Source organism: Aotus nancymaae, unplaced genomic scaffold, assembly GCF_030222135.1.
Source record: "Aotus nancymaae isolate 86718 unplaced genomic scaffold, 86718_ANA_hifiasm-v0.15.2.pri h1tg000004l, whole genome shotgun sequence".
Lineage (NCBI taxonomy): Eukaryota > Metazoa > Chordata > Mammalia > Primates > Aotidae > Aotus > Aotus nancymaae.
The window spans coordinates 43,025,612-43,097,700 of NW_026988415.1; positions in this window are offsets into that span (position 1 = coordinate 43,025,612).

A 72,089-nucleotide genomic window follows, 5' to 3' on the forward strand; every position below is an offset into this window, starting at 1 on the left:
GATCAGGCCTGAACAGCGTGTTTAAGAGATTCTCTTATGGACAGCTAGAGGGTAGGAAATAATCACGTTAAACGAAGAGTCCAACTTGTAGTGAAATCTTTCTGAATATTGATTCCCTTTGCTAAGAAGCTCAGAAGTTCAAAGCAAGGGCCTGAGGCCATGGCTTCCCCTTGCCTCCTTCAGACAAACTGAACTCCTCCTCCTTCTAAACGGACAGGATTATGAAACAGAAATTTTTAAAGCAACATTACCCCCTTGACCTCTTTTCAAGAGGCTCTGTTATTAACATTAATTTAAATTCCCTCTGACAGAACCAAGTTTTCAAATAAATTACACTCAGATCATTCCTCCCACTTCATCCTAGTGGTATTTTTAAAATGATGCAATGTGGATAATTTTGTATCTTAGGGTGAGGCATTTAAAATTCATCCTCAGGTAAGTGAGCATTGCTCTGGATGAGTGGCAAGCTGGTATGGAAACTGAATGCTTAGCCTACACTGGGTCTGCTACTAGTAGCTTAAATGCAAAGACAATCTGTGGGTCTACCTGTCTCTTGGTCCTTACAGGAACAGAAAGGAGCCTCACCACATTCCAGAGAATAGGGGGTAGCGATCCTGCCATATGACAGATACACAAAAGTATATATCAAATAAATCAATGAAAGATTGAATGCCTAGTTTATTTTTAAATACACAAAAGAAAGCAAGCCCACAGCTCCTCCCTTCCCCCACCACCCCCATACCATGATGCCATTCCAAGAATAAGCTTTGTCATCATGAGTTCTCATTTCTTCCTCAGAAATAGAGACTAGGCCTTTGTATTTAGCCAGTGAGTGAGAACATCAGTGTACCTAGGAAGCCTTCCTTAATTAAACCAAAGGCTAAAAAAGAGGCCACTAGTTTGAACATGCATGAGGCCACTGGTGACTTTTAAAAGAGCAGTTCCAGTGGAGTGGTGAAGGCGGAAGCCACCCTGCAGTGGGTTGAGTCGAGTAGGTGGAAAAGCAACGGAGGAAGGAAATGTAGGCCAGTCTTTTAAGCAGTTTGTCAGGGAAGGGAAGGATGGAGACAGAGAAGAGCAGCTTTATGGGGAAAGCCATTCTTCCTCTTCCCCCTAACAGGGGAAAGTGTTTTCAGGAAAGGCATCTATTTTATTTGCACATGGTAATCCCTGAGCCTTCTTTCAAGCCAAGGAAAATAAAATGAAGGAAGCAAAAAGGTTGAGGATACAGAAAAAAAGAAGGAATAAAATCGGGGAAGTTTCCAAAGAGCACCTGAGGTTAGTTTTGTCCAAGAGGTCAAGAATGGAGCATACCTTCTCTTTGCAAAGATACAGAATGAGGAAAGGATGCATTGGCATGCAGAAGACCATGGAGGAGGGATGGATATAGTGATAAGGATGCGCCAAGGACACAGTGAAGAGATTCAGAAGGAGAGGCAGGAGCTGGGAGGTTTAAATGAGGTTTGGTGATGGTGACTGGGAGACAACAGAACATCTTCTGTTCTCCTGAAGGGGAGTCAGGAGAGCAGTTCAGGCATTTTGTGAACCACTGGTTATAGTAATAGGAGGGATCTGGCCTCAGATGAAGGCAAATGCTGTCTGAACACACCCTAGTCTCCAGGATTTTGCTTTATGAGTCTCTATACAGACAAATGACCCAGTGTAGCAATCAGCCCAGCTGCTATTTTCCTGCAGGAAAGAATAGGAGAATGATCATTTTTAGCCTACAGGGCTCATCAATTCTAGAGCTGTCTCCCTGCCGGTGGAGAGGAAAGGGCTACAGCTATGTGATTTACATAAAAAGCAAGGCCTGGCCAATGAGTAAGATCAAGCAGGGAGTTATTAGAAGTCACTCATGCTTTCTAGAAGCTTTTAATGCCATGCTTAGATCATTCCATTTTCTACATCTCTTACCCTATACCTTGAAACTTCACCATTGTTTTAGGACTATGTTGCCTTCCTGCCTGTCTACCCAAAACATTCTCACAGCATACCAGGCAGCCATTGTGCCTGAATTCCCAACTATTAGAATCATTTCTTTGGGGTAAAACTATGTTTAAGGAAGATATGTTAAAATGAGAGAAATTGCATAGCAAAACCTGGGTACCCAGTGACACCCACAACTACATTTGCATGGTGGTCTGTGTGACTTTAGCTTGCTGTCACCTCAGGAGCATGGGGCCTGGAGGGGGTACAAAAAAACATACCGGTCTGAAAGGTTGTTGAACACAGGGTGAAGCCAAGAAGACAGACCAGAATTTGGCAATACAGTGTGGGAAAAATCAGGGAACTGGGCTCGGAAGCAGCTCTCATCCAGGGTTTGGGAAGGGGGGCTGGAAGACAACTTTTCCCACTTTATGTGTCCAGGTCCAATAAGAAGCCCTGAGGGACATTATTCTTATAAGAGCACATTGAAAAGGATTCATTCTCCTGCCAACACTAACATCTTCCAGGTTACTGTTCTACCAGAAGCAAAGCAACACTGGGATAGCTCCCAAAGGAAGAGAACAGTTAGTTCAAAAGGTTTAACCTATAAACTACCTCAATGCAGACCCAAGCCAAAAAAGTTACACTGGAGGACGGGGAAGGTCCCACTGCTGAAAAGTCATGCATTGACCCAAAATGACAAAGATCCAATCTCCCTGGATTAAAACTGTCACTTTGCAATGAGACAGATGCCTTAGGATTCATATACCTCTAGGAGGGGCAGCATCCTTCCTTAAACATACATTGTAGTGTTAATGAAAGATTACAGCCTATTCTGGGAGCAACACTTTCTCTTGGCAAAATAGAAATACCTTTATTGTTTTTGTGATTATAGAGGTAATACATGATCTCCATGAACATTCAAACAATACAAATGTATAGAAAGTAAATAGTAAAAGTACATTGTAATGTCACTTCCCTAAAACGTTGTTTATATGCTTCCAGATTTTGCTAACCTATAAAATCACTTCATTTATGCTATTTTGTACCTTAATTTTTTTCACTCAACAATATATTGTGTCCAGTAAGGAGAAGTGAGTTTCTAACGAATTGACTCTCTCACAGATAATAATGATAAATTCAGGACAAAACACAAAATAGCAACTACCTGTGGACTCTGGACAGTAAACAAAAGTAGTTCAAAAAAAGAAGAATTTCCCTGAGAATTTGTAACTGCAGTCTGACCCTCATGTGGGTTTCTGGTTGAGATTCATGCTACCTATCCAAAAAACCTCAAGAAAAAAATTGAACTAAAAGTGTTCCAAGGTTGGTAGCAACCCCAGGCTACTAGCAGAAACAAATGCAAATCATCTCTGGAAAAATTCCAGATGAACTCTGGAAGAATATATATAGAACATAGTACCAACCAAGCAACTCCTTTCCTAGCTATAGACAGAGAGAAATTCTTACATATGTGCAGTGGTAAATATACAAAATGATATCCATAGAGTCAATACTTTTAATATGAAAACAAAACCTGGCAATAGCCAAAGTTATTGAACAAAAGAAAACAGATGAATAAATTCCATGATAGTTATACAATTGAATGTCACACAGTACTTATAATGAACTACAGCCACATGTATCAACATGAAAGGATCTCAACGGCATAACATTGAGCAAAGGAACAGTACATACACAGTGTGATTTAACTTATATGATTTTTGAAAGTATTTTATATGTGTGATAAAAGTAAAGAAAATCAAAGAAATGATATATCTGAATTTCAGAGTAGCAGTTACCGCTAGGTGACAAGAGGGATTCACTCAGAGGCAGACAGGTTACTTCAGAAATAGTGGCAATGTTCTATTTTCCTAAGCTGGTAGTGAAGTGCTCATTTTATTTCCCTTCATTTTCTTTCTTTAAAATGTACACACATGTTATACACACTCTGGTGAGTATAATTATTTGACTGTACGCTTTTTTTAAATCCAATCAACAAACAAAGGGGATATTTAAATAACATCTGAAAGAAACAGTGAATTTTTGATTTTTAAAAAAAGGCCCTAGAGTCTTACAACTTTGAAGAATTCAGATTTTCTTACATTGAGTTTCTATACAGATGCACATAGGCCTTGGTTAACATGGAACAGAGTGCCAAAGTGGGTCTTTGAAGGTCATCCAGACCAGCCCACGGTCTTTTGGACATATTGAAATAACTCTCATCAGAAAATAGAATAACTGAGTGTACATTAAAAATTATATCAGGAGATGAATCCACAGTGTCATTAGTTAAGTTGTTCTAGGTGTGCCTTTTCTCCAAGTGGATCTTTATCATGCCCTTTTTATGAAAATGCATTATGAATATTTTCAAACATACAAAAGTGTCAGGAGAATATCGTAGCTGACCTCATAAAGATCTACCAGTGAGAGCAACAAGGAACAAAATGTTGTAACACGTGCTTTAGCTATCTTGTTTCTCTATTTATTTTTATCTTTTTTTATGTGACAGATTCCCAATCTGTCTCCCAGGATGGAGTGATCATAGCTGTAACCCTGAACCCTGAGGATAGCCACAAGTGGCCCTCTGGCCTAGGCCTCCCAAAGTGCTAGAATTAAAGGTGGGAGCCACCATGCCCCACCCTGTTTCTTTATTTCTAAAGTATTTTAAAATAAGTCTCAAGGATGTCATTAAGCCCCTACATAGTTCAGTATGCATCTCTAAATGTACAGACATTTTTATTACTCATTCATAATGACATTTCACATCAAATAAAATTAATAATTCCTTGATAAAACCTGGCGCAGAGTCACATTTCCAAGATTGCCTCAAAATTTAATCCTATAATCATTTTGATGGAACTGCTTTTTTTATTTTTTTAATTAAATTTTGTGTATATTTGAGGTTTTCAACATGGCTGTTATACAATACATATAGAAAGTCACTTACTATAGTGAAGTAGATTAACATATCTATCATCTCACATACTTAGATTTTACTTATAAAAAAAAAAACTAATACAGGCCGGGTGCAGTGGCTCACACCTGTAATCCCAGCACTTCGGGAGGCCGAGGCAGGCAGATCACAAGATCAAGAGATCAAGACCATCCTGGCCAACATGGTGAAACCCGGTCTCTACGAAAAATACAAAAAATTAGCTGGGCGTGGTGGTGCGCACCTGTAGTCCCAAGCTACTTGGGAGGCTGAGGCCGGAGAATCACTTGCATCTGGGAGGCAGAGGTGGCAATGTGCCGAGGTCGTGCCACTGCACTCCAGCCTGGTGACAGAGTGAGACTCCGTCTCAAAATAAATAAACAAATAAATAAATAACACTAATACAATACAATTTTGTGAATTTTAGTACTCGAGTTGCACATGAGGTCTCCAAATTTGTTCATCCTACCTATCCCTTAATCCACATCTCCGCATTTCCTGTCTCCCTTCCCCATCTCCCCTGGGCCCTGCCTGCGGCAACCATTCTTTAATTCTCTATCTATGCACTTGAGCTATATTTATTTTTATTTTAGAGACAGAATTTCATTCTGTCACTCAGGCTGGAGTGCAGTGGAGCAGCCACAGCTCACGGCAACCTCGATCTCATGGGTTCAGGGGATTCTCCTGCCTCAGCCTCCCAAGTAGGTCAGATCACAGGCACACATGACCACATCTGGCTAAATTTTTTTAATTTTTTAAACATATAGGGTATGGCTATGTTGCCAAGGCTGATATTGAACTCATTGGCTCAAGTGATCCTCCCACGTTGGCCTTCTAGATTGTTGGAATTACAGGCTTGAGCCACTGCACCCAGCCTATTTGAGCTCTTTTTAAAATATTCTGCGTAAGTAGGATCATGTAATGATTTTTCTTTCTGTATCTGGATTATGAGATGTCCATCAAGAAATTATATACACATATACATAATTATGTTTATGTTATTTATAATGATTATATATTATATTGTAATTACTTATAATAATTATATAATATTATATATAATAACTCATGCATACATATAATTAAGTCTTAAAAAAGGAGCTCCTGCTGCTAGACCCAAAGGGATCAACCTGGAGGACATTATACTAAGTGAACTGCATTTATTTTTGAAGTACTGCTACTATTGATGTTCACTGCCCTGGGACAGAATCTGTATTCCAACACAGCTTACCACCTCCCAGAAGATAAGGGTGGGCTTTTGGGTGTTTCTCACAAGTGTGGAAAAATGTGTCCCTAAACCTTCTGAACTCATTCACTTACTGCCTGTCAAGTCTAACACCTGTTTGCCAGTTGACATTCTGGAGCACAGAGTGGAGCAATCAGCCCCCCATGGTAATAAAGCCCACAAGAAAGTTATTTGGTAGTAGCCCCACCTTGCCTGCTACTGTTCTAGCTGCTGTGTGGCTTTAAAACCCCCAAAGCCACTCTGAATTCCACCTATGGCTGTACCATGGCAATAAAATCTCCCTGTTCTGGAGTATTCAAATAGCAGCCATAAAAACCAGGAAATGACTTGTATAAATGTTTTACTGTCTCCTCCTTGACAAGAATTTTTTAAAAAGTAATCCCATTGACACTACAGGCAGTGTGTCTCAGGGAGACAAACACTGCCAGCTGTTTCCATACAGGTTAGAAAGAGCTATAGGATCCACGCTGGAAGGTTTCATTATAATTGTGTTCAAAATACATACCCTATGACACAGAAATTGCAAATTTTTATATTTGCTCTAGAGGACACACACAGTGTGTCCTAAGGAGCTGTTTAAAAGGATTTTTTTCATTACTGTTTTTTGTTTCAATAAAGACAAAAGTTAGAAAAAAGCTAAATATTCATTAATAGGAGATCAGTGTATTCATGGTGTAAAGTACCATGCAGCAGTTTAAAAGAATGAAGTAAATCTTCATTAACTAACCTAGGAAGATACCAAAGATAGGTTGTCAAATTTTAAAAACAATCTGCAAAATAATAGACAAGACATCCATTTGTAGGATAACACATACACTCATAATCTCTATTGCATATATATACTAAATGCAGAGATAAATGACTGGGAGATTCCCTATCAAATTGTGATCTGTGATTATCTCTAGAAAGTAGACTGGAATGAAAAGAATGGTCAAGGTCAAGGGGAATTTAACACTATCTTCATCATTTCAAATTTTACAATGACAATGTAGTCGTATGTCATGTGAGTCATTTATAATAAATGAAAATGTTAAAAGGAAAATATTCCTAGATGTGTTTTCACTGGCAAAGGTAAAAAACAATATTTCAAACATTTATTGAGAGCAGACTCTGTGGCAGATGATATGGGGTTACAAACATAAATGAGCAATGGGCCCTGTCCTCCAAAAGCTTCTCTTCCGGGCACAGAGACAGAATGTGAATCCATGAAAAGATTCTCTATAAGCAAATACCTGTCTACATCTGCTACGGTGTTCAGAAGGAGGAAAGGCACTAAATACTGCAGTAGATAGGGATAGTCTCAAAGAAGAGGTAGTTGCTGAACTGGACCTTGAAGAACAGATAAGACCTAAATAGGAGAGGGAGTCAGTTCTGTGCCATATGGAGTTTGATGGAATAAAAGACAGATAGAGGCAGGGAATCCCAAGTCCTTCTAGCAGTCCTTAAAGCCTCCCTGGACAGCTCTGCCCACTGACAGACTCTACTTTCTGGGCTCAGTACCAAAGAAGGTCCAGCCATGGTATAGCTCATTTAAAACTGTGAATAATCCAAGAATTATTTCGATTTGGCTTTGAAAGGTGTCATGTAATTTTTTTCATTTTTTTCCCAGCAGATTTAACTTCCCTAATTATCTTCTGCTCATCAGATTCTAAAATGAGTTTCCATTTTCTAAGCCCACATTTACAAAACGGTCCCTGCCTGATTCACCCTACCACCCTCTCTCTATGCTGTACCACCAACTGCATCCAGCCTTACCAACCTCAGGTCCAATGTAAGTGAGGGTCTCCCAGAACACAATTTTCTGCTGGGTGAATCAGTGGCTGCTGATAAATTAATCATGTCATAATCCCCATTCATTTGTTATCTCTCTCAAATTATATACTTGCTTAATAAGATAAAATGAATACATCGCCAAAAATCTTCAAAGGAGGACTTAATGGTGCAAGTTTTAGCCAATATCTTTGAGACTGAATCAGAAGGTATTTGGAGAACATGACTCATCCCAATGGTCTGGGCCTCTGTGATAGTACAACTCTGCCTGGGCAAGAAGGACTTCCAGGCAAAAGATCAGAAAAGCCCTTCAGTGGGTTGGCACTCTGCCATGTCCCTTTTTCTGGAGCAATCCAAAAAGAATCCACAAACCTGGACTCTGAACAGGTTTCAGGGCCAGTTGGTTCCATAGCAAGGGCCTTCTAATGTTCAGCACATTTTCATATAACTGCCATTTGTATATGTGCTTTTTATAAATGTCTATGTTTTGCCCATCTTTGAATCATATTATTATTTTCCTACACAGTTGTTTAAACTTCTTATACATTCTAGTTATTAATCTTTTGTCAGATGGTTAGTTTGCAAATATTTTCTACCATTCTGTGGGTTGTCTCTTCACTTTGTTGATTGTTTCCTTTGCTGTGCAAAAGTATTTTAACTTGATGTAATTCCATTTGTCCATTTTTGGCTTTGGTTGCCTGTATTTGTTGGGTTATTACTCAGGAATTTTTTGCTCAGACTAATGTCCTGGAGATTTTCCCCAAAGTTTCTTGTAGTAATTTCATATTTTAAGGCATTAAAGACTTTAATCCATTCTTATTTGACTTTTGAATCTGGCAAGAGATAGGAGTCTAGTTTCATTCATCTAAATATGGATATCCAGTATTACAACACATTTATTCAAGAGTCTATCTTTTCCCCAATGTATGTTCTTGACACCTTTGTCAAAAATGAGCTCACTGTAGGTGTGTGGATTTGTTTCTGTGTTCTCTATTCTGTTCCACTGCTCTGTGTGTCTGTTTTTATGTCAATACCATGCTGTTTTGATTACTATAACTCTGTAGTATAATTTGAGGTCAGGAAATGTGATTCCTCCAGATGTGTTCATTTTGCATAGGATAGCTTTGGCTATTCTGTATCTTTCGTGGTTCCACAAAGGATTGTTTGTTTCTATTTCTGTGAGGAATGTCATCAATATTTTCATAGTGATTGTACTGGATCTGTAGATTGCTTTGGGTATTATGAACACTTTAATAATATTGATTCTTCCAACTCATGAACATAAACTATTTTTCCATTTTTTGATGTCCTCTTCAATTTTTTCATTAGTGTTTTAATAGTTTTCATTGTAGAGATTTTCACGTCTTTGGTTACCATTAATTTCCGGGCATTTATTATGTGTGGCCATGGTAAATAAGATTACTGTCTTGATTTTTTTTTCAGATTGTGTGCTGTTAGTATATAGAAATGCTACTGATTTTTTTTATGTTGACTTTGTATCCTGCAACTTCACTGAATGTGTTTCAGTTTGAATAGTTTTTTGGTCGAGTCTTCAGATTTTTTGAAATATAAGATCATATTATCTAAAAATAAGGATAATTTGACTTCTTTATTTTCAATTTGGATGCCTTTTATATCACCCTCTTGTCTGATTGCTCTAGCTAGGACTTCCATCACTATGTTCAATATGAGTAGTGACAGTGGGCATCCTAATGTTCCAGATCATAGAGGAAGGGCTTTCAGGTTTCTCCCATTCAATAAGATACTAGCTGTGGGATTGCTGTATATAATTTTTATTATGTTGATGTATGTTCCTTCTATCCCGTTTTTTGATGGTTTTAATCATGAAGGGATGTGGAACTTTATCAAATGCTTTTCAGCATCAATTGAAATGATCATACGGTTTTTATCCTTCTTTCTATTGATATGATATATCACACTGATTGATTTGCATATGCTGAACCATCCTTGCATTGCATGGATAAATCCCAGTTGGTCATGATGAATGATCTTTCTAATGTGTTGTGGAATTACACTTGCTAGTATTTTTGTTGGAATGTTTACATCAATGTTGAACAGAGATATCAGCCTGTAGTTTTTTGCTCTTGATGTGTCTTTGCCTGATATTAGTGTCAGGATAACCCTGGCCTCATAGAATGAGTTTAGAAGTATTCCATATTCCTCCATTTTTCAGAATAGTTTGAATAGGATTGGTAGTAGTTCTTCTTTAAATGTTTGGTAGAATTCAATGTTAAAGACATCATGTCCCAGGCTCTTCTTAGCCAGAAGACTGATTACTTGTCATTCATCTGTTAATGATTTGGATTTCTTCATAGTTCAATCTTGGTAGACAGTATGTGTCTAGGAATTTGTTCATTTATTCTATGTTTTCCAATGTATTACATATAGTTGCTCATAGTTGTTTCTAATGATCTTTGGAACATCTGCGATATGGGTTGTAATGTCTCCAATTTTATGTCTGATTTTATTAATATGAGTCTTCTCTCTTTTTTTCTTAGGCTAAAGGTTTTTCAATTTTGTTTAGCTTTTCAAAACCTGACTTTTTGATTCATTGATCTTTTCTATTTTCACTGTTTTTTAATTTATTTCTCTCTGATTATTATTTATTATATATTATTTATTATGTATTTCTGCATTGATTTTTATTTCTTTTATTTTAGTTTTGGTATGCTCTTGAATTTCTAGTTCTTTAAGACACATCTTAAAGATGTTTATCTGAAGTTATTCTTTTTCCATACATACTGATAGCTTTAAACTTCTCTCTTAGTACTGCTTTAGCTGTATCCCATAAGTTTTGGTATATTGTGTTTCCATTAGCTTTTGTTTCAAGAAATTTTTCAATTTCCTTCTTAATCCCTTTATTGACCCATTAAGGAATATCTTATTTAATTTCCATGTGTTCTTACAGTTTCCAAAATTCCTCATTATTGATTTCTAGTTTTATTCCATTGTGGTCCAAGAAAATACTTGCTATAATAAAAACTCTTTAACTTCATTTTAACACTTAAACTTCATCCTCCTTTTTAATTTTTTGTCGTTTCTGTTCATACTTTTTGTGTACCATGTCTTGGAATGTTGTTGTAGTTATTATTTTTGATTGGCTCATCATTTAGTCTTTCTACTCAAGATGAGTTTACAAAGCATAGTTACAGTGTTATTCTGTGTTTTCCTGTGTGCTTACTATTATGAGTGAGTTTTGTACCTTCAGATGATGTCTGATTGCTCATTAATGTTCTTTTATTCTGATTAAACTAGTCTCTTCAGTATTACTTTTAGGAAGGTCTGGTGTTGATGAAATCCGTTAGCTTTTGTTTGTCTGGGAAGGACTTCATTCTTCCTTCATGTTTGAATGGTATTTTCACCAAATATACTATTCTATGTTAAAAATTGTTTTCCTTCAGCACTTCAAAAATGTCATGCCACTCTCTCTTGGCCTGTAAGGCTTCCACTGAAAAGGTCTGCTGCCAGACATATTGGAGCTCCACTGTATGTTATTTGTTTTTCTCTTACTGCTTTTAGGATCCTTTCTTTATCCTCGCCCTTTCAGAGTTCAACTACTAAATGCCTTGATGTAGTTTTCTTTGGGCTAAATCTGCTTGGTGTTCTATGATCTTCTTAGACTTGGATATTAATATCTTTTTCTAGGTTTGGGGAATTAACTCTTATTATCCCTTTGAATAAATTTTCTTACCTCTATCTCTCCCTCTACTTCCTCTTTAAAGCCAATAACAGTTAGATTTGCCCTTTTGAAACTATTTTCTCTATCTTGTAGGCGTGCATCATTGTTTTTTATTCTTTTTTTCTCTTGTCTCCTCTGACTGTGTATTTTTTAACAGCCTGTTTTCAAGTTCACTAATTCTTTCTTCTGCTTGATCAATTCTGCTATTAATAGACTCTGATGCATTCTTAAGTAGGTCAACTGAATTTTTCAACTCCAGATTTTTTGCTTGATTATTTTTAGTTTTTCAATCTCTTAGTTAAATCTATATGATAGAATTATAAATTTCTTCTCTGTGTTGTCTTGAATTTCATTGAGTTTTCTTGAAATACCTATTTTGAATTCTCTGTTTAAAAAGTCACATATCTGTCTCTCCAGGATTCATTCCTGGTGCCTTACATAGTTTCTTTGGTGGAGTCATGTTTTCCTGGATGGTCTTGATGCTTGTAGAAATCTGTCAGTGTCTTGACACTGAGAGCTGGGTATTCGTTAATGCCTTCACAGTCTGGGCCTGTGTGTACCCTTTTTGGGAAAGCTTTCCAGCTATTTGAAGAGACTTGGGTGTTGTGACTTATGTTTTTGGTAAATGCAGCCATAAATGCATTAGGTAGTGTCCAAGCCCAGTAACGTCATGGCTCTTGCATACTCATAGAGGTACCTACCACCTTGGTGGTCTTATTGAATAAGATCCAGAGAAATTCTCCAGATTTCCAGGCAGCAACTCTTCTTCTCTGTCCTTACTTCTTCCCAAACAAGCCCCTCTGTGGCAACCATCACTGGGAATGCACTGGGTCAGACCTGAAGATGGTACAGCACTGGGTTTCACCCAAGGCCTGCTGGAACCACCACCAGGCTATCATCTATGCTCCCTTGAGGCCCTAAAGGGTCTAAAATCAGCAGGTGGCAAAGACAGCCTGGCTTGTGTCCTTCCCTTTAGGGCTGCAAATTCCCCTGGACCCCATCGGGTCCAAAGATGCCATCCTGGAGCCAAGGCCTAAGTCAGAAACCTCAGAAATCTACTTGGTGCTCTATTATACTGCAGCTGAGATGGCAACCAAACAACAAGACAGAGTCCTTCCCACTCTTCCCTCCCCTTTCCACAAGCAGAGGAGTCTCTCCCCATGTATACCATCATCACAGGTCCACAAAGAGTACTGCCAGGTAATCACCAATGTTCACTTAAGGCCCAAGGGCTCTTCAGTCAGATTGTGGTGAATGCTGCCAGGCCTGGGCTTCACCCTTCAGGGAAGTGGGCTCCCTTGTGGCCCAGGACAAGTCCAGAAATACTGTCTTAAGAGACAAGGCCTAGAATCGGGAATGCCAAGAGCCGCTTTGGCTGAGCTGATACCTAAACTGCAAGACAAAGTACCCTTTACTGTTCTCTCTGTTTGTCTCTAGCAGAAAAAGCCTCTCCTCACAGCTGCCACAGCTGGGAATGTGCTTGGCCACAACTGAAGCTGTCACATCTCAGAGTCTCACCAAAGGCTCACAGCATCTACTACCTGGCAAATGCTGCTGATAATTCAGGGTTAAAAGGCTCTTTATGTAGCAGATGATAAATCCTATCAGGACTGGGTCCTTCCATTCAAGAGAGTGGGTTTACTTCTGATCTAGGGTGTGACTAGACATGCAGTCCTGGAGCTAGGGCTGGGAACAGGGACCTTTCACCTCTGTCCAGTGCTCTATCCTACTGTGGCTGCTGAGCAGGTATCCAAATTGCAAGACAAAGCCCTCTTTACTCTTTGCTCTCCTCTCTTCAGAAAGAAGGAGTTTCTTCGGGAGCTGGGAGCTGTACTGCCTGGGGTTGGAGAAGGGATGGCACAGGGACTCCCTTTGGCCACCCCAATTGGTGTCTTACTAGGTCACGTGCCCCCAGAAGTTGACAGGCTCCGAGCGCAGTACATCACTAAGAAGTGCCTAGGAGTTGCAGTCCTTGTGGCCTAGATTGCCTTTCAAGTTTATTTAGAACTCCAAAGCACTTTAGCCCAAGGTGATGAGGCTTATGGTAACTTGAGTTCTCATGGTTGGAATGAATGATTCCCCTCTGATTAGGGCTTGTCTAAGTGCTCCCTCCATAGGCATCAGCTGTGTTCTGCCTGGAGTTGCTTTCCACTGTGACAGAGCAGCACTGAGTTCCAATGCAAAGTCCAACAATCACTGCAGTCTTTCTCCCTCAAGTGCACAGATTCACCCTGCCTCAAAGCCACTGCTGAAATAAAGAGAATGAGTAGTGTTGGCAATCCAAAACTGTCTTTCCTACCATTTTCAGTGCCTCTTTCAGCAATCAGCAATATGAAATTAAAACCTGGTACTGTGATGGTTCACCTGACTTTTAGTTCTTATGAAGATGCTTTTTAATGTAGACAGTTGTTAAATTTGGTGTTCCTGCAGGGAGGACAATCAGTGGAGGCTTCTATTTGACATTTTGCTTTGCCTCCCTCCTACTAGGTACCATTTTAGATATGAGATAGAAATTTGGTTTTAAAAAGTTTATTAACTTGTCAAACGTCAAACAACAAGTTAGAGGCACATTCAAATCTACAGTCTGTCACTGGTGCTAATACCATGCAGTAGGTGCTAGCAGGGAAAGAATCAGCATAACATTGGCAGAAGAACAATTGGGCTATAAGCAATTGCCAACAGGGAAATTCACACTGAGGTATGATGGAGAGGCAGGCAGGGCAGTGTGTAGAAGTGAAGCAGACCCTAGGAAAGATCCTATCACCAGGCCTGGAATCAAATCAAATCATAGGCCTCCAGTGCCAAGGGGACAATCAAGCACAAGACAAGAGCACAACTATATCAAGGCACTTAGGCATGGGAAAAATCCATCAGGAAGTTGATGACAAGGCTGACTCAATGCTGAGCACTGTGTCAGGGACTCCAGAGATCTTTCCTGCCTAGAGAGAACACATGACATAGGGCTGTGCCTTCATGTAAGAAGAAACTGCATTATCCCAGCCATAGGATCAGGAATCCATGCAAGATTACAACAAAGAGAGAAATGATTACTTTAGGGCTGTCATTTAAGACCTGTTAGCTCAGAGCATATCAAGGAAGAACTGGAATTACTTAAAACTTTAAACTTTTCATTTTATACTACATCATGTCTGAATTTACCTTTAAACAAATCTCCTTTATTTGGTTTTCTTTTATTTTAAATTAAAATAATGTCTTTATGTATATAACGCCCCTGTTACTCAGAGGCATCAATAGGTATAAACTTCTAAAGGATGTCTCCTCAGCATGTTCTCTATCACTTGCAAATTTAGTACTGTAATATGCAATACAGGTTTTTTTCTGCTTCTCTTTGGATCATGAGATGAAAATGAAAGTCACTATCTATTTTGCAAATTACAGGGAAAAGAGTCCACTGCCCAAAAACTACATCTACAAGTTTGCAGCAGGGTGGGACTCAAAAAAACTGCACAAAGGCAGTTTTGATTATTTCCAGAGAACTCTATTCCCTCTTTTTGACTCATCTCCCCACCCAAACCTATACACTCTGGAAAGATCAGGACCTTGGTCCCAATCCAATGCAAATGGGTCTGCCCTATATTCCATCACCTCAAGGTTCCAATGGTAAATTAGGTTCTGCTGATATTTGGATTGCAGTAACTATAATTTAGAAAGAGATGATTGTTGTATCCCAGCTTTAACTATTCTGGTGGCTAGAATCCTGACTGTAATTGACAGTTGGATTCACCCTAAAATCACTCCTGCAAAATACATGCTGGTATTTTAAAAATAAACAGAAGAAATTAATAATTTCTGTAAACAGCAAAGCATAATATTCTAACTGCAGTAAACGACCATAGCACATGTATACCTATGTAACAATCCTGCACATTCTGCACATGTACCCCAGAACTTAAAGCATAATAAAAAAAGAATTCAATTCAGTAAAATAAATAAATAAAAATAAAATAAATAGAAGAAATTAATAATGTCTGTAAACAACAAAACATAATATTCTAACCACTGAACCAATGCCTGTTTTGAATTTTAATAGCAGATCATCTCCATATCAATGTTATAAAATGAATTAGAGTGTATTGAACAGTGTAGTGGTTGCTATGTTGCCTCCCAGATCTACCCTTGAGGATTATGACATTCATTTCCCACTTGCTGAGTGTACCAATGTCCTGACAGCTTTGAGCTGAATCCTCTTTGGGATTTGCATGGCCCTGGCAGTGAGTGCCCCCTTGTCTCACCCTAGTCTTGGTATTGATGTAAACAGTTCTATGTTTATTAACAAAATTTAATTTGTTACTAAAAATCTTCTCACGAAGAGAACTCCACTCCCAGATGACTTCACTTGTGAATTCTACCAAAACAATCACAGTACAAGAAGTCAGACAAAATGGTCTACCAAACATTAAAGAAAGGAATAGTGTCAATTCTACCCAAACTCTTGCAGAAACCTTTCTCTGAGAGGCCAGCATTATTCTGATACTCAAAACAGACAAAGATATTATAAGAAACAAATCAATGACCACTATCTTTCATGAACATAGATGCAAACATCTATACAAAACTTTACCAAATAGAATTAACAATAAAAAAGGGTTGTTACATCATAATCAAACAGGGTTTATCCAAAAATGAAAGACTGATTTCATATTTGAAATTTGATTAATGTAATTCACGATAACAATATTTTTAAATATATGATCACATCAATAAAGGCAGTAAAGGAATTTGATAAAATGTAACATCTATTCCTAATTTTAAAAAATTATCATGATACTACAAGTACAAAAAAATTTCTTTAACCTCATAAAAAACACTTATGGAAATATCTACATTTAATATTATAATTAATGGTATAAAACTAAATGCTTTCACCCTAAAGTCAGAATCAAAGCAAGATTTCCATTCTTACTATGCAGCCATAAAAAAGGAATGAGATCACGTCCTTTGCAGGGACATGGCTAGAGTTGGACGCCACTATCCTTAGCAAACTAACACAGAAACAGAAAACCAAATACCACATGTTCTCACTTTAAGTGGGAGCTAAATGATGAGAACACAAGGACACATAGAGGGGAATAACACACATTGGAGCCTTTTGGAAGGCAGAGGGTGGCAGGAGTGAGAGGATCAGGAAAAATAATTAATTGGTACCAGGCTTAATACCTGGGTGATGAAATAACCCATACAACAAACCCCCATGACGCAAGTTAACCTATGTAACACACCTGCACTTGTACCCCTGAACTTAAAAGTTAAAAAAAAAATCTCCACTCTATTTAACAGTGTACTGTAGGCCCTACTTAGTATAATAAGGCAAGAAAAAGATAAAAAGCATCCAAATTGGAAAAAAAATTGTAAGTAAAATTGTCATATTTGAGAGTAATGATTGTCAATACAGAAAATCCTACGGAATCTAAATAAAAACAACTACAATGAATAAGTGAATTTGGCAAAGTTGAAGGATACAAGATTAATATATAAAAAACAATTATATGTCTATATACTGGCAGCAAACAATTGGAAAATGAAATTTAAAAACAATATCATTTACAATAGCATTAAAATATTAAATGATCATGGATATAGGTGACAAAGTATGTGCAGGATCTGTGTGCTGAAAAATATAAAACACAGATGAAAGAAATCATGAAAGACCTAAATAAATGAGGGAAACATACCATGTTCATGGACCAGAAAACTCAATAATGTTAAGATGTCCATTCTCCCTGATTTGATTTGCTCAATACTATCCCAATCAAAATCTCAGCAGGCCTATTTTTTCAGACGCTAACAAGCTGAGTCTAAAATTCATATGGACATGCATACATACCACCTAGAATAGCCTAAAGAAACTTCAAGCTCCCACTGTTTAATTTCAAGACTCATAAAGCTACTGTAACCCAAACACATTGATATCAACACAAATATAGACAAATCAATGAAACAGAATAGAAAATTTAGAAATGTATATAGATATAGACATAGATAATTAGATATATAGATAGATAGATAGAAAGATAGATAGATAGATAGATAGATAGATAGATAGATAGATAGATAGATAGATAGATAGATGATAGATAGTTTTGACAATCTCCAAAAGCAATTCAAGGGGAAAGGTATAGTCTTGACATGAGAGTGGCCCTTAGCTGACAGCCAACCAGGAAATGGGGACCTCAGTTCTACAACCACAAGAACTCAAATCTGCCCCAATAACAATAAAATCTGTTAAGTCCATGTCACAATAGAAAATTGATACATCTGATAAAGAACGTGTATATAAAATAAAAGCATCGTGAAAATTCAAAAAATATAATAACAAACAACTAAGTTTAAAAATGGACAAAAGATATGAACTAATGCCTCACACCAAAGTAGATATATACATGGCCAATAAGCACATGAAAAGATGCTAAACATTAAGGAGATATATTAATAAATTAAAATAATAATGATATCCCACTATTCACACACTAAAAATCTCTAAATTTTTTAAAAAATAATAATAACTACTGTTTGCAAGTATATAGAGCAACTGAAACTCTCATACACTGCTTTTGGGAATGTAAAATGATACAACCACTTTTGACATCAGTTTGGCAGTTTCTAAAAAACGTTAATTACACAAGATAGGCCAGGCACAGTGGCTCACACCTATAATCTCAGCACTTTGGGAGGTCAAGGTAGGCAGATTACTTGAGCCCAGGAGTTCGAGATTAGCCTGAGTAACATGGCAAAATCCTGTCTCTACAAAAAACACAAAAATTAGCCAGGCATGGTAGTGTGTGCCTATGGTCCCAGCTACTTGGGAGGCTGAGATGAGAGGATCAGCTGATCCTGGGGAGGTTGAGGCTGCAGTGAGCTGTGATCATGCCACTGCACTTTAGCCTGAGCAACAAAATGAGATACTGTCTCTGAAAAAACAAAAAAAAAAAGTTATTTACACAAGATAAATGAATATATGTTGATACAGAAACTTGTGAACAGACGTCCACAGAAGCTTTATTTGTAATGTTTTAAACTTGAAACAACCCAAATGTCCGTCAACAAATGAATGGATGAATAAACAAATTGTGGTATAGCTGTACAATGAAATACTACTCAGCAATATAAAGAAATTATCTATTTATACATGTAACAATACTGGTGAATCTAAAAATAATCAAACTGGGCCAGGCGTGGTGGCTCATGCCTGTAATTCCAGCATTTTGGGAGGCCGAGGCAGGTGATCGCCTGAGGTCAGGAGTTCAGGACCAGCCTGGCCAATATAGAGAAACTCTGTCTCTACTAAAAATACAAAAATTAGCCAGGCATGGTGGTGCGTGCCTGTAATCTCAGCTATTCAGGAGGCTGAGGCAGGAGAACTGCATGAACCCAGGAGGCAGAGGTTGCAGTGAGCTTAGGTCATGCCACTACACTCCAGCCTGGGTGACAGAGCCAGACTCTGTCTCAAAAAATTAATTAATTAATTAATTAAAATGGAAAGAAGTCGGACAAAAAATAATACATACTTTATGCTTTAATTTATATACAAATTTATGAAATGCAAAATAATCTATAGTGACAGAAAGCAGATCAGTAGTTGCCTAGGAATGGGGCAGGAGGGTAAAGAGGGATAAGAAGGGGAGTTTATAACTCGTATATAAACATTTAAGCATAATGGATATATTCGTCATTATCTTGATTATGTGGATGGCACACATATGCTGAAACTTAAACTGTATAAGTTAGTTCATATTCAGGTAGGCCACATACTGTAGTCAAGAAATATACTGACTGATGAATATGCTCAAAACAGAGGACAGAGGTGTTCCCTTCCAAGATATTTGCATTATCAGCAACAATTTCAATGCCTTCCATTCAAAGGAGTAAGTAAAGTTCAGGGTACAGTGTGGTATAAGAGAGTGCCAGAGCCAGACTGCTGGGATTCCAATACAGGTCTTTCAACTCACTAGCTGTATGGCTAAGACACTTCCTTGTGGCTTAGTTACTTCATCTGAAAGGGCACATAGTAACTATCAATATAAGCAATCTACTATTAATTAACATATATTTCTTGAACATCTACAACATGTTCTTGAACATCTACACGTGCCTAATTCTGTGACAGAAAATGGAAGCTGTTTGGCAGAAATATTAATGTGCCATTAGGAAACCTCACCCCCATACCAGTAGCACGACCAGGACCAGGACTCACCTGCTTTCTGCTGAATGCATTGGACTATACTAAACACCTACTAGGGCATATAATACATTTCTTTTTTTGTTGGTTTTTTGTTGTTTTTGAGACAGGGTCTCACCGTCTCCTAGGCTTGTGCACAGTGGCACAATTATGGCGCACTGCAGCCTCGACACCCCAGGCTCAAGCTATCCTCCCACCTCTGCCACCCCCACCCCGCCCACTCCCTGAGTATCTGCGACTACGGGCACACACCACCACACGTGGCTAATTTTTTTGTATTTTTTGTAGAGATGGAGTTTCGCCATGTTGCCCAGGCTGGTCTCAAATTCCTGGACTCAAGTGATCCACCTCGACCTCCCAAAGTGCTGGGATTACAGGCATGAGCCATTGCACCAGCCCCTATAATACACTTCTGTCATAGATGTAGAACTTAACTCGATGACTCCTTTGGCCTAGTGCCATTACCTTACGCTAACTTCTCAGCTTCTACACCACCCACAGAATAAAATCTTCGCCATCTCCATGGCCCTCTTCGCTTAGAAAAACACTTATAAACCAGTCTTTCAAACGATCAGACATACATAGCACCCACTCATTTTTCAGCAGATATTTAATAATCCCTTACTATAGCCTGGGCAGGGTGTGAGGCATATATACTAGTAAAGAGATTATACTGCCCTCAAGCAGTTCACAGCCTCATAAAGGAGATGAGGAATCCCTCAAATTACATAAATCACACAGCCTGTCATCTGCTAATTGTGCTCCCATGGAATGTGTGTGCCTGAAAAGCCAAATAATTCTCGTCACCAGATGAACTCCCTAAAGAAGGTTAGGGACTATGAGCACTTGAATTATTAAGAGTAGAAGGGTGACTTTTGACTCCCTTTCATACAAAATTTCTTGACTCCCTAAAGAACTTTGATGATGGCACAATCCTTTTCCAAAAGGAGTGGGCACAACTCGTGCCACTATCCTTTCTTGAATGCATCCTTGCCTGCCTCCTGCTCCCTGCCCACAACCCTACCTATTGCCCACTGCTTATCACTTGCACTTTGTACTCTTTGTCTAGCAATTGCTCCAGCGTGCACTTGCCTCTGCGTTCTCTCTGCTGCCACTCTGTAATTAGAAGTTCTGTCAAGATTATGGGAACTGCGATGCCATCCCAGAGTCAACGCTCCTGAGAGAGTAGAAACACACTGTTGTCCAAAAACAATAGAGGAAGCCAAGCCCAAATGTAATCATTCCAAAGCACACTTAAGTGCCCCCTCTCCCCTCACTATATTAATATAAAGGCAAATCTCTTCGGAGCAGGATGCTTCCTTACCATGGCACCAGAACCTTTCACAGGGACAGCTCCCAGGTAGTCTTGTTATTTTGAATACACTCACACATGCACATGCCATTCAGTTAGAGTGGGAGAGAGTACTCCATAGCCCCACAGCTGCTGGTGCCAGTCGGGATTAGGACTCTGCCCTTTAAGCTCCAATCAGCTGCAAAGCCTGCAAAGCCTGCAAAGCCACAGCTCAGCCATTAGCTCAGCCGGCTAGTGATTAAGGATCAGGCAAAAAAAGACCTGAGCTGGCACCTGGAGTGCAAGTATAATTTGGATGAATTAAGAGTAGCAAGACGGACATTCCAGTCATATTATCAGAGGCAAAAGGACGATGGAAAAGCCTTCGGAAAGAAAGGCACACAAAACCTACTCATAAGACAGTGAGATGCCCAAATTGGCAGTGGCATTGAGTACATGAAAAGTTGGGATTGAGAATAAAGACTGGCATGCTACACAGAGAAGCAGCATTGTGCAGAGGTTAAGAGCATGGGCTTTGGTATCAGGCTGCTTCTGTGTGAATCTTAGCTCCTTCACTTCCTGGGTGTGTATTCCTGGCCAAACAATCAATCTCTGTGCCTCAGTCTCCTCATCTTCAGAATGGGGACAGGAATACAATCATCATAAGGTTGTTTTCAGGATTCACTGAGTTAATACACATAACTGGGAGCAGTGGCTGGCACACAGTAAGTACTCACCAGATGTCAGCTGTTATCATTATTGTGGGGACAAACTGTGGAAGACTTTGAATGCTGGTCTTAGAGAGCAATGTGGGGTCAGGCCCTGTCTCGTACTCAGTCTCTGCTTCATCCTTCCCCATGACTGGGGCTACTTTGTGAGGGTCACGCACTCCTGGCTGCAGGCTTGGATCTGCCCCACACTCTAGGATTCACCCTGACCATAGGGCAGGTTACCAGCCATACCTTCCCAGCACTCTGGGACTCTGTCTCAAGCCACACTTTCTGCTGGGTCAGCCCTGACATTGGGTCCCAGTTCTGTGAAAAACGAAGTCCTCTTGCTCTTGTGTCAGTTTCCCCTCCAGTCCTTCCTCGGTTCTTGCTACTGCCTTTTCCCCTTTGCCTAAGCCCAGTGCAGCTGTGGGGCTGTGGAGTACTCTCTCCCTCTCTAACTAAATGGCTTGTGCATGTGTGAGTGTATTCAAAATAACAAGACTACCTGGGAGCTGTCCCTGTGAAAGGTTCTGGTGCAATGGTAGAGAAACAGCCTGCCCCATGATGCTAGCTACCATCATCCCTCAGTACCTGGACAAGGTGAGCTGCTCTCCAGGACCTCACAACTGTGGCCTCTAACTGTGCTGGGGCCAGGTCTTTAGGGGGTGAGAAATAGTGAATACTTGCAGTGAGGGGCCAAGCTGCTGGTGGAGCTGAGGATGGTCCTTAGCAGCTGCCCTCTCTCATTGGGGTGAACAGAGCCCCTGGGCCAGGAAAGGGGGTCTACTGCCAGTTGCCACCTAAATGCTAATTTAGAAGATTTGCCTCTAAATTAATACCTTCATAGTTCTCCCATTCCTCAAGCACTAGAGCACTGTGTTGCTCTTGCCAGTCCTTTCCTTCCCAGGAACTGTAGTCCTGTCCCTGAGCCCCGCTCCAGTCTAACTGTGGGATCTGCCACCTCCTGACAGCTTCCTTTGATACTGGACAACTGTCAACCTGCCTGCACCTCTAGAATCTGCAACTGGATTCTAGAAATCTGTACTACTTTGCATCAAAGCCCCTGACAGAGAAGACATGCCAGGATTATTACCTGCCAAACCCTGTTGTGCTGTGTTCTGCTTGCTGGATCATAATTACTTCCATCACCTGCACTGTATGCTCCACGGGGTTTGCTCCTGCTTTTGACATGAAAGGAGATGGGAACAGATCATGCAAGGCCTCCACTGCCATGCTAAGGTGCTTGAACTTGATCCTAGAGACACATGTCTCTTGCACTTTTGCTATCTCATTCTCTTGAAAGCAAAGATACAGCATGCACTTCTAATTTACATATTCATCTATTAATGTATATGTTATATACAAGTGTTACCATACTAAGACACTATGCACATGAAGCACACACGAATATAAAAAACTAAACAATGAATAAAAACAAACATAAAATGAAGCTCTAATATTTTCTTCTTAGAAGCTGTATATCTTAGAAATGTCCCTGTGGGGACCAGATGTAGAAAATGGCTTGGAGAAAGCAAAAATGGGGACCAGTTGATGGATTGTGGCAATGATCAAAGCAAGGGATGATGGTGGCCACAGTTAAGGCTGTGGTGGAAGGGATGAAATATAGACATGGAATAAAATATGAATAAACCCCTTGAGCACCTCACGATCAAGCAGGACATACAAAATAAGCAAAGAAACATTATCTACGATAAATGTTCTGATCAGCTCCACCCTTAGTTCTGGTCAAGAAGAAACCTTGGCCTGGGCCCCAAGCTTTAGAAAATTATGCATATCACTAACACATACACTCAAACACATTATACTTACTAAAAACACTTAACTGCCTCTGTCACTCCACATCCAGGATTCAACACTGTTATACCTTTTTCCATAACCCTCAACACCCACTCTCGTGGTTAATGCTGTTCAGACAATGATTTCTATATTTATTGTCCCGTGTTCTCAAAACAAAAGGCAACTAGGTATGCATGCCACACAGGTTTGGAGGTTGTACCTCTTCCAATTTTGAAGGCTGACAATGTCTTAGCATATGGAGAGGATTTGGGAAGAAGAAAAGCATTGGGGAAATAAAAGACAAATTAATTGCCCATATGAATGTAATAGAGTCTTGCATAAGGAAGTATTGTTTCTCAGAAATGCCAATCATCCATTTTCATGCTTCCCTTGTGTTCTAATTCACGGTTCCAGAAGTATTCACGAATTAGCACAGCATTTACAATAATTGCAAATGGCTGCTAGGAATATTTTGCAACATTAAACAGTATCTATTACTCTTAATATATAAGCACGGGTTTAGATGTAACTTGCATAAGGCATGTTATCAATTCTTCATATTGGCAACTACATGAACACTGAACATTAGGATTAATAATAGTTCTGTGCTGTACCTAAAAGTATCTGTTCTATGCTTTTGTATTCTGTTCTGTCCTGGACCTGTTCTGTACTTAAAAGGAGAAGGTATTAGATGATCTTTGTTTCCTTCCAGTTCTCGAACTGTAGTCTGATGAGTAAGGCAAAGGAGAAGTAGCCGACATTGTTTTGTTTTATTTGAACAGGGTATAATTTGATGAAAGGGGCACTTGAATCTAGAAAAATTTAGTTGTAGTATGTAGGATAAACAGAGTGGGAAAAAATAGACAAAACACTTCAGGAAGCAATTACAATAGTCCAAGTAAGAGGTAATAAGGAATTGAGTCATTTTCTCTTCTATTATTAATTTATTATTTCTTCTGAGTTTTCTCCATCATCACATGAACATGCTTAAGTAGCTGCCATTATAATAAGGAAAAATCTTCCCTTGATCCCTCTAAACACTTTCCCATGTCTTCACTCCCGCTAATTGAAATCTTGAAAGAATCATTTATAGTCACTGTTATTTTATCACTTACCATTCTCTCCTCAATCCGCTCCATTTGGGCTTCCATCTCTGTACTCCATTGAACGTGCTCTTACTAAAGTCATCAATGATCTCTATGTTGCCAAATCCAACAGATAATTTTTCTTCATCCCTGTTCCGATTATCTATTTCTGCATTTAAAAAAGCACCCCAGTCTTAGTGGCTTAACATTCATTTACTATCTCTCCCAATTTCTCAGTGTCAGGTATTTGGAAACAATTCAGGTGCCTCCCATGTCTCCCATGGCTGCAGTCAGATAATGTCTGGGGCTGGAATCATCTGAAGGACTTTTCACGAATATGTCTAGTGCCTGCTCTGGAGAGGCTCAAACAGATGAGAACTAGAACATCTGGGCTCATTAGACGTCTCTCCCCTATCTCTACGTGGTCTCTTCATGTGGTTCATCTAGCACGATGGTGTCAGAGTCATTAGACTTCTGACATGGCAGCTCAGGGCTCCAAAGGCTTATGTCCCAAGAGAGAAAGAGAGCCCAACAGAATTAGAATTATATTTTATGACCTACTCTCAGAAGTCAGCTAATGTCACTTCTATCAGGCACTATGGGTCAGGGCAATTCACCAAAGTCCACCCAGGTTCAAAAGGAAGGGATATACACACTCACAGTGTAACTAAAGCATGTGGGAGAGGAGTTATTATTATCGTCATCTTCAGACAATACAATCCCTCTTTCTTCAAATGTTATTTTCTCTTATATCCAAAACACCTTTCTAGTTTTCCTCCTACCTTAATGACTTCTCTCCCAGTATCCTTTGCTTGCTGCTCTACTTTGCGCAACCTCCAAATGAAAGTTTAACCCAGGGCTTAGTCCCATTGACTCTCCTTTTCTCTATCTTCACTTATTAACCCTTGCTGACCTTTTCCAACCCTATTGCTTTAAATGACAACTCAAAAATTTATATCCCCAGGCCTGATGTCCTATGTAGTTCCACATTTATATAACCAGTTGCCTGCCACTGTCTCAGAGACTGTAAATATATATATCTTAATATGTCCCAAACTGTAGTATTTGTCCCCTCATCCACCCAGAAACAAACTCCCACCGACTGAGGTGGATGATTTTCCTAGCTCAGTAAATGTACCACAAGTTACCCAAGTTGCATGGGTTCACCATCAACTCTTCCCTTTTCCCTCATATCTAGTAGGTAATTCATCTGAATGTTCTATCAAATGTATACTCACAACATATCCTATATCCTCCAACTACCATCACCTTAGTCCAAGTCACCATTATCTCCAGCCTGGACTTTTCAAATAGCTTACAGATAGGCAATTTTGTATCTTGTCTTTCCCTCTTACAGTTCATTCTTCACAAAGTAAACAGAGTGATCTTTAAACAAAAACAAAAACAAAAACATGCACCATATCAGGTAAAAACCCGGCTTAAAACCCACCAATGGCTTCCCACTACTCTAAGAAGAAAATCTAAATTCTGGCCATTGTCCACCTCTCTAACCTTATCTCCTATCATTCTCTCCCTCATTCAATAATCTGTAGCTACACTGGCCTTCCTGCTGCTCCTCAAGCACATAGAGCTTATTCCTGCCCCAGGGCCTTTGTACTTGTTCTTTCCTATAAATCACATGTTCTTCCCCCAAGTCTGACTGGATAGCTCTTTGCTATCATTTAAGTCTCTACTCAAATGTCACCTCCTTGGTGATGCTTTCTGTTACTAACCAGACTAAATTAGTATGAGCACATACACATGCACTGTGTGTCATTCTAACACACATTTCTAATTCATAAAGTTTACCATGATCTGAAATTATCCCGTTATATGTGTATTATCTTCCTCCCCTTCTAGAATGTAAAGTTCACTAAAGGAGGGATTTTTGTCTGTTTTCTTCATTGATGTGCACGTGTGTGAGGCACACCACACATATCTGTTCGATAAATGAACAAACCAAGTTGGAGTGGTGATGAAAATGACAGATGTCAGAGACATATTACATAGTCACACTGCAGGTTTATGCTATCAACATTTTGAAAACATCAAGGTCCTAGCCCACCAGTAAGCCCCAAATACCTCCAGGAGCCTAAAGTAAGGAAAGAAAAGCCTAAGTTATCAGCACCTTGGGCGGTCCTTGACCCATATACACCACTTTCTCTCTACCTTTTCTCTGGAGTCCCTCTCTGTGTCCCTATCCTACTTCTCTCATCCCCTTGTTTTATCTTTCTCTGCCTGTGCCTTAGGCATACCTGTAGTTCCTCTCCCAAACATCATTCTTAGTGTCTTTCTTGGAGCCCTTAGATCTAAAGGGGTTGCAAGACCCTTCCCAGTATCCATTACCTGCATACTCCTTTATTCTTTCACATATTAGTAATAAATCCAGACCATGATGATTGCTGTTATGCATTTTAAAATACCAAGCATTCTGAATTTCAGAAAAGCATTCTCCTCCCTCTTATTTAAAGAAGGCTACTCAAAAACATTTTTTTAAATTTTGAGTAGATTACTAGGCCTACTCTAACACCACTGATTTTAAATTCTATCTAAGGTTTTAAAATTGAAACCAAACGAGTAAATGGGCTCTGCTGTAAATCAAAGAGCCCAGGCTCATTCCCTGCTGAGCTGGCACCACTTCAATCCAGTTAGCCAAGTTGCCATGAAGAAAGAAATAAACGCTGAAAAATGTATGTTAACCAAAGTGTCTACTTCCAGCTTCAGGTGTTACTAGCTTAAGGAAGAGTCCAGAACAGGCAGCTCTCTTCTCTCTTGACTGGTTGTTAGGCTTAGTTCAGATTCAGCCTCAAGGCTATAGGCTGTATTCTGATTCTAAACTCATGAATGTTTGATTCACTGTTATTGACAGTTTAGGGCAACTGCTCAGCACCTTTTCTGCTTCATCTGCTCAGAAATCTCAGGAAGTTTGGGTGTGCTTCTGAATAAAATCTGTTTCATGCTGACTTCAAAAAGCCACCTCTAGCCTCTTCTCTACATTTCTATATCTAGTCCTGGTTGCTGAGAGCTATGTCACTTCCCCGTCTGCTCTTCCCTTGTGACAGCACTCACAGCTTTCCACGCCCAGTGTGACACTGCAAATAAGACTCTGTTCAGCAAGACAGATTCTACTCACAGCTCCACCGAGTCTTTTCCCATCTTCACCCTGCCTTACTTACTCTGCTTTGCCAGGTAAGCCATGGGGGTTGGTGTGCTACTTTATCCAGTCAAGAAAGCCTTTGGTTCGCTCTCGAAGGATTCCTATACTAGAGATTGCAGGACAATGTGTGGATGCAGAGGATTGTGAATGCTGAGGAGGGGCCCTCCTGCTTCTCTTACCCACTCAACCCTGAACCCAGGCAACCGGTGAGCTGTTTCCTCTGCTTCTGGAAAGAGAAAAAGATTTTAAGCTCAGCCTCAGGACAATCAGTGATGACTTAAAATAGATTTGAATAATTTGAAACAATACTTTGACATACCCTATCTACTAGGAAATTTGGGGATCAGGGGACACGGGGAATTGCTCCTATGTGTTCAATGCATAGAGCCTGGCAGTCAGAGGTTGTCTGCAGTCTTACAGAACGAACAATGTGCAAGAGAGGTAAAGGCAGGAAAGAAGGCAGTGAAGGCAGTATTATAGCAAATGCCTTAGGTATTTCCTGGGCAGGATCCGCACCATGCCTTAAAATCTTCTAAGGTCTGTGTCATGCACATTGCCCAGGTTCGTCATTGAACACTTCATTATTAAAAGCACACACACACACACACACACACAGACACGCCCCTTAGGATGACCTTACACTGTCTCCCTACCTCTACGTAATTCTCCTGAAAACCAGAAGGAAAGATGAGGGATCAGAGTTCTCCCAATTTCCTCCACTCTTCAAAAGTGATGGGAACTGACCCCAGTTGTTGACCTGCTCTGCAGCAAGAAATTGAAATTGAATGAGAAGACTTGGTCCACTTTGAACACACAATATGATAAGGAGACTTTAGAAAACCATCAAATGGGGATTCTAGTTATTTGACCTGCTTGAGATGGAAATGGGCATCTCAGGCACATACAGATTGTGCAGCTTTACCCAAGATGTGCTGGCCCAAATGAAGATAAAGTCTTTCTTCACAACTCTTTTGTTAAGTAATACCCAACAATGATTCCTTAGAAAACTCTGAAAAAGAAATCTAACTGTGACTTTTTCTCAAACCAGGCTTCTCACACCTTCATTTTCCTTTTTGTGGGCACTTTTCATTGATCCAGCTGCCAAGCACAATCCATTCAACTCAGCTCCTTGCCCCACACTTTCCTATTCATTAGCATCTGTTCTTATGGCACTTTGTTCTAGATTCCAACAGGAACATCTGCAAAATCAAACTCCCTTGTATCTCTCCTACTTGTGAAAAATACTAAATATACCATGTCAACTTTTAGCAGAAACACTGGTGGGGAATCAGAGCAGCCAAATACAAATAATTCTCATTTGGCTGGAACAACAAAGGCCTGGATTCTAGACTTCCCTCTGGAGAATACTTGACATACCTTGTTTCTTCTCTGGGACTCAGTTTCCTCATTATAAAGTTAAGAGGCTTGATTTACATTGGAAAACCCAGTTCATGGTCTACCCAGGTGGCCTTTGGCTAAAGATGTTTTGTTGTTTCTTTTCTTGTTTGTTATCTGATGACCTACAAAGCAGCACTAAATATAATGAAGTTTGAGGGCACTGGGAAAGCCACTTCTTCCACCTAGGGAAAAGGAGAAAGAGGAAAAAAGGATTCTTCCTATTGGCTTGCTTTATTGCCAGAATTTCCAACTGTTTTGCTGTCTTTGAGTAGCTTCTTTTAAAATGCTTATCACTCTGGGAGGGGTGGCATGTTAAGCTGTCATCAGCCAAGAAGCTGTTAAATTAGGCTGGGTGCAGAGTCTCATGCCTGTAATCCCAGCACTTTGGGAGGCCGAGGCGGGAGGATCACCTGAACTCAGCAGTTCGAGACCACCCTGGGAAACATGATGAAACCCCATCTCTATTAAAATACAAAAAAAATTAGCTGGGCATGGTGGCACTCGCCTGTAATCCCAGCTACTTGGGAGAATGAGGCAGGAGAATCGCTTGAACCCCAGAGGCAGAGGTTGCAGTGAGCAGAGATCACGCCACCGCACTTCAGCCTGGGCAACAGAGTGAGACTCTATCTCAAACAAACAAACAAAAAGAAGCTGTAGGTTTGCTGGAGGGAATGAAAATGAAAAAGGAAAAGTTAGCTTCCCACTGTAGGAAGCCACCACGGTAGGAGGCCAGAGGGTTTGTGGGCAGCAGGGGACGAGTAGAGGGTTTAGACTTGCCATATAAAAAGGAGAGAGTTTCCTCCATCAGTTTGCTACCTTCTTGAACAGTCTGCTACCAGGAAGAAGACCAAGGGTCTTTTCTATTTCTGTCATCAACCTTCTCTCCTGTCCCAAGTCAGATGGAACAATCTGGTTAATGTTTGACAAGGCAATATTAGATCAAACAGCAATCAGTCCTGCTCAGATAATTAAACAGGGGCTGGATTTAGATGAATACAGTGAAGATGTCCTGATAGAGGGACAGCCATCCAGGATCTGCATTATCTCTGAAACCCAAACTTTCTCCAACTTCGTAAGTTTACAAATCTGTAAGTTAAACCCAGTGCTTTTTCTGAGCAACTACTAGGTGTCCACCTGTTCTAGGTAGTAGAAGGGAAATCAAAGAACAAAAGCATGTACTCTACCCTCAGTTTGCTTACACTAGAGGTGAGATGATCAGATATATTTGTGCCAAACACAGAAGACACTCTTTAATGCACAAGCTGAACAACAAAAAGATGCAAGGATCTAGAGAATGTACATGCTGAAGTAATCCAAAACCATGGACTTATCAGGTCCCAAAATTTGAGCTGATGGAAACAAGTAGGGTAGAGAAAAGGATCCTTCTGACATGGCAGGGCCAGAGGCCTGCAAATGGAATCAGATTCCATTTGGCAAGTCTGAAATCTGCAAAGATTATGGCTACAAACCTATAGCCAAGAAAGGAGCCTGGTTCAAAGAGAGGGCCACAAACATGGTGGCAGGCACCTGAGAGTCAAGGCAGACCAAACCAAGCGGGTAAGGCATGGCCTGGCAGACAAGGCAAAAGCAAAGCAGCAGATGGCAAAAACACAAAAAACATCAAAGATCAATGTCAAGATGATTGTCAAAAGTCAAACACAGGACTAAGGAACAGAAACAATTCTGGCTGTTTAGGCTCTTTTCCAATTTGCTTGCTTTTCTTTTCCCCAGAGACGCTTTAAGACAGGAGTCTTCAACACTGGCTGACCATTAGAATCAACTTGTCCCAAAGCCCAAGAGCCATCACAGAATGACTTAATCAGAATCTCTATGTTAGAGCCCAGGAAGTAGTATTTTTAAGTTACCCTGGTGGTTACAATGATTAGTGAGGGTTAGGAACCACTGCTTTAAGGTGCTAAACAGCTTTGAGCAATTATCACAGGGTAACCTGAGTCAGAAAGGCTTCTGGGAGAACATCGATCTTGATCAGACTTGCAGGATAAGCAATATGTAGGCTACAGATGGAAGGAAGTCGGGTCTTCTGCAGTGGAGGAATCAAGAACATGAAGTCAATAAAAGATATGGTGGTGATTATATATCTCACCATGCAAGAGAAGAGACTATCTGATATCCAATTGCAGTGGAGGGAGAGCCACGGATGGTCTATAAAAACAGGTCAAGGAGGCCAGGCACAGTGGCTCATGCCTGTAATCCCAGCACTTTGGGAGGCCGAGGCAGGTGGATCACGAGGTCAGGAGTTCAAGACCAGCCTAGCCAAGATGGTGAAACTCTGTCACCACTAAAAATACAAAAATTAGCCAGGCGCAGTGGTGGGCATCTGTAATCCCAGCTACTCAGGAGGCTGAGGCAGGAGAATCACTTGAACCCAGGAGGTGGAGGTTGCAGTAAGCCAAGATCGCACCACTGGACTCTAGCCTGGGTGATAGAGCAAGACTCTATCTCAAAAAAAATCAAATGGGTTAAGGAGAGAAAAAGGAAAGCAGTGAGGGTCTTGAGATTAGGGTCAGCCAAGTTTATCTGTGCCATGTTAGAGGTAGTTTAAATCATGAATCCATATTCTTGAAGGCTGTTCACTTCTATGTGTTCTTTGTCCCCTCCCACCAATTTTCTATAAAAGGTTTCTTTTGGCAGGGCATGGTGGTCCAAGTCTAAAATCTCAGCATTTTGGAAAACCAAGATGGGAGGATCACTTTATGCCAGAAGTTCGAGACCAGCCTGGGTAACATAGCCAGATGTCAACTCTGCAAAAAAAATTTAAAAATTAGCCAGGCATGGTGGCGCACTTGTAGTCCCAGGTACTCGGGAAGTTGAGGTGTGAGGATTGCTTTAGCCCAGAGGTCAAGGCTGTAGTGAGCCCTTATCGTGCCACTGCACTCCAGCCCAGGTGATGGAGTAAAAACCCCCCATCTAAAAAAAAAAAAAAGTTCTTTCTGAAGTCCAACATTGGTAGAAAGCATTCTCTCCCAGTTGAAGAAGATAAACAGGTAATGCCAATAATCTACTCTCAAAGTTTACAAGCCACAGACTTCTTCATGGATCAGGAAATGATATGTTTCTTAATCAGCACTGGCAAGATGGGCTCCTCACTTAACCATGTGCAACATATTTACTGAGGTCCCCTGCTCGGCTGCTAGGTAAACATTGATCAAAAACCATTATTTGAAAACATGAAACTCAAAGCACCACAAAGCCTCACCCAACGTGTTTCTCTTAGTAGATGAACTATTTCCTGGCCCAGAAAAAAACAAAACCACTGGGAATAAACTCACCCAACTTCCTGAGCCCCTCCCCACATACATTTCTCTGTCTGTACCAATCCCTACTTTCTTGCCTCTTACAGGAAAAGAGAGGCCTACCTAAGTCAGGCCAAACTTCTGCCTGGGCTCTAAATCTTATCCTGCATCTCCCTAGGAATGCTGCTCCAATAACTAGCCTTTATGTCGCTCATACTCTAACATTCTATTGGCTCATTCTCCTCTGCACATAAAAATCTGCAAATCTTGCTCATCTGAAACAAACAAAGTTTGGCTCTACTTCTGCTGCTGATCTACTGAAATCGTGCTCACTAAAGTCACCAATGCCTTCCTTGTTTCCCAAATATACCGACCCTTCTCAGGTTTTTTTTTTTTTTTGAGATGTTGTCTTGCTCTGTCGCCTGTCAACGAGGCTGGAGTGCAGTGGCATGATCTCGGCTCAGTGCAACCTCCCACTCCCAGGTTCAAGTGATTCTCCTGCCTCAGCCTCCTGAGTAGCTGGGATTACAGATGTGCACCACCACGCCCAGCTAATTTTTGTATTTTTAGTAGAGACAGGGTTTCAGCATGTTGGCCAGGCTGGTCTCGAACTCCTGACCCCAGATGATTCACCAGCCTCAGCCTCCCAAAGTGCTGGGATTACAGGTGTGAGCCACCACGCCTGGCCCTTCTCAGTTCTTAACCTCTGAGCAGCCCGTGGTGCTCAACAACTCACTCCACCTTTATGTTTCCTCTTCCTTTGGTTCTATGATACCACATTCTCCTGGTTTTCCTCCTACTTCTCTGGCTGCTATTTTCCAGTTTTCTTTCCTGGCTTCCTTAGTCTACCCACATTTAAATATGGGTGTTCATCCGGATTCCATCCAAGACTCTCTTTTTGCCTTATTCTCCCTGAGAGATTGCGCTGACTCCCAAGACATCTACTAACATCTATATGCTTAGGACTTCCAAATCTAGATCTCAGGCCCAGGTCTTTCCTATTAACATCAGATTCATAAATGTAACTACTTGCTAGAAATCTTCATTTTTGATGCTCCACATTGAAGGGTAGTATAGCCTACTGGTTTATAGTGGGGGCTCTGGTTTAAATTCTAGCTCTGCCATTCACCACCAGGAATAAGCGATTGTACCTCTTAGTGCCTCAGTTTTCTCAGCTGTAAAATGGGAATGATAATTGTACCTACCTGTGAGGATTCAGTGAGATGCTGAACATAACATGCTCATCACAGGGCCTGGCACATAAGCATGCAATAAATGTTCATTATTTTTGCTACTTATTACTGCCAATCTGACATCAACAAATTTTTCAACAGCAAATTTATCATTTCCACACCCTCTGAGCTTGTTCCTCCCCCCGTATTCCATCAGTTAGCGGTACCACAATTTCCCCAGTCTAAATCTAGAAACCCAAGAGTCATCCTAATTTTTCCACTCCTCTCTTCATCATCCTTCTCTTCTCTTGCTCCTCCCCTCCTTCTTTGCTGCTATTTTGGTCACCACTGAGACAAAGTAATTTTATGTCCCTCCACCACTGAATCTGTGCCTATTACTAATATCCTAGATATAGCTTAAAACCAAGAGAGCTATGAAAGATTTTTTGGCAAGAATCTCTGAGAACCTCTTCAAGCTAGATTAGTCGTTCACTTGAATGCCTCTATAATTCCCAACCCTTCATGGTATTGTCGATCCATTTTCTGGGCTCCTTCTTGAATGCCAAAATGATGAATCTGGTGGTTGAAAAATTTCAGTTTAAAACACAGGTGAGTCTGGACTTCTGGCTCCTAAGGCCAAGGAATTTCTCTAGTACCTTGTGAACTAAAAAGAGTATGGTGCAAAAATTTGCCATCTACACCTCAATCCTTGTTAATGAAGACCTTCCACTGCAAAAAAAAAAAAAAAAAAAAAAAAAGCATCATTAAATTTTGTCTTCCTTCTGGAGGTTAGGTGGATGAAGGAGACACTGTTCAGACCTCAAAAGAACTTCTGTCTACCCTAAAACAGTAGCAATGCCTCCTGAGCCGGTAGATAACAAAAATAAATAACAAATACAATAACAGCATGACTGAGTACATACTATGTACCAGATTCTGTGCTCTGCATTTAAAATGCTTATAACCTCAGAAACCCTGCTGGACAGATATGATTATGATTCCCATTTTAGAATTGAGGAAACTGAGAGGTTTACAAGTTGAAGTGATTGTCACGGTCATCAGAATAATAGAACTAGGCTGAGCGCGGTGGCTCACACCTGTAATCCCAGCACTTTGGGAGGCCAAAGTGTGCGGATCACAAGGTCAGGAGTTCAAGACCAGCCTGGCCAAGATGGTGAAACCCCATCTCTACTAAAACTACAAAATTTAGCCAGGCGCCGTGGCAGGAACCTGTAATCTCAGCTACTTGGAAGGCTGAGACAGAAGAATCACTTGAACCCGGGTGGCAGAGGTTGCAGTGAGCCGAGATCATGCCACTGCACTCCAGCCTAGACGACAGGTGAGATTTCATCTCAAAAAAAAAAAAAGAAAAACAAAAATAATAGAACTAGAACACAGATTTGCTGATTCCAAAGCCCATGCCCATAATTAATATATTATGTAAAAGTAGTTATTAATGGAAATATCTACCATTGATTGAGTACCTGATGCAACATGAAAAATTTTCCATTGAGAGGCGAGTTACATGAACAAAAGTTTGCAATCAAGTGTTACTTTTTGTGAGGAGTCAGAGGACTGTGGTAACAACAGTTCTGGACTATTTGAAGAACAGGATTTAAGCGGTATGTACTTATTTTGTTTGTTCTGAGCATTCAGTGAGATCATACATGTAGAGTGTTTAGAACATAGTGCCTGGCACATAGTATGTGCTCAATCAATGGTAAATATTTCCATTAATAACTACTTTTACATAATATATTAATTATGGGTATGGGCTTTGGAATCAGCAAATCTGTGTTCTAGTTCTACTTTTTTTTTTTTTTTTTTTGAGATGAAATCTCAGTTGTCGTCCAGGCTGGAGTGCAGTGGCATGATCTTGGCTCACTGCAACCTCTGCCGCCCGGGTTCAAGTGATTCTTCTGCCTCAGCCTCCCAAGTAGCTGAGATTACAGGCTCCTGCATCTAGCCTCAGGTCAACTCCTGGCTATCAGTTCTATTCCCCTGGCCCCACCATTCCTCTCACTTCCCATTCAAGTGTACCTTCTTGACTAAGGTCCTCCCCTACTGAGCCTCCCCTACTGGTTCTTAATACCTGATTAAAAACATCCGTTGGCCTGGACTCATATGCCCTAAACCTAAGGGGAGCATTCTCTAAACATTCCCCCTGCAGTCTTTCTAAATTTAAGTGAATTAAAACTGAATAAAATTTAAAACGTAGTTCCTCTGTCATGCACTCTTAATTACTAATAGTCACTAAAATATGCAAATAAGGGCCTGAACTAGAAAAGGATAAGCATAAGAGCCATTGATAAAGGAAGGAGATTCTAGCAGACTGGATAACTGATTGCTTAGGTCACAAGAGAATGGGAGGGGTGAGATTATTTCAAATTTTTCAGCCTAAACGACTAAAGAAAAATAGTGGCTGTGGTAGAGTATTAATGCCCCCCAAAAGATATCCAGATATCCAGGTCCTAATCTCTGGCACCTGTACACTTTACCTTGTATGACAAAAGAGACTTTGCAGATATGATTAAATTAAGGAGCATGACATGGGGAAATTATCCCAGATTATCTTGATGTTGGGAAATTATCCTGGACTACCACAGAGTTTGATTTGAATGCAAAGAAGACAATGTGATGCACACAGAAACGTATTTGAAGATGCTACACTATTGGGTTGGAAGATGAAGAAAGTGGCAGTGAGCTAAGGAATGTAAGGATTTCAGATCTAGAAGCTGGAAGAGGCAAGAAAGGGAATCCTGCACCCGCTTCCCCTGCCAGAGCCTGTACTCTCTCCAGCCTCTGCTGACACCTTGTCTTTAGCACAGTGAAACTGATTTCAGAAACAGATGTCTGGCCTCCAGACTGTAAAAGAATAAATTTGTGTTGTTGTAAGCCATTGAAGTTGTGATAATTTGTTACAGTAGCCTCGGGAAACACATACAGTGTCCTCAGTAGATTCAGGTTGTTTCAGGTGAGGATGTGATTCAGCAGGACAAATGAAGTTTAGATTTAGATATGTTAATGTTGAATTAAACTTTTAGAAGGTAAAAACTGAAATTTGTGGTAAATGCTCAGGGTCACAAACAAAGATTTTTGAACTTCACAGCACTTCACAAAATAATGATATCATATGATCCCTCCAGGGGAGTGAGGAGAGTAAGAGGGAGGGACAGATTCAGACACAGGAACAGAGAGACAGAGGAAGAGGAGGAGGAAACAGCCACAATGGAGATGATGACAACAAAGATGATGACAACAATGACCTGGGCTGGAAGACAAAAGGCAGAGAAAAAAGGAGAATTTATCCCTTCTCAGCCTGACTGTGATACTGAGCTGGGACACTAGTCTTCTCTTGTACTTAGGCTGGAATTTGTAACATCAGCTTCCCTGGTGCTCAAGCCTTCAGACTCACACTCAGGTTGAAGTACAGCACCAACTTGCCTAGATCTCCAACTTGCAGACAGCAAATCATGGAGCTTCTTTCTCAACCTCCATATTGCATGAGCCAATTCCTTATTTTATATATATATCTTGGTGATTCTGTTTCTCTGGAGATCCCTGACTACACGGGAGTAGAAAACAATGGAGGAAACCTACTAAATAGCATGCTCAAAGAAGGCCTCTCTGGGTTGGTGCAAAGCGTTAGGTGAATAAGGTAGATTAAAGAGGGAAAGAGCCCAGGCGCAGTGAGTCACACCTATAATTCCAGCAGTTTGGGAGGCCAAGGCAGGCTGATCAGGCCAGGAGTTTGAGACCAGCCTGGCTAACATGGTGAAACCCCATCTCTACTAAACATATAAAATTAGCCAGGCATGGTGGCGGGCGCCTGTAATTCTAGCCGCTCAGGAGACTGAGGTACAAGAATTGCTTAAACCCAGGAGATGGAGGTTGCAGTAAGCTGAGATTGTGCCACTACACTCCAGCCTGAGCGACGGAGAAGGACTCTGTCTCAAAACAACAACAACAACAACAAAAGAGTGAAAGAGTGAGTGTGTTGTAAGCAAATAAGGGCAGGTTGGTATTTTCAGAAGTTGGCAATGCAAGGAAGCAAAGAGATAGGATAGTAGCTCCAAATGATTGAGGGACTTATTTCACCTTAGAAAACTCGTGAGTAGAAAGTAATGAAGAAAGAGAGAGATTAGAAAAACAGAAATTGATGGAGTATAGCCCCACCTTAGAAAGGAAAAGGAAAGTTAAAAACTTAGGTGGAGAAATTAGATTTATAAAGAAAAGGAAGACTTCTTTGCCTGGGCCAGGAGAGAAAAAAGGCAGAAAACAAAAGAGAAAGAGAAAGTCTGGGTAGGTAGAGAAAGGATAAAAGATGGAAAGGAGGGACTATCTGGTGTTCCATGATGGATAGCCTACATCTTCTCATGAGATACCAAGCAAAATCGTCTGCTGAAAGTGTAAGGACATAGAAATAAGAGTCTGTACACAGAAAATGTCTACAACATGCATTTTGGTGAATGTGATGGGATGTCATTGAAGATGAACAGAACAATCACTGATGAAGTATTAATGGTAGAGAGTGGGTAAGGAATGTTCGTGCTTTTCTTCTACAATTATCACATGGAGATGCTGAGAAAGCCGGTAACAGAGATTACTCTGTTGAACATGGGGCAGAGTCAAAGGGTTAAGGGTTCAGAGATATTGGAGCAAACATTAGTGACACAGGTGGCCATAGGATGCCTGCTAGTTGGGAAGGTAAGGACAGACAGAAGAACATTGTGATCTAGGAAGGGCTGAAAAACTGGAGTTGTGATATGGGGGAAAAAGCAGGTTCGATGTGAATGAGAGAGTAGGAAAGTTAAAAAATCACAGGTTAGAGAAGACAGAGGGATAGCTCTGATTTTGAGATCATGGAGATGAAATAACCCAAAGTTCAGAAATATCCAACATCTGATTGTCATTGGCTGAAGTGGAGTAGGGAGGAATCATGTAGTTGATGAAGGTCAGGTTTGTACTGACCATCTACCCAAATGACATGGAATAAGATCAAAGAAAGACAAGTGAGGTGGGTACAGAAGTCAAGGAATATATGAAAAAAGTCCTAGAGATGAGTGGACAAGAACAGTAGGACAAGCTTCTCATAGACCGTCTATATTTCTACAGCTCCCAGATTTCATCATACCAATTATCCTTACAAACCCAAGAAATAAGGATTGTCTATCACAGTGTGGATGATGAAAACTGAGGTCCAGAAAACTTAAATAGAAACTCCAAGTTCATAGAGCAAAATCTGTGTCAAAAACTAGAATCTGGCAATAAAATAGAGCTTCATGTGCTTTCCAAGTTATTAGATGTCACCACCTTCCATTTATAATTTTTGCCTATCCAGCCCCTGGTCCCTGAGTTCTACCTATCCATTTATGCCTCTGTTTTCCTAGAAAGGTGGTAAACATGGGTGATTAGGCTTCAGCATGAATGGATGAACTATTACTATTTTTTTCTGCTTTTCAAGGAGGTTCTGAGGCAACAATTCCTAGAAAGGTGATAGAGAAGAGAGGCAACTTCCCAGTTATTACTGTATTAAGCATAGACGTCATGCGAAAGGCCAAATTTACTGGGATTTATTAGGCTTCCTTAAAGCATTAAAAACATGCTGATACATTCACACATTTCATATTTTATCTAGTGCTTCATATAAATACAGGTGTTACCAACACTAAAAAGAGATAATATTCAATTTAAAGCAGAGGGAAGAAACTGACAGCAATTTTATAAGCGATAACAAGATCTGTGAAAGGAACATCCTTTACAAGTTGCCACTGCCAAAGAATAATGCAAGCACAGATTCAAAACACACCACTCTTGTCTGGTAGAGACATTGTTGTGAGAAAAAGCGTTGCTAAATGCCATCCAAATTTTATCTTCATTGAGCTTTCTTGAGGGACACCAAAGCTGACTATAGAATGGCCCATCCTCCCCTCAAAAAGGTAGACATTTCTGGAACCTGGAGGGCTTTTAAATATTTCAGTTCCTTCTTGGCTGTTTGAAAGCTTGCACAAGAACCTGAAAAGAGGCTGGGTGTGGTGGCTCATGCCTGTAATCCCAGAGCTTTAAGAGGTCGAGGTGGGCAGATCATATGCGGCCAGGAGTTCAAGACCAGCCTGGCCAACAGGGTAAAACTCCGTCTCTATTAAAAATACATATAGGCCTGTAATCCCAGCACTTTGGGAGGCCGAGGCGGGTGGATAACGAGGTCAAGAGATCAAGACCATCCTGGTCAACATGATGAAACCCCGTCTCTACTAAAAATACAAAAAATTAGCTGGGCATGGTGGCGCATGCCTGTAATCCCAGCTACTCAGGAGGCTGAGGCAGGAGAATTGCCAGAACCCAGAAGGCGGAGGTTGTGGTGAGCCGAGATCACACCATTGCACTCCAGCCTGGGTAACAAGAGCGAAACTCCGTCTCAAAAAAATATATATATGTATAGGTGAAGGGGAGGAAGGCAGCAAATCACACTGCCACGTATGCACCTATGCAACAATCTTGCATGTTTTTCACATGTACCCCAAAACCTAAAATGCAATAAAAAAAACTGAAAAAAATAAATAAAATAAATAAATAAATATATAGAGAGAGAGAGAGAAAAGAAAAAAATACAAAAATTAGACAGGCATGGTGATGCACATCTGTAATCCCAGCTACTCAGGAGGCTGAGGCAGGAGAATCGCTTGAACCCGGGAGGCAGAGGTTGCAGTGAGTCGAGATCACACCTCAGCACTCCAGCCTAGGTGACAGAGTGAGACTCCATCTCAATTTTTAAAAAGTAGAGAAAGAATACAAGTTGAAAAGAGCTATTTAGTTCAATAAGGTTGATTGGTTGATCTCATCATATAAGATTAAAGATAATTAACTACTTTTTCAATTAATAACCTGCATGATGATAGGGATGATGATGATCGCTAGCACGTTATAGGGTGTGTACTATATGTATCAGCCACTAGTCTAAGCATTTTTAACTTAAACATATTCAATTGCCTACCTGATATCACTACTTGTACGTCTCTCACAGGCACCTAAACCTTACCATGTCTAAAGTAAGACTCTTATAAACAGAAAAGCTTTTTCTGAGAGGTTACTTTCTAATAGGGAAAGAGAAAAAATAAATGAGCAAACAAATAAAAATATGTTAGGTAGTAATAACCACTTCAAAGAAAATAATTAACGATATGATAGTGATTAGGTATAAGAGGCTGGGTTTAGCTACTGTAGATGGGATGGTTAGGGAAGACCTCAGAGAGGAGGTAACCTTTCCTCTTGAGACCTGAATAATGAGAATGAGCCAGCCATGAGGAAACCTGGGAGAAAACATACCAGGCCGAGGGAACAAAAGTGCAAAGTCTTCATTACAGGACAGCTTCATGTACATAAGTAACATGAAGAGGCCAGTGTGACTGGAGCTGGGTTACTAATGGAGGTCACAAGGTGAGGAAGTAGCACAAGAGGAGATAAAAGAGGCAAGCAGTGGCCAGATTGTGCAGGACCTGATCTGATATGCCATAAGGAGCTTGGATTGTATTCTAAGTGCAATGGGGAGTTATTGAAGGATTTTTGTTGTGGGGCAAGGCTGGTATGATCTGATTTAACTTCCACTGTATAGACAACTGAAAGGCTCGAATGAAAGCATGGATACCGAACAGTAGGCTGTTGCAGTCGTCCAGGCTAGAGATGATTGTGACTTGGAGGAGGGGGTTAATGCTAGAAGTTGTGACAGGTAATCAAATTCTGAATGTATTTTAGAGACAAAAGAGTGATTGACCAGATGTGAGAGGTGAGAGAGAGAGAAGTGTGAAGAATGAGTCCCCATTTCTGGCTTAAGTAATTGAGGAGATTGTGGTAAAACTATCTAAAGTCACAAAGACGTGAGCAAAAAGGTTTGGAGATAGCATGGAGGCAATCATGATTCTGTTTGGAGCATGCTAAGTCTGAGAAGCTAATAAGACGTCCAAATGGAAATGTCAAGCAGGCAAGCAATCACAAAGAAAGGTGAAATGTCGGAGACGATCCAAGATGGCCACTTAGGAGGAAGTCGGGATTGCAGCTCCGAGAGAAGGCGCAGAGGGTGAATGGACGCTGCATTTCCAGACGGATTTTTACTGCCCACAGACCAGGAGATTCACAGGAGGAGAAGCCCCAGCGGCGTGGCCGCTCAGCCTATGCCCTGGGGTAGGGGGCAGTGGCTTCTTATGCAGAGCGAGAGAGACAGAGTTCCCTCTGAGCCAGCAAGGGGAGCTGAAGCAGGGGAGTCAAGCCAGGAGACCCCCGGGCAAGGGCGCACCACGAATCTCAGAGCCGCTGCTTTGGCTGACGCAGCGGCACACAGGGCAGTGGATTTTAACTGCCCACAGACCAGGAGATTCACAGGCGGAGAAGCTCCACGGGTTCCCAGCGCCACTGGTTGGACCGGAGCAGCCGCTCGGCCTGCACCAGGGTCAGGGAGCAGCGGCTCCTTGAGCAAAGTGAACGAGACTGTGTCCCCTCTGGGCCAGCAAGGGGAGCTGAGGCAAGGAGGCAAGCCAAGAGATTCCCGGGCAAAGAGGGTGCCACTGGAAACACGGCTGAACTCGGGAAGGTCCAGCACTGTGGGGGAGGGGCGTCCTACATCGGGAAACACCCTGCAGTTCCCGGGGCAATTTGCCGTAACCAAGACAACCCGCCACTACAGAGACTCCTTCACTACAGGGGCGGGCCAGCATAGTGGAAGCAGTTCTAACTACACCCATATAAACAGGACTGCAGGGAAGCTCACACAGAAGCTGGGCGGAGCCCACAGCAGCTCAGCGAAGCCTCTGCAGGCTGAGTGTGACTAGACTGCCACCTTGTGGGCAGGGAAAACGGTAGCAACACAGCTGAAAAGTATAAAGCCCTAACTCCCTGGGCCAGAACACCTGGGGGAAGAAAAGGGGGTTTATGAGTTCAGCTGCTGCAGACTTAAAATTACCAAAATCAGAAAGACAGCAACTACAAAGTCCATAGGCGGATAAATCCACAAAGATGGGAAGAAACCAGCGCAAAAGGGATGAAAACACCCAAAACCAGAACACCTCTCCTCCTACAAGGGAGCATAACTCTTCACCAGCAAGGGAACAAGACTAGACGGAGAATGAGTGTGATGAAATGACAGAATCAGCTTTCAGAAAATGGATAATAAGAGACTTCCGTGAGCTAAAAGAACATGTTCTAACCCAATGCAAAGAAACTAAGAACCTTGAAAAAAGACTTGATGAAATGCTAACGAGAATGGACAACTTAGAGAGGAATATGAGTGAATTGATGGAGCTGAAAAACACAACACGAGAACTTCATGAAGCATGCACAAGTTTCAACAGCTGAATTGACCAAGCAGAAGAAAGGATATCAGAAGTCGAAGATCAACTCAATGAAATAAAATGAGAAGGGAAGATTAGAGAAAACAAGGTAAAAAGGAATGAACAGAGTCAACAAGAAATATGGGACTACGTGAAAAGACCTAATCTACAATTGATAGGTGTACCTGAATGTGACGAAGAGAATGCATCCAAGCTGGAAAATACTCTTCAGGATATTATCCAGGAAAACTTCTCCAACCTAGCAAGGCAGGCCAATATTCAAGTCCAGGAAATACAGAGAACACCACAAAGATATTCCTCTAGAAGAGCAACCCCAAGGCACATAATCATCAGATTCACCAGGGTTGAAATGAAGGAGAAAATACTAAGGGCAGCCAGAGAGAAAGGTCGGGTTACCCACAAAAGGAAACCCATCAGACTCACAGCAGATCTCTCAGCAGAAACCCTACAGGCCAGAAGAGAGTGGGGGCCGATATTCAACATCCTTAAAGAAAAGAACTTTCAACCCAGAATTTCATATCCAGCCAAACTAAGCTTCATAAGTGAAAGAAAAATAAAATCCTTTGTGAACAAGCAAGTACTCACAGATTTCATCACCACCAGACCAGCTTTACAAGAGCTCCTGAAGGAGACACTACACATAGAAAAAAACAACCAGCACCAGCCACTCCAAAAACGCACGAAATGGTAAAGAGCAGCAACACAATGAAGAATCTCCATCAACCAATGGGCAAAACAGCCAGCTAGCATCAAAATGACAGGACCAAACTCACACATAACAATATTAACCCTAAATGTAAATGGACTAAATGCCCCAATCAAAAGACACAGACTGGCAAATTGGATAAAAAGCCAAAACCCATCAGTGTGCTGTATCCAGGAAACCCACCTCACATGCAAGGATACAGAAAGGCTCAAAATAAAGGGATGGAGGAAGATTTACCAAGCAAATGGAGAGCAAAAAAAAGCAGGAGTTGCAATTCTCATCTCTGATAAAATAGACTTTAAAGCAACAAAGACCAAAAGAGACAAAGAAGGACATTACATAATGGTAAAAGGATCAATGCAACAAGAAGAGCTAACAATACTAAATATATATGCACCTAATACAGGAGCACCCAGATACATAAGGAAAGTTCTTAAAGACTTGCAAAGAGACTTAGACTCCCACACATTAATAGTGGGAGACTTCAACACACCATTGTCAATATTAGACAGATCAACGAGACAGAAAATTAACAAGGATATCCAGGACTTGAACTCAGACCTGGAACAAGCAAACCTAATAGACATTTACAGAACTCTCCAGCCCAAATCCACAGAATATACATTCTTCTCAGCACCACATCACACCTACTCTAAAATGGACCACATAATTGGAAGTAAATCACTCCTCAGCAAATGCAAAAGAATGGAAACCATAACAAACAGTCTCTCAGACCACAGTGCAATCAAGTTAGAACTCAGAATTCAGAAGCCAACTCAGAACCGCACAGCCTCATGGAAATTGAACAACTTTCTCCTGAATGTTGACTGGATAAACAATGAAATGAAGGCAGAAATAAAGATGTTCTTCGAAACCAACGAGAACGAAGACACCACATACCAGAATCTCTGAAACACATTTAAAGCAGTCTCTAGAGGAAAATATATAGCAATAAGTGCCCACATGAGAAGAAAGGAGAGAACTAAAATTGACACCCTATCATCAAAATTCAAAGAGCTAGAGGAGCAAGATCAAAAAAACTCAAAACCTAGCAGAAGACAAGAAATAACTAAGATCAAAGCAGAATTGAAGGAGATAGAGACACGAAAAACCCTTCAAAAAATCAATAAATCGAGGAGCTGGTTTTTTGAAAAGATCAACAAAATAGACAGATCACTAGCCAGACTAATAAAAAAGAAAAGAGAGAATAACCAAATAGATGCAATAAAAAATGACAAAGGGGATATCACCACAGATGCCACAGAAATTCAAACCATCATCAGAGATTATTACAAACAACTCTATGCACATAAATTAGAAAACCTGGAGGAAATGGATAAATTCCTGGACAGTAGCGTCCTCCCATGCCTAAACCAGGAAGAAGTCGAAACCCTGAATAGACCAATAACAAGGTCTGAAGTCGAGGCAGCAATTAAGAGCCTACCACCCAAAAAAAGCCCAGGTCCAGATGGGTTCACAGCAGAATTCTACCAGACATACAAAGAGGAACTGGCACCATTCCTACTGAAACTATTCCAAATAATCCAAAAAGAGGGAATCCTTCCCAAATCATTTTATGAGACCAACATCATCCTGATACCAAAACCCAGCAGAGACTCAACAAGAAAAGAAAACTACAGGCCAATATCCATGATGAACATAGATGCAAAAATCTTCAATAAAATACTGGCAAGCCGATTACAACAGCACATCAAAAAGCTTATCCACCATGATCAAGTAGGATTCATCCCAAGGATGCAAGGCTGGTTCAATATACGCAAGTCTATAAATGTAATTCACCACATAAACAGAACCAAAAACAAAAACCACATGATTATCTCAATTGATGCAGAGAAGGCCTTCAACAAAATTCAACAGCCCTTTATGCTAAAAACTCTCAATAAACTAGGTATCGACGGAACGTATCTCAAAATAATAAAAGCTATTTATGACAAACCGACAGCCAATATCATACTGAATGGGCAAAAACTGGAAGCATTCCCTTTGAAATCTGGCACTAGACAAGGATGCCCTCTCTCACCACTCCTATTCAATATAGTACTGGAAGTTCTAGCCAGAGCAATCAGGCAAGAAAAAGATATAAAGGGTATTCGATTAGAAAAGGAGGAAGTCAAATTGTCTCTATTTGCAGACGACATGATTGTATATCTAGAAGACCCTATCACCTAAGCCCAAAATCTCCTGAAACTGATAAGCAACTTCAGCAAATTCTCAGGATACAAAATCAATGGGCAAAAATCACAAGCATTCCTATACACCAATAACAGACCTAAAGAGAGCCAAATCAAGAACGAACTGCTATTCACAATTGCTACAAAGAGAATAAAATACCTAGGAATACAACTAACAAGAAACGTAAAGGACCTCTTCAAGGAGAACTACAAATCACTGCTCAACGAAATAAGAGAGGACACAAACAGATGGAGAAACATTCCATGTTCATGGTTAGGAAGAATTAATATCGTGAAAATGGCCATACTGCCCAAAGGAATTTACAGATTCAATGCTATCCCCATCAAGCTACCAATGACCTTCCTCACAGAACTGGAAAAAACCACCTTAAACTTCATATGGAACCAAAAGAGAGCCCGCATAGCCAAGTCAATTCTAAGCAAAAAGAACAAAGCGGGAGGCATCACACTACCGGACATCAAACTGTACTACAAGGCTACAGTAATCAAAACAGCATGGTACTGGTACCAAAACAGAGATATAGACCAATGGAACAGAACAGAGGCGTCGAAGGTGACACAACATATCTACAACCACCCGATCTTTGACAAACCTGAAAAAAACAAGCAATGGGGAAAGGATTCCCTGTTTAATAAGTGGTGTTGGGAAAACTGGCTAGCCATATGCAGAAAGCAGAAACTGGACCCCTTCCTGACACCTTACACTAAAATTGACTCCAGATGGATTAAAGACTTAAACATAAGACCTAACACCATAAAAATCCTAGAAGGAAACCTAGACAAAACCATTCAGGACATAGGCATAGGCAAGGACTTTATGACCAAAACACCAAAAGCATTGGCAACAAAAGCCAAAATAGACAAATGGGACCTAATCAAACTCCACAGCTTCTGCACGGCAAAAGAAACAGTCAATAGAGTGAATCAGCAACCAACAGAATGGGAAAAAATTTTTGCAGCCTACCCGTCTGACAAAGGGCTGATATCCCGAATTTACAACGAGCTAAAAAAGATTTACAAGAAAAAAACAAACAAGCCCATTCAAAAATGGGTGAAGGATATGAACAGATACTTTACAAAAGAAGACATACATGAGGCCAACAAACATATGAAAAAATGCTCATCATCACTGGTCATTAGAGAAATGCAAATCAAAACTACATTGAGATACCATCTCACGCCAGTTAGAATGGCGATCATTAAAAAATCTGGAGAAAACAGATGCTGGAGAGGATGTGGAGAAATAAGAACACTTTTACACTGTTGGTGGGAGTGTAAGTTAGTTCAACCACTGTGGTAAACAGTGTGGCGATTCCTCAAGGACCTAGAAATAGAAATTCCATTTGACCCAGCAATCCCATTACTGGGCATATATCCAAAGGATTATAAATCGTTCTACTATAAGGACACATGCACACGAATGTTCATTGCAGCACAGTTTACAATAGCAAAGACCTGGAACCAGCCCAGGTGCCCATCGATGATAGACTGGACAGGAAAAATGTGGCACATATACGCCATGGAATATTATGCAGCCATTAAAAACGAGGAGTTCACATCCTTCGTAGGGACATGGATGAACCTGGAAAACATCATTCTCAGCAAACTGACACAAGAACACAAAATCAAACACCACATGTTCTCACTCATAGGTGGATGTTGAACAAGGAGAACACATGGACACAGGGAGGGGAGCACTATACACAGGGGGTCTGTTGGGGGGAGGGGGGGACAGCGGGGGGGTGGGGAGTTGGGGAGGGATAGCATGGGGAGAAATGCCAGATATAGGTGAAGGGGAGGGAGGCAGCAAATCACACTGCCACGTATGCACCTATGCAACAACCTTGCATGTTTTTCACATGTACCCCAAAACCTAAAATGCAATTTTAAAAAAAAAGAAAGGTGAAATGTCTAAATCAATTTGTATCAATTACATTTTCCTCCAAATAATTACACAAATTATTAATATTTGCCGCCCCTGCTAAAACATAAGCTCTATGAGGGCTGCAATTATATCTGTCTTATTGCCCAGAAATTTCCACTATGAAACAGTGTCTGGGAAAAAGTAGATACCCAATAAATACTTGTGGAAGGAAGGGACAGAGTGTGGGGAGAAGAATGGATAAAAAGAAATTCATTTTCTGATTAGGTCAGGTTTTATGCAGGAAGGCATTGAAGATCTACTCTCTGCTGTTTCTCAGAGAAATTCTAATCTGGTTGACTAGATTTACAGACATTTTGGGGGAACCACGTTTTGTAGAGGTAGAGTTTTAAAAGAGGCCAAAAACTGATTACAGACTCTCCCTGTTCTTCCCAGACAACAGGAATGATAAGAACCAGAGCTAGCTCTCTTATGTTGGAAAGCCAAGCTATCTCCTTCCCTTTAACTAATTTTCCCAAATAGAGAATATCTATTCTCCCAGCCAAGCAAATTCAAGTACATACACTCCTCTGCAAGAATCTCCAATTTGCATGCATTATTTCAGGGATCAGTAAACTATGGCCCTTGGTCCAAATTCATCCCTGCGTGTTTTTGTATGGCCTTAGAGCTAAACAGATTTTACATTTTCAAATGACTAAAAAAAAAAACAATAATTTTTCATAAAACATGAAAATTATATTAAGTTCAAATTTTAGTGTCCATAAAGTTTTATTAGGAAACAGCCACATTTTCTCATTTAGGTATTGTCTATGGCTGCTTCTTTGCTACAACAGCAAAGTCAAATAGTTTTGAGAGACCATATGGGCTGCAGAGGTAAAAATATTTAGCACGTAACCCTTCATAGAAAAAGTTTGTAGACTCCTGCATTATTGCATTTCAGGCTCACTACAAAATATATATATATATTACTTGGGTGATGTTTTCATTCCCATTTTAGAGAAGATAAAGGTAAGACTTAAAACAGAGAGTTAGTAGTACAACTTGGATTCAAACTCAACCAACTCAAGAACAAAAATGTCAATAACAATGATAAAAAAATGTCACCTACTACTAACTGAATGCTCACAAAATGCTAGAAGCAGCACTAAGAAGTGTCCATGCATTTAATTCTTTAATTATGCAACTTTCACCATAACCCAATATAAAAGGTATTACTATTATGATCCCTGTTTTATGGACAAGGAAATTGAGGCTTACAGAGCTTAAATGATTTGGCTAAAGTCTCAACTAAGACAATCAGGATTTACAGTGAGCTCTGAAAGCAACTGAACCTTGGGGTTCATCTAACCAGAAAACAGAAAGCTCACTGTAGATACTGATCAGGTCAGATATGACATGGAAAGGCATGAAAGATCCTCTTTCTGCTCTTCCTCATACCACAGAGCTGGCGTTCAAGTTTGAGTGTGTCATGTGGCTGTGTGGAGATGATTGAAATTTAGGTCTGGAACTCAGGTGAGAGGCCTGAACTGACGAGATTAGAAGCAGGAGTCATAAGTGCAGATGAGCTCACCGACAGATAGTAAGCAGAGTGACCAGAGAACTGGTTCAAATATGGAGACTCAAAGAAACATCAACATTATGTGAGAGACTCAGAGGAAATGAGTGGCTGGAGAGAGATGAGGAAAATCAAGAGAGAATGGACTCATGGAAGCCAGGAAAAGACCAATTCTCCAGACAAGAGTGCTCAGACTGCAGGGGGTTGAGCAGATAAGAGGAAAGAGCAAAAGAGAATAAGGTAAGCTGGAGAAAAGAAAATGTTATAAAGGCCAGGCGTGGTGGCTCAAACCTGTAATCCTAGCACTTTGGAAGGTCAAGGCAGGCAGATCACTTGAGATCAGGGGTTCAAGACCAGCCTGGCCAACAAGAAGAAACTCCATCTCTACTAAAAATACAAAAATTCACTGGGTGTGGTGGTGCATACCTATAATTCCAGCTGCTCAGGAGGCTGAGGCTGAGGCAGGAGAATCACTTGAACCCAGGAGGTAGAGGTTACAGGGAGCCAAAATTGCGCCACTGCACTCCAGCCTGGATGACAGAGCAAGACTCCATGTCCCCCCACCCCCCGCAAAAAAAATAAAAAGAGAAAAGAAAATGTTATAAAGAAAATCATAAAGAAGAAAAAATATATTTACTATTCATTAAGTGGAAGTAGATCATCATAAAGGTCCTCATCCTCATTGTCTTCACATTGAATAGGCTAAGGTGGAGGAGGAAGAGGAGGGCTTGGTCTTGCTGTCTCAGAGGTGGCAGAGGTGGAAAGGGAGGCAGGAAAGACAAGCACATTCGTTGTAACTTTTACTGAAAAAAGTATAAGTGGACCCATACAGTTCAAACCCATGTTATTCAAGAATCAAATGTATAGGTATACACAAAAAGAAAATTGCCATATAGAGGAAGACGTAACTATAAAATTTATACAACTCTAAATCAGTAACATCTGACTTAAAACTAAGCCCACACCTCTCCTATAGTGTAAATTGCATGTTGTTGTGACTATTACAGCCCTGATGCTCTGAGGTCCTTCTCACTTGCAGTCACAACTATTATACCAGGCGACTCAGGTTTCTGGAAGCAAGACCGCCAGGTAAATGTGGTGTTGTGATTTCCATGCCCCCAACTTTACCTGGAAGTCAGTCTTCTGTCACCTCCAACATCCAGAAAGTCATAAAATCTGAAGGACTGTTTTGTTTTCTTCAACTACATCTCTTCCAGAAAACAGCTGCTGAAGAGCGGGTAATGACAAAAAATATCTGAGAAAACTCGAGTACTAAGGATAGAGCCAATGCAAAGGAAGGTTTATTGCTTACTAATGACTTGAAAAAAATACACCGGAGATACAAAAGCTCAGAAGCAAAGAAGAAACAAGGGAAAGAGACAGAAAAGAAATTAGAAAAAGATTACAAAACAAGAGAAGAAAAAAGTGGAGGAAAAAGTTAATGAAAGGGGTGGTGTAGCTAAAGCAGGAGGAGCCCCGCAGCAGTGATGCTGGTGGATACTCACAGGCTTGCTTCCTGGGCACATGCGCAAGAGCTTCCCTAGAGCACATACCTAGAAGTCAAACAGCTAGATCACAGAGTGTGCAGAAGTTCAACTTTAACTGAGTTTCCAATGTGGTGATTGCCAACAAATCCATAGTGACAAAAAGGATGTCAGTGATTGCCTGAGACTATGGGTTGGGAGAAGTGAATGGCTGCAGAGAGGTAGTGTGTGCACATTTGTATAAATTCATTAACCTGTATATTTTAAACGAGGTGTATTTTATTGTATGTAAACTATATTTCAATGAAATTAGTCTCAGCTGGGTGCAGTGGCTCACACCTGTAAGCCCAGCACTTTGGGAGGCTGAGGCAGGTGGATCGTTTGAGCTCAGGAGGTTGAGACCAGTCTGAGTAACACGGCGAAACCCCATCTCTATAAAAAATACAAAAATTAGTCAGGCCTGGCGGTCCACGTCTGTAGTCCCAGCTACTGGGGAGTCAGAGGTGGGAGGATCATCTGAGCCCAGGAGGTCAAAGCTGCAGTGAGCCGTGATTGTGCCACTGCACTCCAGTCTGGGCAGCAGAGTGCCAGACCTTGCCTCAAGTGGCGGGGGGCGGAGGGGGGGGAAGAAAGAAAGAAAAGAGAGAAAAAAATTATCTCATTATCTATTCACACTTTATTGTATTTTTATAGTATGCCTGGAAGGACAAGCCCCACCTACTACGTCCCCATTCCCAGCCTGGTTCTTTTTCTTTGGTCGTGCAATGGTTTTTTCTTTGGGAGTGTATTATTAGCCCTTGGCTCTTCCATATAAATTTTAGAAGCAGCATATCAAATTCTGTGGAAAACCCTATTGAACATTTGAATGGAATTATGTTAAATCTGTAGATGAATTTAGTAATTCTGGGATTTCTGGTAGTGAGACTTCCTATCCACAGTATATCTCTCCATTTTCACAATGCTCCCCATAAAGAACTTTGATTCTTGGCTGCCTTATATTAGTGATTGCTATTAAATGTTTTCTTCTTTATTGTACTTTTTAACATTTTGAATAATTGTTCCTGGTGAATACAAATGCAATTAATTTATGTACATTGATTTTTTAAATCTGTCAGTCTTGCTAAATTCTAATTAGTTCTAATAATTACCGTTAGATATTTAAATCTTCCAAGTAGAAAATCATATAATCTACAAATAATGATAGTTTATTTCTTCCTTTCCAATTATCATATCTTTTATTTTTGTTGTCTTCATAAAGTGACTAGAACCTCAATCGTTACACTAAATAAATATAAGTAATGAAAGTCAGCATCCCTGTCTTGTTTCTTAACTTGAAAGGAATATTTTCAGTATTCTCCCATCAGAAATGACGTGGAAGGCAGTGGAGGTGGCTCAATCAAGCCTATAATCCCAGCGCTTTGGCCAAAAATGGGGAGGATCGCTTGAGGCCAGGAATTCAAGACCAGCCTGGGAAACATGATAAGATCTTGTCTCTACAGAAAAATAATTTGTTTTAATTAGCTGAGCATAGCGGCACTTGCCTTTAGTCCTAGCTGCCGAAGAGACTCAAGTAGGAGAATTACATAAGCCCGGAAGCTCAAGATAAACAGTGAGCTATGATCGTGCCACTGCACTCCAGCCTGGGATGAAGAGCAACACCTTGTCTCTTTGAAAAAGAAAAAAGATATTCAGTGTAGGATTTTTACAGATTTCTTGTATCAAGTTACACAGACGTTCCCTTTTATTTCTAGTTTGAGAAGCATTTTTAAAAAACATAAATGGACTTTGAATTTTGCCTGATGTTTTTTCACATCATATGACATCATCATACATTATTTTCTGTTAATTTAGTGAATTACATTAATTGATTTTCTAATATTAAATCGACCTTACATTTCTAGGATAAGCTCTGCTTGGTTCTGAAGAATTATCTTCTGATAATTTGCTGGATTTTATTTTATAATATTTTGTTTGAGATTTTTACACGTGTTCATAAGTGACTTTGTCCTGTAATTTTCCTTTCCTTAATTATCCTTATCTGATTTTGTTATCAAGCTTTTATTGACTCCATAGGAAAAGTTGGGGTGTATTCCCTGTATTTTTCTTTTTTTTTTTTTTGAGACAGAGTCTCACTCTGTTGCCCAGCCTGGAGTGCAGTGGTGCGATCTCGGCTCACTGCAACCTCCACCTCCCAGGTTCAAGTAATTCTCCTGCCTCAGCCTCCCAAGTAGCTGGAATTACAGGCACCTGCCACCATGCCCAGCTAATTTTGTTTAGTAGAGACGGGGTTTCACCATGTTGGTCAGGCTGGTCTCCAGTTCCTGACCTCAGGTGATCCACCCGCCTTGGCCTCCCAAAATGCTGGGATTACAGGCATGAGCCACTGCACCTGGCCTGTTTTATTTATTTCTCTCAAATAATTTGTATAAACTTGAAGTTATCTCTTCTTAAAGTGTTAGGCTGAACTCTCCTTTAAACGATCTGAGCCTGCTGTTCTCATTACGGGATGATTTGAACTACTGATTTTATTGTTTTAATACTTAGAGGACTAGTTATCAATTACTATCACATTAAGGTGTGGGTTTTGGGATCCCAGCTTTATGCAGGAATTTCCTGTAAACCTGTCTGTCTAGGCTCTAGGCTGCACCTTTTTTTCCTGACCCCTAAGCAGTTATTGAGGGGGAGGAGGAGCTCAAGTTCTCTAGAGTTGAGAAAAAGTCCTCGGGAAAAATGCCAGTTTGGAGGCTGGTTTACTTCTCAGGATTCCTCCTGTTTTCAACTACTTTTTGGCCTCTGTAGAATCCTTCCTTTTGTGCCAGCTCAGCAAAGTCTGCCATATGTTGATAATGAAAGTTTCTGCAAACTTCTCAGAGACTAAAAAAATATATTCTGTGAAATCTCAAAGTGGGGCACTACTATAGAGAGTTTCCTGAATTTATTTGACCACAGAAACCTTTTCTCTCAGAGAACCTTGAGGAACAAATGTTCCATAGATTACAACTTGGGAAACACTGTGATCAATGATCTGGAAGTACTCTTCCACCTCCAACATGCTATGATTCTGTCCCTTTGTACCTTTAGAGAAAAATCACAGGCTTCTGAGAGAGGAAAATTATTCAGTTATTCACTTTGAGGCAGTTGGGTTAGTGTTGTCCATGACAGCTTTGAAATTTTAAGCATTCAGGGCACCAAAACATGACGAAGTTCATACAGGAAACATTTTTCAGCCTCTGGCAGTTAGAGAGCACATCAGGCAGCAACCATTTTTATATCAGGGCAATTCTTATAATCAAATGTTCACATTTCTGACTAAGCACAGATAATTAAACATACATGTTTATCTCCATTTTCTCCTGAATCCCCACTGCAATGACAGTAAGTGAATAATAAATGTGTAAACCCATATGTGCAAAGAGAACGGGAGAGGAGGCAACAGAAGACAAAATAAGTAAACATCTTAGAAAATTGGAAAGCCAAAAACTAGGCCGCAACTGACAGTAGATTAAAGAAAATAAAATCTAAACCTTCATTAAGTGTACTCATCAATACACAAGCTTATCTGGGCCTCAAAAATCCTGGGAAGGCACAAGAATAAGAGGTGCGAGATAGAACTAAAAGAAGGGATGCAAAATGGGGCTGACAACAGACAACTACTTACTACTACTGCCAGATCAATTTCTAGTAAGGTTAAACCAGACAGAATCTGTACCTGGAGGCAATAAGAATAGTTGAAGATACAAGTGAAGGATGGACATGAAAGGCATTAAATGAATGGCCACATAGTGAATGGTGAAACCCTCAGTTCCTTTCCCTCATGTATCTTCGACAACACCAGCAGACATGATTATACTGCCCAGGCAGGAAATTGAAGGTACCTCTATAGGGATACTGAGTGGTCCATGAGAAAAGATCTATAGATACTAATATGCCACTGAAATTAATAAGTTGTGTCCCCACACAATCACTCAATGTAATTTTTTTTACTAGCTGACAAGTCAATGTGCATGTCCATTTATGACTTTTAAAATGTAATAATGCTGCATGCTTAAATATAAAAAGACAATCAGGAATCATCAAACATTTCAAGAAAGGCACTGATAGGAAATAGTTAAAAAAAAACAAACAAAGGCAATAGAAACAACGTGGGGAGTAGTAGATACAGGCTATAATTAATATCTCCAGAAAGATAAAAGGAAATATTACATCCATGAAACAGTAGGCTATGAAAAGGAACATTCAGAAAACAAGAAAAAGCTCTAAGAAAATAAAAATATAAAATAAAATGCAGATTTTAAATTTTCTTAAATCTTCATAATTTTAAAGATAAACATGAAGGAAATCTTCTAAGAGGTAGACAAAGAGACAGTTATAAAATAGACGGAAAAAATGAAAACGTTCACCTTGGGAAAACTGGATAAAAAGCACATGGGAACCCTATATAAAGCAAATATTATTTAAGTGTAAGGCATGTAAAAAGTATAGTTATTTAAACAAAATACTTCAATAGTTCTCCATTGCCTATAAGTGTGCTATCCTGCTATTTAATATGGTACCCACAAGACCATGTGGCTATCAAGCATCTGACATGTGGCTAGTGTAATGTGAAATATGATATAAGTGCAAAATTTACATTAGATTTTATAGACAACATGAAAACTAAGAATGTAAAGTATCTCACTATTTTCATAGTGATTACATGTTGAAATTTTAATATTTTGGATATATTCGGTTAAATAAAATATACTATCAAAATTGAAAAAAGGAAGGAAAATGAAGTGTTCACAGAGTGAGCTCTGCCTGCATTGACCTGAAGCTCGCACTACTCACAAACCCCAGTCACACAGAACAGTTTGCCAACAGTCAGTGGAGAGAAGCATAACCAGTTTCCAATTGGGGAAGGGACTGAGCTATACAGAATGAAGCTATGTTGGTCTGGGCTGTTAGTCAGTAGGGGGAGTGGACACATGTCATCCTTGGCTATCTTCCCAATGTGTCTAGTTTTCACACTGCTTCCTCTGATGTCTTTTCATCATAGTCAGCAGAAAACCTTTACCATACTTGTTGAAAAGGCACCCCTTTTAGAGATTATGTTCACAGAGAACAACCTCTCCCTGCGCTCCTCTCATCTCAACCCAGCTCTACTCCTGACAGTGTGATGCTCAGTGTTTTACTTTGAAGGTAATGGGGTTCTGCATCCCAATTTTTTACACCACTGGAGGAAGATGTCTCTGCAAGTTCAAATCCTAACATTACACTATGTCAAAAGGGCAAGAACCCAACAGGAAAAGATGGTCAAAAAGAAAATCCAAGTGGTTCTTAAACATAAGAAAACACATGCAGTCTCACTGATAACGATATAAATGCAAAATCAAACAACTTAAATAACCCTTTTTTTAATCTATCAGACTGGCAAAAATCAACTTTGACAACTCACTACGTAATGAAGCTATAAAGGCATTCTAATATAGTGCTGGTGGGAATATATTAATAATCCACATGCTTCTATGGAGGGCAATTTGGTAACATATAGAACACAGTTACTACAAATGCATTTACCCTTTGATCCAACTATTCTTTTTTAGGAATTTATCCTACAGATATACTTGCAAACACATGGAGGCAAAGGACTGAGAAAAAAAGCAATTCCATCAATCGGGATTTAGTTAGAAAAATAGGCACATTCAGTAAACAATACAATACTGCTGTAAAAAAGAATGATAAGGCTCTCTCTATATAGTGATACTGACATGACATAGTTATAGACATGGGATCTTGCTATGCTGCCCAGGCTGGTTTTGAACTCCTGGGCTCAAGTGATCCTCCTGCCTCAGCCTCCCAAAGTGCTGAGATTACAGGCATGAGCCACCATGCCCAGTTGACACTGAAACATTTTTCAGAAATCTTCTTAAGTGAAAAAAGCAAAGTGCAGAGTAATATGTATACCATACTGTGTAAAAGAGACAGGAATAATCATAAATTCATATTCATTTATATAATCAAAAAAAGATTCTAGAGTTATTCATAAGAAACTAAGAACAGTGTTTTGGAGGGACCTCACAAAAATTCTTTCCCTTACCCTCGGGAGCTCATGACCTTCTTTCTGTTAAATATCAGCCCTTTCCTAATTCTATTCATCCACCAACCTTCTAGAGGAAGTAAAAAACACCCTGCCTCCTCAGCTGGGTGCAGTGGCTTATGCCTGTAATCCCAGCACTTTGGGAAGCCGAGGTGGGTGGATCACCTGAGATCGGGAGTTTAAGACCAGCCTGACCAACATGGAGAAGCCCTGTCTCTACTTAAGTGTGGTTGCACAAGCCTGTAATCCCAGTTACTTGGGAGGCTGAGGCAGGAGAATTGATTGATCCCGGGAGGCAGAGGTTGCGGTGAGCCGAGATTGTGCCATTGCACTCCAGCCTGGACAACAAGAGCAAAACTCTGTCTCAAAAATAAAAAAAATAAAAAATACACTTCCCCCACTCTATGAGGCACTTCTTTATACACCTTTACGCACTTCAATATCCTGTTGATTTCCCCAACTTGTGCTGATAAACTATTTGCTAATAGCTTCCATGGCAGCCACATGCGGTGGCTCATGCCTGTAATCCCAATACTTTGGGAGGCTGAGACAGGAGGATCCCATGAGGCCAAGAGTTCAAGACCAGCCTGGGCAACATAGCGAGACCCCCTTCCAAAAAAAAAAATACAAAAAATGTGCAGAGCATGGTGGCACGCACCTTAGTCCTAGCTCCTCCATAGGCTGAAATGGGAAGATAGCTTGAGCCCAGGAGTTTGAGGCTGCAGTGACCTATGATCATGCTACTGCATTCCAACCTGGGCAAAAATGAAAAAATAAAATAAAAAATAAAAAACACTGAGGGGAAAAAATAGCTTCCAAAGTCAGCAATTTCAGAACCTTTAAGGTAAATGGTAGGTGTTTGGAGGTTCACACATTATAAAGCTGATTAGAGGACCAAGGCTAAGAAAGAAGGAGCTGAACTTTGTGTATTTATAGATTTGCAAAGACCTTGCATTTCACAAAAATCCACAAAGTAAATGAAAGATCCAATATAAGCTAATATTGCCTACTGAAATCAAGTCCTCAAATCTTTAAGAACAAAACCCCACAAAGATCTGCTTTAGAATCTGAGACTTTAGCATTTTTAACCTATGACAAAGATTTCTGCAAGATTTGAAGGGCATTTATTGAAAAGAAAATACAGCATTTGCTTTTGTAACTTTTTCCCCAAGCTCCACCTTCCCGCCAACAGCCAGCTCCTTTCTAAGGACTGAACTTCACCCTTGGATACACTCTTACTATTAGAGGAAAAAGGCAGTGCTAACATCCAACCAGAAGAGAGTTAGATATGAATGCTTTTGAAAGAGGTGAAGATTGAGCAGGAACAAAAGAAGATGAAGCTTGCTGAAGTGAAGAACAAGGCAGGAAAGCCTCACTGGGGCCGCTGCTTCTTTTGTTGCAGATGATGGCGTTGGTGAAAAACAATAAACTGGGACCACTGAAGCCTTTGAAATCTCTGCACAGCCAAAGCTCTGCAGGTACATCATGGCAGCGTTTTCTGAGTGAGAGCCTCTGCCAGGCTAGGCAAAGTGGGTACCTGACACATTGGAATGCATGTGCTTCTTTCTCAGCAAAGGCTATTAAATGCTGGGTTGATTTTTTGTTTGTCCTTTCAAAGGGGGTGAAGAATAAAGACTGTTTATAAAAAGACTGGCGCTTTGAAGGAAGGAGAAAAAATACCTGCTGACAGACATGAAAACATTCAAGTTCACAGACTTTCAATCATTCTTAGCGCCTCCTGTACATCATGAGCCGCATTTCATTTTCTTATCTCTGGACGCAAATGGCATTCACTATATTTCTTCAGCACATTAAATATCTCTCAGACCCCTGCCATCCAGAAACACAAATACTGTAGATGATACACATGTTCAATTGCTAGGCAACGTTCTTACCTTCGACTCCGTATTTTCACATCATATGTGAGATCCGAAGCATTCTTCCCAGCAGGCAGAGCGGGAGGCAAAAGTTTTGGCTAACATCCATCTAAACAAGTGCTTTCTAGTCCTGGTTTTGATAACAAATCTCAGTATTTTCCTATATCTTAAGGTGGTCTTGCAAAGTCTCAATGAAAATCCACTCTATGTTTTGAAAGCCTTAACATTGTGAGAAAAACTGGACAAGTGGTTATAACTTCATTGAAAACATCAGTTAGCAGGGTAAAAAGGCAAGGCAGGCACAGCTAGCAAAATATCAGGAAGCATTTCATTTATTCTTTCATTTGGCATACATATATTACACTCCTGCTGTGTTGCAAGTACACTGACAAGTGCAGGGTACAGTACTAGCCCTCAAGGCGATGAAAGTCTGGTAAGTCAAGACAGATACATAAACAGGTGAACACAGTAGAGTGTAATGATGGAAGTCTACCCCAGGTATCAAGGAGGCTGAGGAAATAGATGATCTTTAAGGAATGCATAGATATTAACCAACTGAACGAAGGTGGGATGAGGGGATGCGGCTATCAAGGGTGTATTTCAAGCTGAGGGAATGGCACAAGCAAAGGCACAAAAACATGAAACAGCCTGAGGTTTCCAGAGAAGAAGAAACAATTCTATACGGCTAAAGAATAAGCTCTGGGGCTGGGCATGGTGGCTCACGCCTGTAATCCCAGCACTTTGGGAGGCCGAGGAGGGTGGATCACGAGGTCAAGAGATCGAGACCATCCTGGTCAACACGGTGAAACCCCATCTCTACTAAAAATACAAAAAATTAGCTGGGCATGGTGGCGCGTGCCTGTAATCCCAGCTACTCAGGAGGCTGAGGCAGGAGAATTGCCTGAATCCAGGAGGCGGAGGTTGTGGTGAGCCGAGATTGCACCATTGCACTCCAGCCTGGGTAACGAGAGCGAAACTCCATCTCAAAAAAAAAAAAAAAAAAAAGAATAAGTTCTAAGTGAGGCATGAAATAGATAGGTGTGGTAAATTGTTTTAGTGATTGGTCCCCAATTTGTCCACAGATCTCTATATGCATACTACTTCTTTGCAACTTTGCCACCCCACCACCAAAAGGCAGACTGTTACTCTACCCTTTCAGTCTGGGCTCAGTCATTTGACTTACTCTAGCCAATGTGACCATAGCAACTGTGAGGCTCAAAAATATTAGCAACTGAGGGTTGCCCTCTTTTGCTGCTGGTAACCCTGCAACCTTCACCTTGTGAACGAGGAGTAGAACAAACATCCATGAATAGTCTCAGTTAACCAGAAATGTATCAGTGAATGAAAATGGGCTCTTCCCTAAGTTCAAAGAAGCAAACTGTATTTCATATGATATAACTGGTAAGCACTGTTTGCTTTGGGGAAAGTCACTTCCCCATACAAAGATGCAGCAGAGTGTTGTGGTTAAGGATGCAGACTCTGGAATCTGATTGACCTGGATTCCAAATCTGACTCCACCCCTTAGATGATGTATACATTTGGGCAAGCTATTAATTTCCATAAGCAGTGGTTTCCTTGTCTGTATAATGAAGATAATAATGGTATCTCATAGGATTGTATAAGGGCTAAGTGAGTTTTGTTACTATTTTACTTTCTCCTTCTGAAACACCAGCAGTAGCATTCACTGTAAGCAAGGCATTTGACCGAAAAACTCTTTCTGCTCAGATTTCACATTCCTCTAAATAATATTAATAGACTATCCTAATGCCCCATTCAACACACAAAATGTGTTATAAATGAATCATTAAATAGCTGAGGTGCAGTGGCTATAGGAAGTTGCTAGTGAAGCTAGGTCAGGGACCTAGGGATACTTGTCACTATTTCTTCTTCTACTTAGCCACCTGGTCTCCTTGACGTGAGAGGAGGAGAATAACTATTCAGTTCCTCCAAGGCATTCAGCTGCTTAAAGGAATCCATTACCAAAGTGTGTCACCTCAACTGAAATATTCCCAGCAGCATTTATAAGTGTCATACTCATCTTCTTCCACTGCAAGCAAACTCAATCCCTAGGCTGTTATTTGACACAAGCTTCCAGAATGCCTTTCCTCTCTTCCCTACTGTTAATGTCTTACCAAATTTGCTTTACAGCCAGGCAGAGCACCTCCCTGCTTTTCTCAAAGATTGATTTCCCCTCACAGAACTCCAAAGCATCCCCTGCTTCAATACAGTTCACTGGGGAATGCCTCCAAGACATTCTAAGCTGTCTCATGACCAAGCAGCCAAGATTTTATCATCAAGTTGCCATATAAAATTGCAAAACTATCATAACACATCTCAGGAACAGTACTTATTAATCAGTCAAGAAGACTGACATATTTTGGCAATCCCGTAAAAATGATTAGCATGTCTGTAAGTTCTAAAGAATCACAAAATCCTGACTCATTTTATCTCAACTAAGATGAAGCACGGCAGCACAGATTCCACAAAGGATAACTGCAGTTACCTAGATGTCAACCTTTCTATAAACACCATCGTGCCCAAGGTGAAAGTGATTTACAAAACTTTTCTGACTAACAGCCCTCTTGCCTCCAACTTGCAAAGCTCCAGGACCCCACTTGCCTCCCATTTCCCCACCAGCCACATTATGATCCTTCATGGCCAAGGTACTGAGCTACTGCTGTCTCTGGCAGTAACACTGGATCCCCCAGTTAGGCTTCTTCTTCCAAGACTGAAGTTTAATTGGTTTCAATATTCCTTCTCACTTTTCTCAAACCTCGCTGGAGTCATCCTGAGGAACCTCATTAAGTTAGTTGGCAAAAGGAAAAGAGCTACATTGGCTTCAGACAAGTCCTCAAGGACAAGTGTTCAACAGTGCTCCAGTTCTCCCAGACCACCTAGCTGGCCAAGCAAGCAGTTGTGATTGAAAAGCCAAGTGGACAGACCAGATAATTCCAAAAATAGGGAAGATGGCCCACAGTTTATTTCTAGGAGAGGCAAATGGATGACTAATAGATGAAGATTGATTTCCCCACCAGCACACATGAGAAAAACATGGTCACAAGCCAGCTCTCCACTCAGAAACCATCATTTTTTTTGCTCCATTTCATGAAAATGCAGAGCTGCTTAAGTTGATAGCAATGTGTAGAGAGGTAAAATCGTCCCTATAAACTTTATGGAGTTAATAGGGAAGAAGAGGGGGAGAGAAACAAAAATAAACCAAGCTTGCAGCACATTCAGGATTAATCATTAGGTCCGCTGGCTCTCTGACCCACATCCTCATCATTTTTCAGCTGCTTATTGCCCCAGAAATTACGTAGACTCTGTCACAAGATTATCATTTACTTTAACTGCTCTATAGATAACAACATGAACATTCTGAAATATTAAGTTTTCCATTTGATATATTCTTTCAGGTCCTGAAGACTAGTGAAACTACTGAGATCACCTGGTCTGAAGGACCCCATGAGAAGCCAACTCACCAAAGAATGCAGCTTCCACATCCTGGTGACTTCATCCCTCCTACCCTGATCAATCTATGAACCCAATTTTCCACCCCTTTGCCCTCCACAATCCCCTTAAAAACCCCAACCTTGGGGAGATGGATTTGAGGATCTCCTCTCATCTCCTCACTCGGCTGCCCCGCAGTCGTTATACTCTTTCTCTGCTGCAAGCACTACTGTCTCATTGTAGTTATCTGTTACTGCACAGCGGATATACGAATCTGCTGGTCCTGTAACAGAGGCAATATGGCAAGTACTGTATTTTTCTATCTGATGATTCAATTAGCTAGGAAAACCACAACTTGGAAAGTCAACAAAAGTAAGAATTTTTGTGTGTTACCACCTAAGGACAGACTTACTTGCACACCCTTGTCGCCATCTAATTGAAATCACTACCTGATGTCCTTCTCACCCTCACAACAGGTTGCACAACTCAGCAGGCACAAAAAGCAGAGCACGAAGGGCAGATACCCTAAGGACTGGTAGGCACCAACCCTACACTTTTGTTTCTACTGCCTCTTTGACTTCTCGGACCCTCAATCCTGATTGCCCATTTGATTCTATTGTGCCTTCTTTGTCTCCACCTTAGCAACTGGCCACTCAGAATTTGACCTCTCTTTTGACGGCCTATAAAGCTGCTATGTGTCAATTACTAAGTCAAATTATTTAAAATTACCTCATTTAATTATCAGAATAACTGCCTGATGTTGATGTTATTACTCTAATTTTTATAAATGAAGAAACCAAGGCCCATAAGACTTGGGTACTTGTTCAAGACTGATGGCATCAGTCCAATTATTCCCACTCTGCTAAATTCTTATTCTGTACCCTCTTCAAAAAAGAAAAAAAAAGATTATTGAGATTTAATTCACATATCATAAAATTCACCTGAAGTATATAATTTAGTAGTTTGATTTTTTTGAGACTGGGTCTCACTTTGTCACCCAGGCTGGAGTACAGCGGCTCAATCACACTTCACAACAGCCTCCACCTCCTCAGCCTCCCAAGTAGCTGGAACTACAAGTGTAAGCCACCACACCTGGTTAATTGTTTTAAATTATTTGTAGAGACAGGAGTCTTATGATGTTGCTCAGGCTGGTCTCAACTCCTGGCCTCAGGCAGTCCTCCCTCATGAAGTGCCGCGATTACAGATGTGTGTCACTGCGCCTAACCAGTAGATTTTCATATATTTACAAAGACATGAAACCATTTGCCCAATCTAAGTTTAAAATAATTTCCTCCCCACAAAATGGAATACATGTAGACAGTCACTTCCCATCCTCACCATGCCCTGCCCTAAATCCAGGCAACCATTTAATTATTACAACAAATCTGAGGTGATTAGAAATCTGCTTTCTGTCTCGGTAGATTTTCTCATCCTGGATACTGCATATAAATGGAGTCATACAATATCTAGTCTTTTGTGACAGGCTCTTTCATGTAGCAAAGTGTATTCATGGTTCATCCAGATTTATGGAGATACTCACTTCACCATTCGAGAAGTCATGTCTCCCCATCCACTCTTATAACCAACTCTATCTTGTTGACACTTATACCCTGGTATGACAGAGATCAATAAGAATCCTGATACTTATTTGCATACAATGGAACTCATTATAATTACTACCTTACAAATTAATCCTGTCTCACCAGGTTATTACTATATAGACTATAATAATGAATGTTAATGTTCCCCAAAATATATCCAAATCCACCTGGCCAATGGAATTCTATTCTTTAAAGTAATCATTAATATTTCCTCCACCATTGGTGATTATTTACTTCAGAATTTGGCTTTTCCCATTTTCATGTTATCTCCGAAGGCTATCAAACCCAATCTTCGTATTTCCCTAATTGAATAAGGAACTTTTTTAATGCCTTAAATTTTCAAATAAGATGAAGTGATATAGTAATGCAAGTTACTTTTTTTCTTCATAGCAATGAAATTGTCCCCATTTCAACAAATCAAGCCATAAGTTTGTGTGTGTGAGTGTGCGTGCATGTGTGTGTGTGCATACGTGTGTGTGTGTGTGTGTATGTGTGTGTGTGTCTGACACTGCGTGGGTTTGTCTGGGAATGCTAACAACCAAGTTAGAGAATCTCATTACATAGAGTTTTCTGGCTACGGTTTGTGCTTTAAAATTAGGTCTCTGTTTGAAATCACAGCCCATCTTTGGCTCTTTTCAGTTCTAAGGTCTCTTCTGACTAGTGAAGTGTTGACATATTGCTGTTCACTTGGGAGACTCTGGGTTCTTCCCTAAGAGTAATAAAATTTGAGCAGAGTGCTTTTGCCAAGATAAAAGCCCAAAGTGACCTAGGAGGATATGTGCAACTGTGAACATGTGAAGAACACTAGGGGCTAAATGTTGAAAGGGCCTCTGCAGTCTTTTTGTACTACTTTCTCTTTCCTGCATTTGCAGTTGTCAAATTGCCCAATCAGGTCAGATAATGAACCAATTGATCCTCAACATGAAGATGCAGGTTCCACACTCAAGCTCTCTGTCCCAGTCTACAGACAACAGAAAGTGCACTTTCAACATTGAGTTCTGAGTACATACTTTTTTAAAATTCAGATAAATGAAGGTCCATATTATGTTCCCAAATGGTTAAGACCAAACATAAAGATGTCACTTCCTCGCTCTCTTTATTCCATAAATATACCATAATTCCAATCAAAAGCACAATTAGATTTTACTTTGGGAGTCAACAAAATAATTTTAAAGGTCATGAGGGCAATAAACAGAAAAGAGTAGCTAAAGTATGATTATTCAGGAAGAATATACACAATCAGATATTATTGTAACTTTGTAATATGTATAATAAAAAACACTGGTGCCAGGACAGCTCATGGCAAGAGAGTAACAAGTCCAGAAAAAGATATAGATTTACATGACAGTTCAATATACAATATGCATATTATTTTAGTGTGGCAGAGGAATTGATAAATTATTCAATAAACACTGGAGTAATAAACACTGGACTAAGTGGCGCAAAATTTGAAAACAAAAAAACTTAGACCCCTCTATCACAGTATTTGTCAACTAAATTCCATATAAAGCAGAAAGATAGGCCAGGCATGGTTACTCATGCCTGTAATCCCAGCACTTTGAGAGGCTGAGGTGGGAGAATCACTTGAATCTAGGAGTTCGAGACCAGCCTGGGCAACAAAGTAAGACCCTTTCTCTACAAAATATTTATTTTAATTTAGTTGGATGTGGTGGCATCTGAGGTGAGAAGATTGATTGAACCCGTGAGCCCAAGAGTTTGAGGCTACCGTGAGCTATGATCTCCCCACTGCAGTCCATCCTGGGCAACAGAATGAGACCCTGTCTCTAAGAAAAAAACACAAAGTAAAATTAACAAAAATAAAAATAAAAAAGCAGAAAGGTAAAAATTTTCCAATAAAAAGATTTTTAAAAAAGAAACTATGAGTGACTATCTGATCAGAAGTGGGGGAGAATCCTTTATTCTAAGAACGAAAAGTAAAAAAAAGCAACAATAATGAAAAGTTACAGATTTGACTACATCAAAATGTGTATTAAAATGCCATGAATAAAAAACAAAGGAAAATAACTGAGAAAAATGCAACATAAAGGACAGACAAATAGAAATATAGTTTTCCTATATAAAGACTTTCAAAAATCAATAATAAAAAGCATGCCAATAAAAAATTTGTAAAGAATGCACATAGAATATTCATAAAAGATCTGAATGATGGATAGACATAAGTAAAGATGATAAAATTCACTAGTGGTCAAATAAATTAGAGCAAATGAGATACCAATTTTATCTATAAAATTTGCAAAGAGTGGAGAAACTAGCAGCCCCCTTTTAACATTTAGAACAAGTGAAAGTAATAATGGAATATTTCTAAAGGACAATTTAGGAAATTCCATTAAAAGTTTTAAAAATATACATTCCCCTTGTTCTAGAAATATCACTTCTAAGAATTTATCCAATGGAAAATGAGTAAGGTACTCAAATATTCATGTAGGGGCATGATTAGCACAGCATTACATATAATAGCAAAACAAGTGGTGGAAAATGAATGTCTAACAATACAAGTGGAGTAAATAGTTTGCACATAAGTGTAAAAAAAACACTGTACAGGTATTAAAATTATTTTGTAAAAGAGGCTGGGCGTAGTGGCTCACACCTGTAGTCCCAGCACTTTGGGAGGCCAAAACAGAAGAATCGCTTGAGCTCAGGAGTTCAAGACCAGCCTGGGCAACATGACAAAACCCCATCGCTACAAAAAATACAAAAAAGTAGCTGGACATGGTGGTGTGTCTGTCATCCCAGCTGTTTGGAGAGCTGAGGTGGGAGGATCACTTTACCCTGAGAGGAAAAGGTTGCAGTGAACCAAGACTGCACACTGCATTCCAGGCTGGGTGACAGAGTGAGACCCTGTCTGCAAAAAAAGAAAGAAAAAAATTATTTTGTAAAAGAATAATTAACAGATAACCTGGAAAAGTGGCCACCATATAACGTAATTATGTGAAAAAAAAAGCCAGTTAGAAAACACAGTATTTAATATAATCCCAATTTTGTAAAATGCATACATATGTGGGGGTGTGTACAGATGTATGTGTATGGATGTATGTAGAAAAGGTTAGAAAGAAAACTCAGAAATGTTAACCATATTATCTCTGAGTATCAAGATTATTGGTAATTTTAATTTTCTTAGTTGTACTTTTCTGTACTTTCCACATTTTAAAAATGAACATGTGTTACTTTGAATAAGAAAAAACACAATAAATGTTATTTTAAAAATTGAGTCCTTTGGATTTTGGCTCTTTTTATTTTTTTCATGATTAAAAAAATTTTTCACACGCCCATACACAGAGACAGAAGCCTCAGGGCGTACATGTCAGCTTTGGAAAATCTTTAAAGAAAAAAGTGCCATTTCAAGATAAAGTGCTATTCATCCCATCACTTCTCTTCGAACCTCACAGAAAATACATATTCTTCCTTAAAACCTCCCATCTCTCCTCACACCATCATCTAACCCCATCCCTACCCCAAGAACAAATTCCAATTGAGAGGCTGCAGTCCACAGCATGGCCAGCAGGCCTTGCACAACCCCACCCCGCCTCCCAACACTCTCCCCTCACACCTCACCTCGTTCATCAATCCGTATTAACACTGAACTGATGAATATACCATGTTTCCTCACATTCCCATGCCTTTGCTCATGTTATTCTCTTTTTGAGGAACACCCTGCCCTCACCTTTTCACCCAAATCACCTCAACTTCAAGACTTCATACATGTATCATTTCTTTTAGAACCCCTACCCCAAATCCCAAGACTGATTTGGGTGCTTCTAATGAGCTCTAGACTGACCTTACATACACCTCCAAGTCCACACTATACTTTAAAAAACTATATGTACAAGTCTTTCTTGTGAGACTATAAATTCTCAAAGGGTGAGATGATGTCTTATATACCTTTGCATTCCCAGAACGTAGCGACAGTGCTGAGCTTACAGTACAGACTCAAGAACTGTTTATAAAATTGAGGAGTGTGCCCCCACCACTCAGACAAGTGTCCTCTTTGAACACAAGCCTCACATCAATCTCATAAAATTAGGTAGATTCCTGCTACTCCGTGAACCTTCTCTAAAATGAGTAAGATCCACAAACTATTCTCTTGCTATATATAACATTGGTCAGTTCCTCTGAGAGAATTTTAACCAGCCCGGGCTTCTGCACCTTAAGAAAAGTTGGAGAGCTACAGAGAAGTCACAGAAATGATCAAAAGCGTTTTTTTTTAAGCACCCCAAGGAAAATTTTAAAATTATAAAAGATATGGGGCCTTTTAATCTGTAATCTCTTCGCCAATCTTCCTGCCTGCTAGGAAAGAAGTAAGCCACAAGAAGTGAGTATAAAATGTCCTTGGGCAGACATGAAGTCTCGGCATTTGAAGAGCTGCTGGAAGAAAGTCTATCCTTCTTTAGCTCTTTAGGACCTTCAGGCTATCGCGAGCTACCAAGATGTCTAGCTGCAAGCCCTTAGCATCCAAAAGCAAAAGTGCAATGAGATAGAAGAGGAATTAAGAAATAAACTGGAATTAGGAAATGAACTTGGTAAACATTGTGATGTGTAAAGCATTGTCCTATAATTATTACAACAAATACTTGTAAAAACACTTTAACTTAATGTAAAGATTTTCTTCATTGGAAAGAAAACAGCATGAAGTTAACACCTGGGTCTCATTAATATGCATGACAACCTGTTTCCAAGATAAACAACAGCATTCATGAAAACCATTTAATATAAAAGCCATCACACAGAGACATAAGCCATCCGATTCATGCTGAGTTTTTAATTTAAATTTAGTCCATAATTGGGTTGTTTAAGCAGAACATCAAAAAAATTAAACATTTCAGTCTACATTAATTTTGGTTGGAAATTATGGAACTGTAAGTAACATTTAGTTGTGCAATTGAAAAGTAGCCTCAGTTTAGGGGTGAGGAAAAGCTTATGTCCATAGCTAACTCATGATATCCCAGCCCAGGAGCACAATGTGTGGAACCTCAAAGAGTTAAAACATCCAGCCAATCCCTTGTGAGTCAATCACACCATGACTAATGTAAATGGGGTTGAACATGACAAAATCGGGCTCTGATTCATCATTTAACACATTTCCCCTTATGTAACAGGCTGTCTAGCAATGTGTTAGTGAGGCCAATAATAGCAATAATAGTTTTTGATTAAACAGCACACTCTTCCTCACCCTTCTTCAGCCCCGCTCTGTATAGAAGGAGGAAGGACTTGACCTCTCCAAGCTGCCTCTCCCAGGTTCCCTTGTGTGTTAGTTTCTAACTAGGTTCAGCCAATGAGAGATATTGGAGGGTAACTAAAAGGAGGAACAAGTATTTCTCTCTCTCCCTCTCCTCCGAGGGTGGCATCTCCTATAGCAGTTAAATGTTCCATGTGAGTTCAGTTCCTGACAGACATTCTCACTAAGGTTCTAGCTTACCTCACATGACCAGGCCTCTGGGTTCTGATAAAACGATCCCATGCCACTGTCCTTCAGAGCCCTAGCTCTGCTGTTGCAAATCTATGGGTTACCCTGCCATCCCATTTGGTTTCTCAGCTCCTTTATTACCAGTTCCCTGAATTAAATTCTCTGTATTGTCAACCAATGAAGTGATTTCTATTTCTAAACCTTCACTGATGCAAAGCTACCGTGTGTTAGGTACTACACAAGGTGCTTTGCATACATTATCTGACTGAATCCTCACTATTTGCCCTAAAATAGAGCCCACTATTATTATCCCTATTTTACAGATTAGGAAACTGAGGCACAGAAAGGTCAAGTAATTTGCCCAAAATCATACAGCAAGTAAGTGATGGATTTGAACCCAGATCCATCTTTATGTTCCATACGAAACCTCTACACAACGCTTTATTGAACTAGACAATATCAAAGGTTGCTTGCAGCTTTGGTGGTCTATGAAACCAGTCTTCACACATTTATGCATTCTATGAATAGTTACTGAGCACCTACGCTGTGCTAACCACTGTTTCTGGGCTCTAGGGACACATAAGTGAGTTTAAAAAGCCCCAAATTGTTTCCCTTTATTGACCTTCGATTCTAGTGTGTGGAGACAGACAATGAACAAATAATTAATACCTTAAATATGTCTGCTACTGGTCAAGTACTGTGGAGAAAAAAAGAGTCCAGAGGAAGGATAAGGAGCACCATGGCGGCGGGGGGACGGCAAGAGTTGAAATTTTAATTTTCATAAAACTGATTGTCCTATCTGCATTTCCCCTTTTATGGACATAGTAGATAAATGACTGGTACAAATGGACGGTGAAAACATTTCTTCCTAAAGATCCAATTCAATTAAATTAAATTCAACAAATATTTACTAGAATCTTCTATAGTAAATATTCTCTTAACTAATTCTCCACTTAATGAATTGTAAAACCTACTGACTAATGTGTGAAGTGCACTGAACCTTTCCTTTTGGTAGGCTATTCTCCAGTTTTTCCATTTGCATCTGCTCCCATGCACAGTGCTCTGGGCTTACCAAAAGTCATTTGCATTTGTTTCCAAAACCTGCTTCTGCCAATTCTACTTGCCAGTTGGTTGTGTAGTTTAATAAAATGCTATGCAAATTTTTAAAGTGTTCGTGAGAAAAGAGTTGTTTCTATGAAAAAAATTACATGAAAAGATTTGGAAAGACTAGCTAAAGGAGAGTCACTTAAAAACTACTGTTCAACTGGTTTTATGTGAAACAACTACAAAAAATTAAGGAGAAACCCGGTGAGGTGGATCATGCCTGTAATCCCAGCATGTTGGGAGACTGAGGCAGGCAGATGTCTTGAGCCCAGGATTTTGAGACCCAGTCTGAACAACATGGTGAAACGCTGTCTCTATAAAAAAAAAATTAGTCAGGTGTGGTGGCATGTACCCATAGTCCCAGCTACACAGGAGGCTGAGGTGAAAGGACTGCTTAAGCCCAGGAAGTGAAAGCTGCAGTGAGCCAAGATCATACCACTGTACTCCAGCCTGGGCAACAGAGTGAGACCCAGTCTCAAAAAAAAAAAAAATTAAGGAAATAATTATTACTTATTACTTTGCAATTATCTTTAGGAACTCACTATACTTTAAAAACACTACCCTGAAAATCAACTGATGCCCTGTAGGTGTGGTTTCTGCACACACACATACACACACATACACACAGAAAGAGAGAGAAATCATAAAACTCCATTCAATGGGCTCAACTTCAAAGAAAAGGCAGCCTTGGTCAGTCCTAAATCCAAAGATCAGTTAATAAATGAACATTTATATATATTGAGAAAAATATAATGCTTAAAGTTTCATGTTTAATTAATATTTTCCTTAATCTGACTTTTTCAATTAATTCAGTAAAAAGAATCACTTTAGATAAGAGGATTTCTAGGCTAGGCACAGTGGCTTATGCCTGTAATTCCAGCACTTTGGGAGGCTGAGGCAGGTGGATCACCTGAAGTCAGGAGTTGGAGACCAGCCTGGTCAACATGGTGAAACCCTGTCTCTACTAAAAATACAAAAAATTAGCCGGGCGTGGTGTCATGTGCCTGTAATCCCAGCTACTCAGGAGGCTAAGGCAGGAAAATCACTTTAACCCGGGAGGCAGAGGTTGCAGTGAGCCCAGATCGTGCCACTGCACTACAGCCTGGGCAACAAGAGTGAAACTCTGTCTCAAAAAATAAATAAATAGAACTGGTTAGCTATGTGCAGAAAGCTGAAACTGGATCCCTTCCTTAAACTTTATACAAAAATTAACTCCAGATAGATTAAAGATTTTAACATATGACCTAACACCACAAAAACCCTAGAAGAAAACCTAGGCAACACCATTCAGGACACAGGCATAGGCAACGACTTCATGACTAAAACATCAAAAGCAATGGCAACAAAAGCCAAAATAGACAAATGGGATCTAATTAAACTTAAGAGCTTCTGCACAGCAAAAGAAACTATCATTAGAGTGAATCGGGCAACCAACAGAATGGGAAAAAATTTTGCAAGGTACCCATCTGTCAAAGGGCTAATAACCAGAATCTGCAAAGAACTAAAACAAATTTACAAGAAAAAAGCAAACAACAGCATCAAAAAGTGGACAAAGGATACGAATAGGCACTCTTAAAAAGAAGACATTCATGCGGCCAACAAACATATGAAAAAATGCTCATCATCACTGGTCATTAGAGAAATGCAAATCAAAACCACGTTGAGATACCATCTCACACCAGTTAGAATGGCGATCATTAAAAAATCAGGAGACAGCAGATGCTGGAGAGGATGTGGAGAAAT